The following is a 71182-nucleotide window of genomic DNA, read 5'->3' on the forward strand; positions in this document are numbered from 1 at the left end:
TACAGAGATTGGAGTCGGCCACGTGGACTAGTTCTTATATAGTCAGGGCTCGACGGCTTCTATCCCGGGAAAATAATTACCGGGTTTTCTGCTGTGCTCCTAACTTTGACGGAGCTGATATGGAGGATGCCCGCTTCATGGACTTACTTTTTGAAGGCCCGTCTTCTTTGGAAGAGGGTATATTCAGCTGGCTTCTTATGATCAGGTTGGGATACCTGGTCTATCGCTCGCGGGAGAAGTACATAATCGAGCCTTACATGCCTTCACGGTTCGCCAGACAGTTTGGATATGATCAACTCTATGTTGGTAATCCTAATCCGGCGTTAGCTCAGATTGGGAATTTGTATGAAGGAGCTCGTGCATGGTACTTCTTCTCCGCCGGGGGAACCCATACGCAATTCACCTTACCCAACTCACCACCTGGCTGCTCTACTGTTATGGATTTCCGCCAGTGGTTTGCTGAAGTTTCTCAGATCCCAGAATATGATGTTTATACTTCATGTATAAGCGAGATTCGGGAATTGTATCGTTCACGGAGCGGTTCTGCGAGTACTCGTCTACCAGGGATGGAAGAGTACCTATCTTGTGAACAGGAATCGACCGGAGCCGTTAAAGCTCTTAAGGACTTGTCCACTGTAGAACCTTCTGAAGAAGAGGTTCCTACGGGAATTGAAGAGGGAAAGCCAATTGATGATTCTCCCGACGAAAAGACAACTGAGGCGATTCCTGCAGAAGAGCCCGTTCCTATACCTCGTTCTTTAAGATCGGGTAAGGAAGCTCTTTCTGCTGCTGAGCAAGGTGAGTATGACAGGAGAATTCGCAAGCGGATGACTGTCATGGCCAAAAATTCCAAAAAGGCTAAATTAATGGGGGACTCGATGAAGTCTGCGCTTGTTGAGCGTTTAATTGACAGAGAGGACGAAATGCCCCAATCGATTCCTTCGATTCCTGAGGACGATAGAGCTGGAGAGGGCCCTGCTTCTGAAGTTGCTCCAACATCTGTTCAGGACGAACATACGGGTTTAATCTATCCAACCCTTCCTCCTCCATGCTCACGGGCTCTGAAGAAATCGATTGATGAACTGGAACGTTGGATGCAAACAATTATTAATATTGTCAGTGTTGAGGGGGCTTCTCTTGAAAACTGTGCATCTATCTTGAGCCAATGTTTGGACAACATCAAGGCTAAAGGGGATGCATCCTGGACTGAGCACTGCCAAGGGGGAATCACTCTTTTGATGAAAGAATTAGCAGTTTTCAGGGAGCTACACCGCACCAATCTAGACTCTGAAGTGGAGTCGGCTCTTTCCTTGGCGATAATCTCGAGGGCGCATCACCCAGGGACTCTTCGCAAGGACCTGTCTGATAAAAAGGCCCGCATATCAGCTTTGAGGAAGCGGCACTCTGCAACATATGCTAAAATCAAAGGTGTTGCTTCTGATATCCGTGGTATTGAAGAGACTATCGCTCGGTTAGAGGCCGAGTTGGACCAGAAGAAAGCCTAATTGGCTCACTATGAGGATGTCAGAAAAGAGCTTGAGCATCAAAGTGGCCAAACTTATACGGAATTTTGCCGTACACTCCACGCGGCTGAGCAAACTCGTAAGGACATTGTTGCTACCCTTCCTATTGAAGCAGAACTCAGAAAGGAGATCGAGGGACAAGTCCAAGCGGCTCACCGGGAGAAACTTTCTGCCTTCAAGTCTAGGCTAAAAACCCTCAAGTTAATGAAGCCTGATGTTTAGCTCTTGACTTGTTCTTAGCTAAGGAATTTCGTATCTTTGTCATTATTTTGTGTTTAGATTAACAACATTAAATGAAAATGATATCATTTTGCCCTGTATTGTCTTCTTTTGCTGAAATCTGGCTCAAAACAATAGAGAATAATGCTAATACTATCGAAATTCTCTTTTCCATTTATTAGAATAATTCCAGCAAATTACAGTCGTCAAAGGTGTAGTGTTAACATGACGAAATATAAAACAGAATTACACTATAAATGGGCAACCCCCAGCCTGATTTAGCTAGGGTTTAGGGGGCCGCATGATTTACGGGAAGTATCTCTTAAGAAACTTCCCATTAATTGGCATCATGAGCCTATCTCCTTCTTGGTTGATGAGACGATAAGCTCCATTCGAATAGACTGATTCTATTACGAAGGGCCCCTCCCATTTAGGATTGAACTTCCCTTTGGTTTTGTGTGTCATCACCATGGGTCGTCTGTTAGCCAAAATTAAATCGCCTTTTTTGAAAATCCGTTCCTTAACCTTTTTGTTGTAGGCTTTGGAAATCCGGGCTTGATACAACTCGATCTGTTGCTGAGCTTGAAGTCGTTTGTCGTCTAAGGCTTCAAGTTCTTGCAGACGTCGTTGATGCTTTTCTTCTTTTGTTAGTCCAGTTGTGATAGCGACTCTCAGAGAAGGAATCTGGATTTCCAATGGTAGTACCGCCTCGCAGCCATATACCAAAGAGAATGGCGTAGCTCTTGTGGAGGTCCTTACTGTAGTACGGTAAGCCCAAAGACATTCACCCAGTCTTTCATCCCAATCGCGCCGGCTTTTAGAAACAAACTTTTTGAGAAGCTTCACTATGGTTTTATTGAAGGCTTCTGCAAGACCATTTGCTGGCGGATAATAAGCCGTAGATGCAACACTTTGGATTCTGAATTTATCACAAAATCTCTGAAACCCAAAACTGACGAATTGTGTCCCGTTGTCGTGAACTATTCGCCTCGGGACTCCAAAACGGTAGACGACGTGATGTTTGATAAACTTGATCACGTTTGAAGTCTTGACTTCTTTCAACGGGATTGCTTCCGCCCACTTGGAGAAATAATCGGTCACGGCTAGAATGAACCGGTGTCCTTTGGACGTCGGAGGGGAAATCGGTCCGACGATATCCATGCCCCACATTTCGAATGGCCAAGTCGCCGATGTAGGGTGTAAGTTCCCCGGTGCTTGGTGGATAAAATCTCCATGAATTTGGCATGCGTGGCATCGTTTAGCGTAGTCAACCGCATCTGAAAACATCCTCGGCCAATAATAGCCGATTCGTCGGAGTCGATCTCCTAATTTAGCTCCAGGTTGATGAGCTCCGCACATTCCGCCGTGAGCTTCCTTGAGGGCCTCTTTCGCTTCCTTCCGAGAAAGGCATCGAAGTAAGATTCCATCATGTGATTTACGATACAAGACTTGAGAAACTGCATCGTAATAGAATCGGAGGGCCTTTCGTTTGATAGAGGCCGCTTCTTTAGAGTCATCTGGCAGAATTCCATATATGGCATAGTCGACGTACGGGAATCGCCAATCCCTGGATTCAAACTCCATAGAGGTTGTACAGACTTCTCCTGACGGTGTCTCGTCTGAGTTTTCTTCTGTAGGAATTTTAGAAAAGTATAGTTTCCGTCACGCGACTGGAATCGTTGTTTCAGTCTTCGGTGGCAATGCTAATGAGGTTGCCAAGGAGGCTAGAGCATCTGCATAAGCATTCTGAGCTCGCGGTACATATTCGATGAAGAAACCTTCGAACTTTTGAGCTTGCTCTAGCACTGCGAGGTAGTACGGGATCAAATCCTCATGACAAACTTCGTATTCTCCTCGGACCTGATTAACGATGAGTTGGGAGTCACCGTAAGCCTCAAGGTGTCGAACATTGAGTTCTTCAGCAAATTGTATCCCCATTAGCAGAGCATTATACTCGGCTACGTTGTTAGTGCAAGGTTTGATTAAGGAGAATCCTCTGGGAATTACATGGCCGTTCGGAGAGATTAATACTACTCCTACTCCCGCGGTGATTGCTCCATGAGGATTTGCTCTGGATGCACCGTCGAAGAATAACTTCCACACTTGCGTAGCTTCTTGAGTAGCGCAAGCTTCGGCGACTTCGTCAGGTAATTCTTCATACAACTTAGACGTTCCTGATACTGGATGGTCGGCTAAGAAGTCTGCTAGTGCTTGACCTTTGACCGCCTTTTGCGGCATGAACTGCATGTCATATTGCGACAAGAGGATGGCCCACTTTGCGAGCCGGCAATTTAGAGATGACGGTTTTGTCATCAAAACTCTCAAGGGATTCACCTTAGAGATGACGTGAATTGTCTGTCCAACTAGGTAATGTCGCATCTTTTGGATTGCGAATACTAAAGCGAGACATTCTTTTTCAACCGGATTGTACCGGTGTTCGGCTCCCATCATAGTCTTGCTTAGGTAATAGATGGCTTGCTCTTGACCTTGATCGTTGTTCTGGGCTAGCAAAGCTCCAAGGGAATGGTCCATGGCTCTCACATACAACAGGAATGGCTTTCCTGATATTGGGGCCACGAGAACTGGTGGTTGAGTGAGATATCTCTTGATCTCCTCAAATGCTCTTTGACATTCTGCATCCCACACAAAGGATATTCCTTTCTTCATGAGCTTAGAGAAAGGTTGGCAACGTCCTGAAAGATTTGATATAAATCTTCGAATGTAGGCCAGTCTGCTTTGCAAACCTCTGAGCTCTTTGAGATTCTTCGGAGGTGGCATGTCTTGGATGGCACGCACTTTCTCTGGATCAAGAGAGATTCCCTTGGAAGTAACGATAAATCCCAGGAATTTTCCACTTGAGACTCCGAGGAAAGATTTTGTCGGGTTCATCTTCAGCTGATGTGTTCGCATGATCTCGAACATTGTCTTCAGATCTGTAAGATGATCACCTTTACACTGGCTCTTTACTGCTATATCATCAACGTAGCATTCGATCTTCTTTCGGAGGTGTTCGTGAAAGATCGTGTTCATCGCACGTTGATAAGTTGCACCTACGTTTTTCAGGCCAAAGGGCATCACTGTATAGCAATACACCCCCAGTGGCGTTCTAAAAGCAGTGTGTTTTTCGTCTTCCGGGTGCATCTTGATCTGATTGTACCCGGAGAATCCGTCCATGAAAAACATCCTTTCGTATCCACAGGTGTTGTCGATCATGACGTAGTGATAGGAAGAGGAAACTCGTCTTTTGGACAGGCTGCATTAAGGTCGCGAAAGTCGATGCATATCCGGACCTTACCGTTCTTTTTAGGAACTGGAACAATGTTGGCTACCCAGTCTGGGTGTTGTTCTTCCCTAACAAAACCTGAGTCTATAAGCTTTTTAACTTCTGACTCAATTGATTCCATGATCTCTGGACGAAACCTGCGCTGTTGCTGTTTAATAGGTTTTGCATCCGGATCGATGTTAAGACGGTGCATGGCCACCTTCGGGTCAAGGCCAGGCATATCTTCATAGTTCCAAGCGAAGACATCTATATATTCTCGGATGAGAGATATAAGGTCTTCTTTTTCGGATGGTGATAAGTCTTCAGCTATGAAGATGGGTTTAGGATCATGCTCATCTCCCATGTTGACCTGGGTTACTTTATCTTCAGTGGGCGGTTCGCGTTGTTCGAAACGCATATCCCACAGGATATTGAGACGCTTGATCCAAGGATCATCGGTCGATTCCATTAATCCTTCATCACCCCCTGCGTCTTCATCTGGATGAATGGTTGAAACCATGTTCACAGTCAGATTTTTAAAGAAAGGTCCGACACAGATGTCAGATTCCCAAGAAGATGTTCCGGATGAATGATCCTGACGCAGATAATTATTGATTTCATTTTCTGAGACAAAGGGAGGTGTGACGTAACCCACGCCTCTTCCGGTTTTTTGATAATAGTCCGGAGGTTTTCCTTCAGGAGTGAGAGACATCCGAATCGGTGTTCGCCTTACTTTCCCGAAGTTTAAACCCTGCTTTTCATTAAAGTTATACCCCATTCGTTTCATTAAGTGTATAGAATTGGGTTCATGGTAATGAAATTGAGGAACTCCATCATCTTCTTCTGAACTTCCCCGTCGGAGTGGTGTGGGTTTGACTTTACCAAGACGGATTGGCTTTTGCCCTTTCTTTTTAGACGGGACTTCGAAGAAAGCCTTTTGTGCATCTTCTACTTCTTCATCGGAAGTGAAGGATGACTTAATTGGCAACGTGAGGCATGCTTCTGCACGCAATGTATACTACGAGCTAGTACCTGCATTATGATCATGCTCTATTTGTCCAACTTTAAAAGATTCATCCGACAAGTACGCTGACAAGTACTCCAAAATAAAATCTTCATTAATGCACCACTCGCCCTCACTCGGTACATTATTATTGTTCTCGACTGGACCAATTACATTAAAGTTCAGCTCCCATGGGCAATTCCCTTCCGGGTCTGGTTCGACATCTGCCTCATTACCACTGTCGACGTCTTCTTCCTCTTGCGACTCTGAGTAGAAGACTGAATCGGTGTGGAAGTTTTCCACTCCCTTGAAGGGGTATTTCTCCGCAATCAGGGTCTGAACTTCGTCTTCATCATTGATATACTTCATGACTTGATGCAACGTGGATGGGACAACGCGATTTGCGTGAATCCATGGTCGTCCTAATAACAGATTGTAAGACGTGTCCGCATCTATGATGTAACAAGCCACTTCTGACCTGAGATCTCCGATTTGACATCTGAGCTTGATCTTTCCCATAGGCCGAGTGCTGTTAGCATTAAATCCGAAGATGGTGGTTTGGGTGGCATGCAACCGGTGTAAGGGAATCCCTAAAACTTGCATAACTCTGTATGGCATGATGCTAAGTGCCGAGCCTGGGTCGACCTGAACGCGGCTGATCTCTGATGACCCGATGTATCCTGTGTAGTACAGGGGTCTATCATGTTTATGTTTCACCTGCATATCTTCCTGAGTGAATGATATGCAAGGTAGGCTTCTGGCTGCTTGTAAACACTACAGACATGACTGATCTTCAGACGCTTCAGGAATTGGAGCAACTTGAGTGATGAAGCTCTCCGTGTTCTTCAAAGCTTCAATCAGAGCTTCTCTGGTAGTTTTGGACAACTTCAAGAGCTCATAAAGGGTGATCCTGGCAGGTATGTTGGCTAGCTGCGCCATTACATTAAATTGATAAGGGGCGCTTGTTTCGCCAAAATCTTGGTGAAGATTTTTGTTGAACCGGAGATCTCTTTGCTTCCCTTTATCAACCGGCTTCTTTGGCACAGAACCCCCAGCGTCTTGGGGCTGTTCTTCAGCTTCTTGAGCGTTCTGGTCATAGTTCCTCAAATAAGCTTTCCCTGAACGAGTACCGGGGTTACCCTCTGGGTATGCTGCTAGGACGATCCTCTCTTCTTCTGAGTCGGTGAGAGGTTTGAGATGGTCATTATTCTCATTAACAGAGGGGCTAATCATGTTGGATGACTTAGCCTTGCCTCTTTTTTGCCTGAACGAGGTGTATGTCCATTGCTGATCTTCAATTAGGTCAGGATGGACCCACATGATTTCTCCCTTTGGAATGGTGAGGGGTACCAACCCCCTGCCCTTCTGATTGTGTAAGTCAGTGTTCTTCAAGTGCATTTCCCCTTTATGGACGGGAATGACACCATCTGCAGCAGTTACAGGAGGGAAGTCACCGAACTGGACCGCAATCAGGTTAGTAGATACAGTCTTCTGTTCCGACTTCAGAGTGAGTGCATTAGCATTCACCAAATTCTGCAAGATGTCTTTGAAGACATAGCACTTTTTGGTAGGATGTCCAAGGAATCTGTTATAACGACAATAGTTGGGGTCATCCACTTTCCCTGCTTCATCCGGCTTTCTGATCTCAGGTAATTGCAGCTTGTTGTTCTTTCGAAGCAATTGGAATAAGGTATCCACATGCTCTTCTTTGAACGAATACTGCTTGGGCGTTCTTTGCTGATTCGGCGCCTTGCCTTGCTTATTCGGTGGTGGTACTCGCGTGTAGTCGGCTGCCAAAGTCTCCTTTCCCTTAGACCGCTGGGCATTTTGCTGATTGCGTTGCTGCTGCGGCTTAGGTTGTGGCACTTCTTCAGCTTTGACTCGTGCCACTATTTCTTCAGCTTGTTTTCCTTGTGAAACTAGTTGTCTCCAGGAGCGACATTCTGCCACCCCCATTTGAGCAAGGAGCTGGGTCTGCAGGTTGTGCCTGCAAGTTTCAACCAGAGTTGATTGGGTCATACCTGAGAGGCATCGTAATGCCATGCTGCGGAATCTCTCCACATAGGCCTTGATGGACTCTCCTTTCCTTTGCTTAGTGGCGAGAAGAGTTGGGACTGAGACCTCCGTATCGTCCTCAAAGAACCTGGCCAAGAATAGCCTTTCCAGGTCTACCCATTTCTGGATAGATCCAGCAGGCAGCTTCATGAACCATTCGAAAGTGACACCTTTAAGAGTGCCGATAAACAAGCGCGTCAGGATGGCGTCGTTTGCTACCACATCCCCAGTTTGGGACTTGAATTAGTAGATGTGCTGATTTGGCGATCCTGTGCCATCAAACGGTTGTAAGGTAGAGGCCTTGAATTTCGGTGGGTAGGGAGCTGTATCCCACTCAGCAGGGTAAGGCCGCACTACTCCCTCTTCGCGGAGCTCGCTTCGGTTGGCGATTGCATTGAGGCGAGCTTCCAGTTCATCCACCTTGGTAGATTGAGGGTGCAGTTCTTTCTCCATCTCTCTCTCACCTTCGGAAGAGGATCCTAGGTGGTGAGTCTCACGATCCGAATGTTCGGTCTCTTTTTGTTTTCCCTTTGAAGTAGTCCTCCGGGAAGATTCAGGTTTTTGGCCTTTTTCGGCAAGGAGCTGGGCCAACATATCCTTTAACTGGAGAAGTGTCTCCTGCTGCGCCTGGAGCATGACATGATGTTCGTCCACTCTTTTAGCTATGTCCTCGGGGTTTCCTGTCATGTAAGCAGAAACCTCCTGTGCTCCGACAGAGCTTGAAGATTGAGATTCGGCTATTGCCGAATGTTCATCACTTGTTGCAATGCCCTTGGCTAACTTTTGATAGTTAACCGGACGAATAGCTCCTGTCCGAGTCCGAGTATTCTGATATACTCCTTCGAACTGGTCACAAATTTCTCGGACAGTCGGGGGATGACTCTCTTGCGACTCATCGGAGTCAGTATGCGAAGCTTTCCCTCGGCCGATCATATTAATAGTAACCTGAGGGTATTCCGCTTCAGCTGTCTTCTTTCTGCAGCGGCGTTGTCGTTTGGCAGGCCTAACGACGTTCGTCAACCTGTCGAACACAGACTGTCGTGGTGTGGGTGCACAACAAGGGCATTCTGACAGGACTGCTGAAATCAGCCTCTCACTTTGACATGAGTGAGCTGCTTGTATTGTTGGTTTTCCTCTCGACAATAGCTCACGCAAGTCGGGAACTTGGGAGGAAACTTTCCCCGGACTTGGAGGTGGAGATGGAACCCCCTGCCCTTGGGTGGGTGAAATTGGTTCTTGTCGAACGTGGATTTTGAAACCACGCTGGCCTCTCTGAACCTGGCGGACCTCTTGAAGATCGTGTTCTTGAAGGATAACGCGAGGGTCGCGTTTAGCTTTGAAAACATTAGGCCGAGGCCTACGTTTAAATAATGAAACTGACCCCTGAGGGTCATGTTTAGGTTGATCGCGCCCCTGAGGGTCGCGTTTATGTTGAACGCGCCCCTGAGGGTCGCGTTTAGATTGAACGCTCCCCTGAAGGTCGCGTTTAGGTTGAACGCTCCCCTGAAGGCCGCGTTTAATTGGTGAAACAGACTCCTGAGAGTCATGTTCTATTGGAACACGCCCCTGGGGGTCGCGTTTGGTTTTGGCAGCTCCCCTCTGAGGGCTGCGTTTTGAAGAAACAACGCGCCATTCAGGGTCGCGTTTCAGCTGTATAAGCCGAGGCTCATAGTTGGGCTCGTTGCCGCGAAGTGAGCGTTCTCCTTTGGGAACGCTAGGCTCGGTTGGATTTTCAGAAACACGATCTTCGCGTTGGGCCAACAGTCGGCTTTCACGTAGATGTGCTCGTCGTATGGATCTTCTCCGTCGGCGAGCGGTGTTCTTCTTGGCTTGTTTCAAAGCCTTAGCAGCAGCGTCATTGACGCTTATAGGACTCGTTTCCTCCAGAGGCTGTTTGTGGCCCGAAGAACATCTTGCTGACGCGGATGTGTGATCTTCTGCCAGCAGAGCCAGTTTGAGTTCTTGGCCGAAGGAGAGGGCTTTCTTCGGCACTTCGACAACAGAATTGACCTTCTTGGAGGTCTCGCGGACATCGTGCCTAGCCTTGGGGCTAAGCGATCCTGAGGATAAGGCTTCCTCGTACTTAGCTTGATCAAACTCTATGACGAGAGTTTCTACTGTCGTTCCCATGAGGTGGACGTCGGACTGCGCCACCACTTCTCCGTCGGAAAAGCTAGTCCCCAGCGGAGTCGCCATCTTTTGTATGTAAGAAAAATTACAATGAAAAGAATAAAGAAAATTGATTTGTATTTCTTTGATTCTGATTACAACTTGATTACAAAAGAGAAGAGAAACGAATTTGGTTCTCTCCTTTGTTTAAAACTGAGTTCTTCTCGGTAGCGATGGAATGCCTCCTTCGATTGCTCGCGTCGAATTTGCTCTCCGTTGACGATCTGACCGTCTCTATCTCGTGGGAACAATGAACTTCTGTGGAAAGTTTGATAAATAACTCTGAATGAGTTTAAGAACTCTGAACGAGTTTGAACTCTGTGAATAGAGTTGTTAGAACCGAAAATTCGGTTAATAATCAAGCTGTTATTCTGTTGTAGAAGAATCCTCTCAGATTTGATCTTCTGAGTGTGATTCAAAAATCCTATCTCCAAGGATTACGCTGCTGCTGTTGAATCGCCAAACCTGAGTGGTTGAGATCTTCCCCAATCTGATCTTTGCTAACTCTTCTCTGTTTTAGAACTGAAAAATCTCCAACCTGTACGGTTTAGATCTTTCGAATCCAATCTGTATGGTTCAGATGCCAAAAATCCAACCCTTTGCTCTGTTGGGTTCGTTGAGCTTTTATAGGGGGATAAGAGGTTGTAACCGACCCCTATATCCGCTCCTACGTGGGCGAAAATCCCTCAGAACGTGGGATAAACGGTTCTGAAACCGTTCGACTCATGTTTGAATGAGTCAAACGCCCAATCTGGCATTTAGCACGCAACTTCGCCTCTTAGAATTGAGACGCAAGGTTGGGTGTTAGCTGAACATCATTGAACGCGATGGTCGCTCGCGTTTTGGCTTGTTGCCTGTTTGGAAACGCGGGGGTCGGTGTTGGTTGGACCCCTACGAACGCGAGGGTCACTCACGTTCAGCTTGTATCTTGTAGACGCGGGGATGGCTTGGAAACGCGGGGGTCGCCTGTACTTCCCAAGTCGTAACGCGGGGATGACATCCATGTTTCAGAAGGAGCTTTTTGACTTGTAACTTCTTCTGTGAAGCGTTGCGAGGACCGTTGTTCAGTAATCCTGGCTTTAGCTGTTGTAGGGTATGAAAGTCGTCAGATTGTAACTTTCACCGTAGATTGTGAAGACTGCTGAATAGAGTTTTCATCAGTTGTCGGAAGTGTCGTTGAATTGTAACTCTTCTCGATCTATGTGAAAAGTCCTCTATTTGCCGCTTCCGATTGTCGACCCGAAAGCTATTTGATTGTAGCTTTCATTGTGAGAGCTTGACGGGAATCAACATCCATAGTGTTTTGAAGATGAATATTTGCCCACAGCTCTCTACCAAGCAACTCACCAACTTTCGATTGTCGGCGCGAAAGCTATTTGATTATAGCTTTCGTTGTAGGAACTTGACGGGAATCAACATCAATAGTGTCTTTAGATGGATATTTGCCCACATCTCTCTACCAAGCAACTCACCAACTAAGTCCAACCTTTCATTTCTAAAATCATTACACTGCTCATCAGCATCTCCAATAATTGCTAATATAATATTAGTCGTGCCGTTGTCGCAGCCATCAAGATCAATCATCTCAGAAATGAGGTCGTGTTTGTGGCGATTGTGGAGTTGCGGATGCAGTGATTAGAAAGTCGTCTGATTGTGACTTCCATTGTCGGAGCTTGATAGGGATCAGCTATCCATTGTGATTTTTAGACAACCTACAACCGCAAAAGTCTCTGGAGATTTTTCGAGGCTCGAAAGTGGCTCACGGTCGACCACGAGATTTTCACGGTCGACCGTCGTTCACCCCAACAGCTCTTTTTGTACAGAATCTAAAAAATCTTTTTATGGGTTTTTGGGGATTTGGTTGGGGGTTTTGCTGTTGGGTTTCTCTTCCTATATAAACCCCTCAAACCCCAACTACCAAAATCAACCAAAAAGTTTTTAAAACAAAAGTTTAATAAGGGTTTAAGCTTGGTTAGTTTGTTTTAAGTTTAGGGTTTTACAAAGAGGAGCTTACATCAGTTGTTGAAGAGTTCATCTTCAATATTTCATCATCCTCTCTTTGTGTTTATAGAGCAGTTTCCTTAACTCTATTTCTTAGCATTTTTACTATTGTATTCCATATCAATTTTATTGCTAGTTCTTCTTGAGTTAAGTCTTAATTATTCTCATTGTTTACACACACCCACTTGAGCTTATTGTATTTTCATACTTAGTATAATTTGGGTTGTGGGGAGTTGTAACAATTAAGAGTAAGCTACATTAAGTTCTCATCTATTGTAGAGAACATATTTGTTGTTACATTGTTAGTGTTGTAAAGTTTTCGGTGAGCTAGAATACCGAGTGTGAGGAGTGAACGTTGATCGGTGAGCGTTAAAAACCGACATTGTGAGTGTTTGTGAACGTTGATCGGTGAGCATTGAAAACCGACATTGTGAGGTGTAAACGTTATTCGGGTGAACGTAGAAAACCCGGTTGTGATAGTGGATTTCTCCCCAGGAGTGGGGAGCGGAGACGTAGGACGGAATGTCCGAACTCCGTGATCATATCGTTTGTTTGTGATTGCATTGGCGCACCTTTCTTATGCTCATATCTTATATCGCCTTTATATATTGCTTGTTGTTTATATTGTCCACTATCTCGTTTAGATTGTTTACCTTTGTGTTAATTTATATATCATTGCATATATTTCATCATATACCTCTTTACTAGGATATATCTCTTTATTCATATTGCATATTTTTGCTCATAATATATTGTATATCTATCTTGCAAGAATAATTTATTAATAAGTTTTAATTAGCATAAAATCGGATTAGATTAGCATAAGATCCTAATCACCCCCCTCTAGGGTCTAACAGATGGGTCATCAATCGACTGATGAACTCTTTAGTCGACCGACGAGCTGTTAGCTGCCTGTAACGGTCAGCTCGTCAGTCAACTGATTCAGCTCGTTAGTCAACTGATTTAGCTCATCAGTCGACCGACGCCTGTAACGGCTAGTTTTTTTAGACTTTTGTATTTTTGTCTTTTTGCTGGATTTTCTTGGTTTTTAGGTTTTGATTTTCATCCTATAAATACCCCTCACCATTTTAGTTCTGAAGTTAATTAAAAAGAGGGTTTCTAACAAGAGTTTAAAGAGTTTTAAAGTTTTGTTTAAATTTATTAAGTTTGTTCTTACAAAGAGGAGGCTTGTATTTTCAATTGAGGAATTCATCCTCAATCTTCTCAATCCTCTATTGTGTTTATAGAGAAGTTCTTCTAACTCTTTTATCTAGCAATTTATTCTTGATTTACATATTTGTATCATTGCTAGTTTATTATTTGAGTTAGATTTTATTTGAACTCATTTTATCACACACATCCCTATTTGTGCTAGTTTATTATTTGAGTTAGATTTTATTTGAACTCATTTTATCACACACATCCCTATTTGAGCTTTTAGTATTTCATCTCATTTTATCACACACATCCCTATTTGAGCTTTTAGTATTTCATACATTATATATTGGGTTGTGAGATTATGATATTGTGAAAGTGAGCTTACATTGTGTTCTCATCCATTATAGAGAACAAAACATTTGTAATTGAGCCTTATTGTGAGATTACACATTGTATTACACTTGTACACCGAGAGGAGTGGTTGGTGAGAGACATGGTCGATTCCAAGAGGAGTGACGTCGGTTATAAAGTCTAGAGAGAGGTTGTAAATCTGAGCACTTGAGGAAGAGGACATGGGCTAGGCCAACACTTAGAAGGTGTAGAGTGTATTTACATTGTGTGTGTTGTAAACATTTGTCGGTAAGCGTTAAAAACCAATTGTGAATGTTTTAGGTGAACGCCGAAAACCCGTTGTGTTAGTGGATTCTCCCCGGGAGTGGGGAGCGGAGACGTAGGTCAAAAGGACCGAACTCCGTGATCATATTGTTTGTTTGAGTTTGCATTTTTATCCACTTTTGTTTCATATTTATCCCCTTGTTTATATATCCTTGTTTTATCTCAATTGAATCTATCTTGCTAGGATATTTTTGTTAGTAAGTTTTTATTGGCATTAATATCGAATTAGATTAGCATTATCCCTATTCACCTCCCTAGGGTGTTTTCAGGACAACCTATGATGGTGGATATGAATGAGATCCTAGAGCAAGTGGTGATGAAGGTTCCATTGACAAGTGATGAGGAGGAAACTCTAGTCCAAAGATTCCCAAAAAAAGGTAGCAAATGTCAAGTATGTCTTTTTTAATGAAGAAGTTGATATGAAAAATGTTAAGTTGACAGTAGGATTGAAGTTCACGTTAAGGAAAATTTTAAAAGAAGCTATATTGAATTACTCCATACAAGAACACTATGACTTGGTTTATGGAAAAAATGATAAGAGGCAGCTGAATGTGACTTGTGCACTCTGCCATTGGCAGCTAAATGCAGGACCCTGTCGTGATGATGCTACTGCTTGGAAAATCAATAGCATGCACCCTTATCATACATGTAGCAGGACATTCAAAAATAGGCTAATCACAGGAAGTTGGCTTGCTGGAAAATATATTGACAAAATTTTGAGGGATCCTAAGTTCAAGCCTAAAGACATGAAAGCAGAAATGCTAAAAAAATATGAGATCATAGTGGATTTAAGGAAATGTATGAGGGCAAAGAATAAGATATTGAATGCAGTAGATGGATTGTTTAAGAAGCAATATGGTTTGTTAAAGCCATACATGAGAGAGCTTTTAAGGAGTAATGATGGTACTACATGCATTCTAAAGGTTACAGATCAAGAGGACTCATTAGAATCAGGGTTTTTTTAAAGATTCTACGTGTGCTTTGCAGGTGAAGTTTTAAGTATATGTTAGAAAATAGTGATGTTTTACCAAAGCTTCTATGTGCATGTTTTTCGCTCATATAAAATTCATTAATGTGTTCTCAGCCATGAAAAAGGGGTTTGCCCACAATTGTAGACCTATATTTGTACTTGATGGGTGCTTTCTTAAACATGCATGTGGTGGGCAATTGCTATGTGCTGTAGGGAGAGACGGTAATAATCAAATGTGGCCAATTGTGTGGGCTGTTGTGAAGGGTGAAACTAGGAGCTCTTGGTAATGGTTTATAAGAATCTTATCTAATGATCTCAACATGGGAGAGGGAGAAGGATGGACTGTCATTTCAGACCAACAAAAAGTATTTCCAATTTCATGATATATTTAATTGAATCTCTATTTGTTGTATGTCTAACTACTGTGTATATTTTTGTGTTTAACAAGGGTTTAGTTCCAGCTATACATGAAGTTTGGCCCCAAGTGGAGCATAGGCAATGTGCAAGACACATTTATTCCAATTGGAGGAAAACACATACTAGAAGAACTCTTCAAAACCAATTTTGGTATTGTGTGAAGGCAACCTCCATGGGAGATTTTGCAAGAGAGGCTGCCAAATTGAAGGATTACTCTGAAGGGGCATATGACGGCTTCATGGCAAGGAATCCTCACACCTTTTGTAAGTCACATTTTAAATGTCATAGCTAATGTGACAGCGTTGACAACAATATAGCCGAAATCTTCAACTCATTCATCCTTCATGCAAGATACAAACTAATAATTTCTATGCCGGAAGACATTAGACTTGCTTTGATGGATAGGATGCAAGTAAAGAGGAAGTTGATAACACAATTTGTGGGTGGGATTGCCCCTAGAATAAGCAAGAAAATCAAATAGGCTTATCAAGAACAATTACATTGTCAAACACATTGGTCTGGAACGAATGACTATAGTGGATTTGAGATACATCATAGAGGGATTGGTCATGAGGTCAATTTGGGTGAAAAAACATGTTCTTGTAGGGTTTGGGACTTGACTGGAATTCCATGTTCTCATGCCATTAGTGCAATATTGTTCATGAGAAAGACTCCAGAAGATTTTGTTGCTCATTGGTACAAAATTGAAGCTTACACACATGCTTATGAGAGCTTGTTAAACCCTGTGCAAGGATGTAGATTTTGGGACCTTAAACAAGCGGGATCTGTGGTGCCTCCTCACAATATTAGGAGGAATATGGTAGGCCTAAACAAGCTAGAAGGAGGGACCCTTCAGAAGGTCCAAGAAATCCATTTAAGGCATCAAGGCAAGGAGTGACAATGAGATGTACCCATTATGAATCAAGTGAACATACACGAAGAAGGTGCCCCACTGCACTACCAAGGCAACAAGCTACAGAAGTAAGCTTAATTTTATGCAAGTATATTTAATTCAATAAACAACTTATAATTACCTAAGCCATCTTGTAGGAATCACAAGGAAGAAGAGTTGATGAAGGACCATCTTAAGTGAGAAAAAAGGGGAGACCAAAGGGAAGCATGAACAAAATTAGAGGTGGTGACATGCCTCCAAGCAATGCTCCAACTCCAGCATCCATTATCCTTGGAAGAAGAAGCAAAGCTCCAACAACCAGCACTGAGGTAGGAAGAGGTAGAGGAGGGAGAGGGAGAGGGGGTGAAAGTCAAATACGGATGCCATAAGGGTTTGGTTTGTGGCAATGAGAACAAGGGAAAATGGCATTTAGAGCTCGAAAATGGCATTTAGAGCTCCTGGTGAAATTCAAGTAAATGTGATACGGTTGACAGCTAATGCACCATCCTCATAGAGTGCACCCTCTCAGAATTTGGCCATGTAATTAACGTTTAGTAGAATTTTGATCAGTTTCTTTATATCTAGAAAACTGAGTATTTTGTGTACTGTGTTACTGATCAGTTTATGTAAATTCTACTATTGGGACAAAGTGGTTAATGTTTAGTTCTTTCTGGGCATGTAACATGGTTTTAGGAACTTAATTACATTAGCAGGTTGAAAGTTTATATGTCTACTTAATGCCGCTAGCTTTATTGTTTGAATCAACCAGATCATGTGCATTTTGGGTCAAACGGGTACAAGTGTTTCCAATAAACAAAATATACACATTTGGTTATTCAGGTCAATGAAATATACCAACTTGGCAATAGTATATAGGGAAAATATGTCAACTTGGTAACACATTTACGAACAAATAAACCAATCTGTCAACTTGACAGTTGTATATAACAACACAGAAAGTACATGTATTCATGCACAATTTCCTGTATTCATGCACAATGTTGCCTTTTATTATAAGCAACGTAGTTAACTCAACTCCATAATAAATTGCGTTAAAACTTGTTAAAACTTCAGATTACATCAACTTCATAATCAACTCAACTCACAAATTACAGTGCTTTAATCACATTACAACAAATCATCACATTACAAAATACAAAATTAAACAGAGTGTAAACATTACTAATAACAAAATAAACTTAATTGTCCTTTTTTCTTCTACAAGCTTTGCGTGCAATTTTAATATTTCACTCATCAATTTCTCTACTTCTTCCAAACAAGTAGCAGGCTCATGTTGAGATAATTCAACATCTTCTTTAAGCTTGTAAATCTGCTCATTGCATCCTCTTAGCTCATTTTCACACCTTTAAAGTAACTCCTCTTTCAAAAGCAACGTATTCCTCAAACCATTGATCTCCTCTCATAGAAGCAGAAACAATTGACATCCAACACTACACATTGGCTTGTCAATCCACTCCCAAATGCCACAACCACCAGCCTATCATTACTCAAAAACACTACACATTGGCTTGTCAATCCACTCCCAAATGCCACAACCACCAGCCTATCATTACTCAAAAATCAAAGAAAATCATAACAAAAGAGATGCCAAAAAAATAACTGCTTCTAAGTAAAAGCTGCAAACTGCTTCCAAATAAAAACTGCAATAAATGAGGAAGTTTCCAATACTGAACAGTTACATATATAACTGTTTAGTTTTATAATTTCTTACCAAGGGATGTGAACCGGAATTCCATGTCCTCATACAACTGCCTTCTTCAGGACTATAAATACAACATGAATTGTATCGTTTTGCCTAAATCAACATCCAACATCTTTAAAAAGTAGGAGGTAAGAGAGGAAATTTTCTTTCATTTAACAGCGCAATAATGGACAACGTCTCTGCTCGGGGAAAGAATGTAGAGGACATCATTATCTCTCAATTTGAAGACAACGCTGAGGTAAATATGCCAATAATTACCTATTCTTTTCCTTCATATTTCATTACATGTTTATAATTAAATTCTCAGATGGAACAAGTCCTTGACAATCAAGATAACTATGTCAACTATGAAAAGTTTTTGCTTGAACAATTGCAAAACAACAACAAAAGGGTCATCACAAAAGTAAAATTACTATGTCCCTATTGCAATGGAGAAAAAGGATGGACCTACGAAGAACTGCTAGAGCATGCTAAGGAATATTGTGAATGGAAGTCAACAAAAACAAACAAATGTAGGGCGAAACATGGTGCACTGATGGAGTTCTTGCTTAATGATTTAGCAGTCCTCAATATTATATGAAAAATTTAATGGTCTACGTTTGATTTGGATAATATTAGGTTGTATTACGCTGATTAATATATGAATAATGTATTGATTGCACTTTGTTTTGTAATATCTCTCTCTGTTCGCAAAATTTGTATTTAGCATGGATATTCTCATATATCTCTCTCTGTTTCAATAATTCATCAAATCCAAAATTAACTTACAAATGATTGCGGCATTTGTAGAACCTCCTTCCTGGATTTTCATCAGTCACAGAAGTAAAATTTTCGCACTCTAAACCACAATTACAAACATTCACCCCAGATTGCTTTGCTAGATCATTCCACTGTCGTATAGTTTTTATCTCATTAAACCATTGTTTGTTTCTTCCCATGCTCGTGCTTGACACTGATCTTAAGCAACAACTTGAAGATGAAGAATCCATAGCTAATTTAAATTCCACCGAACCTAACCCTAAATCTAGGAGGAAGAAGAAGATGGAGTAAGACGAAGAAGAAGATGATGGAGTAAGATGAAGAAGAAGACGGAGGAATACGAAGGGAAGAAGACCAGAAAAACCCTAATCTGAGAAAAAAAACCCTTTCAAAGAAATTTATTCATCCCAACTATCGTCACGCTGGAGTCCACGTTGCGGCCACGTTGGAGTCACGTGAGCTGTCACGTGAGAAAAATGGCCAAAAAATTGGATCTAACCAAACTTAAGGCCTATTTGTTGCCAGAGTTCAGAAAATATACCAATGTGGTACCGAAAAACAGCTATATGTCAACCTGTCACTATGGGTAAACAAAATATACTAATTTGGTCATTTTGCCTAAAGAAAAGATTTACTATTTATGCTACAGTACTTTATTGTAGTATTTACTGTATCATATACACTAAATCTTGGATCCTCCTATACGTATAGAGGAGTAGATACTACTGTATTTACTGTAACATAAACAATAACTTTTTGGATTCTCCTTTTAAGTATAGAAAAGTAGATTCAATGGGCAAAATTATGCTGATTTCAGTGAAATTAAACAATTTTGGCGCCATTTTTTAGCTTCAGACAATATCCTCAACAAATATATGTGTAATCCAACAAAAAATTTATAATTTTCCATGTTGCGGGCGGAGGCTCATTTCTGTGGTTTCCAGTTTTCATGCCCAACCAAACAGTCCCTAGTACAACTAGATGGCTAACTTTTAGAATATGCGGTTTATAAAATCCAAGTGCTTTAACATTCCACAACAGAAACAACTTTGACTGTTGTTTTCCAATGAAAATACTCTTTACGAAGTAAAACCCTTTTCAGTGTTTCACTTGGAAATAATGGCCACAATGGTACAAAAATCTTATATATCAAATTGTGAATCAAATAGAATTTGTAACGCAAGTTCATAGCAATAAAACTAATGCAATTTGATCCAGGATCCAGGACACAACTGCAAGTAAGAATCAGCACAACAATTTATCAAGAAACAAACGATGTCACAAACCTTTTAACCGCATGAGTCCTCTGCTCGGATATCTTACGCAGCTATGAGTTCTCTGCTCGGATATCTTACGCAGCTATGAAGATCAACAAAACTAAGAAAATTGTGCCGTGTACAAGTCACAACAGTGCGTAATTAGACAAGCAAATAACCTGATACAAAGGAAACAGAGGGAATGTAATACAGAATCACGAAATCAGTGTCAGGATTACTAGTGTTTGGATATGTGTCGTTATATAAACTTTAACTTGGGCGTTGAGTGTTGTTGCAACAACGAAGTAAGTTAAAAATGAGGCAGTGATAACCACACTCAAATTAAAGGTTGATGCAACAGCAATAGTTGGAACTATACATACAAATATCCCAAAAAACACAAAAAGTATCAACTAACCGCTGCCAAGATTCTTGATAAAGAAACTTAATTACCTGCCTCAAAAATGCATATTTTACTAAAATAATATGGACGCAAGACTTCTTTGAAAAGCTATGAATTCCCATAAAAATAACAATATCCAAAGTAAATGAGTCTAAAGAGAATAGCCAGAAAATGTGCCCTTGCACACGTCGCTCGACAAATTCCTAAACAACCTGAACTAGATTTTGAAGAATGATCAGAAAGATTAATGATAATGGATCTTCTACCGAGTAACGCCAAGCCACTTGGAGAAATTCTCAAATTCCGCATAGTCACTGTCTGTCATCATGGTTTTGTACCAGGCCTTTCCGGCAGACTTGATTGCAGCAGCTTCTTCCTGCAGAGAAAATTGCGATAACAAAGAATCAGAAAACAGCTATATTGGTGCAAAAGGAAGGAAACAAAATGTAGTCAGCATATACAGCTACATAATAACTACTTAACGGGGAATTATGAATTTAATGGTAAAAGATAATTCAGTCAACAAAGTACCAACCAAAGATGCAAGCAAACTTTTGGCTGGTGAATCTTCTTAATGAGTCTACATGACTTGAAGGCCTTAGTACACATTTCTATTCTCCTTAACTATCACCTAGGGAACGTATTTTACAATTCCTAACGTGCAAGTAAGCATAACCAAATCAATAACTGTGTGTTAATTGAAAAGACGAACTAGCTACTGGGTGCATCAACAGTAGGACTATATAACAAGGAAACAACAAATCAGAAGATAAAAGAAAGTAAACAAACAAAATAAAATCTCTCAAGTAAGCTTCTTAGTGATTCTATCAAACCTGCAAGGTGACAAAAGGCGTCAGGCGGCCTAGGAGTTGGACCAGATGCCTAGAGCCTAGACGCTTAGAGCCTAGGCTAGGATAGGACGGTGTTCCTGTTTTTCATTTTTAATTATATTAATTGATAGCAAATGTCAATGTCATAAAAAACTTAGGCGCCGGACCGGCTCATAGGTGGACTTTTTTTTCATTTAAGTGGTGGTAGAGGAGGTTTTGTTGAAGGTTGGGAGAGGTAGAAGAGGTGTTCATCGTTGGAGGCTGAAGGATGTAGAGGCTGCAATGGAGGAAATTATGATCAATGCCTAAAGGATACAGTTCACGTAAGCTGACCGTGCTCCTTTAAACACTCCTAAAACTTAGGTGGGCAGCTTAGATACCACCTAGGTGCTAGGCACTAGGAGGGCGACCTAGGTACCACCTAGACCTATGCCTAGGCGGGCTAAGGAGAGGCTTTTTAAACATTAGAAACCTCTGAAGATCTAGTTGTTAGGAAAAAGTCAATAATATGCAATTCAAGCAAATAAATAACAGGAAATATGATCGATGTCCTATGGGGAGAAGTCGTGTAAACACTATTCTAAAAAACTAACGTCCGCCGTCGTGCAGGCTTTAACAGTGATCTGTCTCCTAGCTGTAACAGTCACATAAATACCAGCACTTGAGGATGTGGCGACTCCTCAAACCTCTTGCTCGGATGATGTTGCCTAGTGAAATAATTGAAAATTACTATAAATTTCAAGAAATATATATCAGATATTAGAATTTTGAGAGGAAGAGTGCTGTAGAAGAGATTTAGATTTTTCTCTTTTTTTCTTCTTCTTCATGAAAGCCTCATTACACAAGCCTCTAGAGAGACGTTGCAAAACTAACCCACCTCTTCCTTCATGCATTATCACGATATTTTCCACACATTTAACAACTTTTATTTTCTTTTTCTTTTCTGTTCAGACCAAAGAAAGATGTGGGAGAGAGGGAGACAAAGAAAGAGATTGTTATAACTAATTTTCTTTCAAATGGATAGAATAACATGTGAAAGGATAAGATAAAGATAAAATTGAGAAACTCAATCTTTTCCCATTCAATTCATAATAAATCCAACAGTCCCCCTCGAAAGGTTGAGCTTCGAGGACAACTATAAGATAAAGAAGTATATCAACAAAAACAAAATAAAATAAAATAAATAGAACCTTCATACCGATTCAAAATCCACAATTGAACTATTAAAACAAGATATTGTCAATAGGAAGCTTAACAGACATCTCAACTCAGCTTCAAGTCCGTTAAGAGTTTAATGAGCAAATTTGCGACACTTAACTTTGTAAAGTCAAAGAAAAACCTTGCAGAGCATTTGACAAAGGGTCTACCTAAGGCTAGAACCATCGATGGGGATGGAGTTAAGCCCATAGATGAGATCACCGATAGCAGGTACCTAACCTTCTAATTGGTGAGTCGTTCCCAGGAAATAGGTTCAGTGTGGTAAAAATAAGATGAACTGGTGATTCTTGTGTGAAGCATTGACCTTTGGAGTTACGCTCCTTTGTGGAGCTAAATGTATTTATGATTTGCACTTTGTTAGCTATAATTTCATTCCTATGATGACGGTGCTCATATGATGCAACTAATCGGGATGAGTTATACTATTAATTAGTCCAACCTACGATCTTTAGAGGGTCCTATATCCAATATAATACCTTTAGAGGACTTACCTATATGGGAGAAACCGTAAAGGCCACGGTTGGGGACAGAGGTTGGTCCCTATAAACTCTCATGAGATGGCATTTGTGAGCATGCCCGTTATCACTCCACCACGCTCGCTCAATGGATGTTTGCATACGATGTGATTTGTTAGTATATGATAAATGGACCCAATTCAAGGCCTAGTCCATTATAACTCTTGGGTTGTGAGAAATATCACTACGAGAAGGTTCTACCTAATCTGAATCCACGTTATCAAGTTGCCCGACATTCTTTTCTTTTATTTTGTTTTTGTTGATATACAGTTATCCTCGAAACTCAACCTTTTGGGTAGACTGTTAGATTTGTTATGATTTAGACGAGAAAAAAATTGAGCTTCTCAACCTTATTTTTATTTTATCCTTTCACATGTTATTTTATCCTTGTAGAACAAAATCAGTTATAACGATCTCACACTCTCCCTCTTTTTCGTGTCTTTCTTGAGATTGAGCTAAAAAGAAAAATGAAAGGAAAGTTGTTAAATGTGTGGCAAAATATCCCGGGAATTCACAGAGGAAGAAGCAGGTTAGTTTTGCAACATCTCTCCAGAGGCCTATATAACGGAGATTTTATGAAGAGAAAAAAACTAAGAAAAAACTAGGATGATTTCTTTTTTGTTTAAGTGGTGGCAGAGGAGGTTTTGCAGAAAGTCAGAGGAGTTAGAAGAGGTATTCATAGTCAGTGGAGAAGGCCGGAGTTCGGAGGAGTTTAGAGGACGTAGAGGTAGCGATAGAGGAAATCACAACCAAGACCTTGGTGCAGTCCGTGTAAGTGGTCTCCACTCCTTTAGGCGCTCTCAAGGCCTAGGCTGGTGGAGTCTAAGCGGCCAAGTTACCATCTAAGCCTATATGAGAGCCTAAGCAAGCTAAGCAGGAGTTTTTTAAAACATTGGTCATGGTTAAGAGCTGGTCTTAACGTTTATTATTAGTGTTTTAAAACATTGGTCATGGTTAAGACCAGTCTTAACATTTATTATTAAGGTCACATAGGGAATCTCTTATTCAGATTTGTACATTAACGAATGTCTTGTCTCTTACCATTGTATGATATATAAATGTGTAACCACCATGGAACCTAATGATGCTCTTTCAAGCAACAGCCATCCACCTTTATCTACCAAGCATATTATTAGATTCTGCCTTCCATACAACACTACCATTTTTTTTATCTCACCTTATATAGACAATGGTGACCTCGAAAAGAATTATGATGTTTGAGGTAAAGTGGTGACCACATCTCCTCTAACAGAATAATATCTCCATGATAAAGGCATTTCCATCATAGTCGATGCAAGCCAATCCACTCAGCCCCATATCGATTCATAATTAATAAGTTAGACCTCGCAGGGAAGTTTGTTTCATTAGCAGTTTTGTTTACTTTAAAAGTTTAACTAAGGTGCAGCCCAAGTTAAAACTTTTTAAGTATTAATTCAATTCATGGAAAACTTTAACCGGTATTGACCCATAATCAGTCTCATTCAGACGTTAAACACTACTACATCAAATAGAACCTCAACCAGCACTTATGTCAGCAATGTGAAACTCTTCCATGCAAGCCTAAGAGTCTTAACACTCAGGATTGCATAACAAGCAGCTCCATGTAAAGATAAACGTATTACTGCAATTGTAGGAATGTTTTTGCTGCTAATATCAGCTAGTATTCAGCATTATCTAAACCTGAAAGGTTAAGTTTCTATCCCAAATTGAATCCTGCCAGCACTTATCCTACAAAGTAACACCATTTTGGATATACCAAATAAAACTGCACCCCAGGATTTAGTCTGCCAAATATAGAAATTGGATATCCAAGTCAACTATCTCACAAGTTGTCATCGAAAGCTATAGTAAAAACCAATTTGGGAGTGGGAAAACACCTATCTTCTACTACAAATGTGAGGAAAGCAGAAAACAAGTCTTGAAGTTAAACTCAAAGTAGAAATTAAGAGAGAAAAAAATGTTATTCAAAACAACATTTTAACAGTACTTTAATTAGATGCCCAAGATCTATAACATCAAAATCATAAGAAAACAATCTAAATATTCAATTTGAAGTAGAGGTATATGAATGCAGAAGAAACAATATAAAGGTGAATAGCTACTTAATGATAACCCCAACAACTTTTGGATGACCTAGTATCCACTATTTGTTCTAATATACTAAAGCAGTTGAGACAAGAACAAACACTTGGCAATCAAAGGAAGACTTTTTTCCCAGCCTAAAATCAGTGTACATTCTATACCTAATTAATTTTCTTTTTAATTAAAAACTCATCTATATTTCTATATACTTTTCAATCATTTTCAAGCCATTAAAGTGTTTTTATTTTTGTTATTATTTATAATCAACTAATCTCAGTTTTTTGTTTAGTACGGTTGAAAAAGGGGATTTTTGTTCATGATTCCGATATGTAAGTGGGAGATTTAGATGAAACTTTTTTAGCAATTTTCTTCTAATTTTAGTTATATAAACCTTGTCTATTTACAATTTTTTTAGTTGTATATACCTTTTCCATTTATAACGTCCGTATTTCTGAATGTTTTCTTCAAGTAGCTTGGGGTTTTTTTATTGATCTGGCTATTTTCTATGTTTTTACCGCCATACATAGTATACACATAAAATGAAACGAAAATTGCTAAACAAGCGAAAAATAATTTAACTGAACACAAATGGATTTTGCGCTAAGTCAAACTGTTTTCAGTTTTTCAGCAGTTTCCGCCAAATTTTAGCTATATGTACATGGCTATTTCTTGGTAGCTCATTTAGTCGTCACTTCCATTGTGTGTGTGTGTATATATATAGAAACATATATATAAAGGAAAATAGATAACACCATATGAACTTTTTGAATTACTAGTATGGAGCACGTGCGTTGCATGTGTATTAATTTCATGTTTAATTGACCTATCATATCTAGAGTATTTGTTATAAGATCAGACTGTATAAAGTTTGGTATTTAAATGTTCTATGTCTACGAATTGTAGTTTAGGTACAAATGTTTTTACAAATTTATATTTGGAAAATAACAAATGAGACCATTTAGAATGATAATTAAATTAGCTATTAATATTAGTCTCCATACTACAAAATACCATCAATTACCAGTATCAAAGGTTATATGTTTTCTAGTGTATATAGTTGTATTAGTAGTAAATTATAGAACCTAAAAGACAGGACATTTATATCATTGTTGTCTAAGCCATGTTTTCATGGGAAAATAAGTTATTTAAGAAATAATATCAACAAAGGCAATAATAATCACGCCAACCCCAGTCACTGCTTTAAGCGTATTTTGGACAAACACCCTTATAGATCTCCTATGCGGCTCCACTTATTTTGGTTACTCCACAACATGAACAACTTGTTTACCATGCAGTAAGAAATAAGCATGTTATATGATCAGTAAGAATACGCATGCTACATACCTGGTAAAATACCTAGCAGAGTCCATTAAAACTTTAAGCATGCTATACTTGTGAAAATTTCCTAGAGTGATTGGAAAGAAAATTGAAATTTAAAAGGAGACTGAAGTATGTGAACAAAGTAGGTGAAATTAAGGAAAAAGAAAAGAAAAGAAAAACCTGATGATATTGACCGAGATTCCTTCGCGAAGTTGAAGGGCTCGAATCCAGGATCTTCGACTTTTGAGATATCTTAAAATGCTAAAATGAGATGAAAAGAAAAAAAAATAAAAGACTAAACTTTTTTAATCACAAGAACTAAAATTGACTCTCCTAATTTAAAAATTTTGAAGCTTAATCAATTATTCATCAACATCTTAGAACATATATACAAAACTAACTGATTTCTCTTGATGACTTGAGTTCATCTGCTCAATATTGTTGTATCACTGTCATTGAAATCATTTGATGCCAATGGTGAAGCCTTGTTTTAATGTAATCTCTAATTAGAGGAGAATAAAGAACAATAAATAGGGATTAGTTACGTGGTGAATAGGATTTTAACAAATAGTGAGATTAGATATACATAGAGATCGAGAACCTCTTATTTCCATGTGTTTTGTAACCGCCTCGATCATGTTATGTGATTATTGTTACCAAGCAACTCTGTAACTGTAAATTTATGAATTAAGAGCCAATTCATGGTTTGGATCAATGGGTAATTAATGTTCAGTTATGGGCAAGGACTAAGGAGTTAGTGGGATGATGGAAATTGTATGGAAAATTCAGAATAGATAATGAAGAGCTTATGTGCATTGATTAATTAGTGAGTAATAATAAGATTAACGGATTGGACTGAACTGGAAATTCATGAGCATTTAACTGAGAGGTTATAAATACAGAGCTATAACATTCTTTCTCTTCTTCGTTTCTGTTAATTTAACAGGCTAGTCAAGCTTGCATGCCCATTAACATCCTTTCCTTTTCTTAATATTATATTAAAATGTTATGTTATTAATACTATAATTAAATATATTATGCTATTCTAAAATTTGAAATTATATTTTGCTACTATGATATATTATAAAAAAATTTAAGATAGTACAATATCACACTATTACTAATATTATAGTTAAATGGTGATAATAATTTTTCATCTCACCATAGTTAATACTAAAAATTTTCTACCATAGATAAATCATAAATAATATAGCCAATAATATTTTATACATCTTAACTACTTGTCATATTATATCATTCGCCATAGTCCATGCTATAATTGTTTATATTATAATTTTTTATATTTTAGATAAAGAATACATATATTGAGTATGTATGTGTATTTATATATGTATGTATGAATGTGTTGGAGAGGATAATTATCACATGCACATTTAGTGTATAAGTGTTTTCATGCAATGTATGCATGGATATGTAGAGGGTATTTTGGAAAGAAATGTTTTAAAATCTCAATCCACTTTTATAATAGTAGATAGATAGATAGAAGATAGAAGATGAGCTACCAAGAGATAGCCATGTGATAGATAGAAGATAGAAGATGAGCTACCAAGAGATAGCCATGTGATAAGGCCCATCTTGCTAGTCACATCAAAAAGGTGTGGACGTCACCATTCTATCTCTTGGCATCTCATTTAGCAAAATGAGCCGCCACCTCATACCCATCATTAGCGTGTGTGTGGTGGCTCTATATATACACACATGTATACAAATATATACGTATGTATATATATATATATATTATATATATATATATAATATATATTATATATATATATAATATATACACACACATGTATACAAATATATACGTATGTTATATATATATATATATATATATATATATATATATATATATATATAGAGGAATATGGTATACTTGGGCCAAGGATCTTGATAGTGATGTGAGCACATCTTATCATACATCACACCTTGGAGTTGGTGAGGCTCCATCTTCTAGGTGTGATGTATGGGACAAGATGTGTCCACATCACTACCAAGGATCCTTGGGTACCAAGTATACCCATTTTTGCCTCATAATATATTATATAGTATAATATATATATATATTATATATATGTATGTAATATATATATATATATGGTATGTATATATAACATATATGTATGTATGTGTGTGTATATACCTATATATACATATATATATGTATATACATACGTATATATATATATACATGTGTGTGTATAGAGAGAAAATTGGGTATGCTTGGTACCAAGCACAAATTTTATGCTTGGTAGTGAGGTGTCATATTCCCATCCACTCATTCCAATTCCCAACTACTCCCCAACCCATGTGAATGTGGGTTCTGATTTCAATGAGTCGAGGGGAAAATCTTAGCATCTCATTTAGCAATATAAATATATATATATACACACACGTGTGTATGTATATATATGTGTATACGTGTGTACGTACATATATGTATATATATACGTATATACATACATACATACGTATTATAGGTATTATACACATATAGGTATATACGTAATATATTATATGTATATACGTATATTATATATAATATATATTATATATATATTGTGTGTAGTATATATATATTATATATATATATATAACGTGTATACGCATATACATACCTATATATATGTATATACGTATATACATACCTATATATATATAGGTTATGTTATAGGTAAGTATAACGTATATACACTATATATAGTATGTATATATTATATATATATATATTATATATATATAATATATTATATATTATATGTGTGTGTGTGTGTGTGTGTGTATGTACACTATACTTTTTATAAAAGTATATATACCTATATATATGTAGACACACGGCACGCGCACCAGCGCGCGCGGACGCACACACAGCACACACATATATATATATATATATATATATATATATATATATATATATATGAGAAAAATGGATATGCTTGGTACCAAGCATAAAAAGTTGTGCTTCGTAGTGAGGTATCACATTCTCCTCCACTCATTCAAATAATTGCATATCCCCATGCTCTCTTCAACCTATGTGAATGTGATCCCCTATTTGATTGAGTGGAGGGGATTATGTCACTTCACTACCAAGCACAAAATTTACGCTTGGTATCAAGCATACCCATATTTCTCTCTATATATATGTATACATATATATGTATATATGTGTGTGTATAAATATAGGTATATACGTATGTATGTATATATATGTGTGTGTGTATGTACACTTATACTACTTATAAAAAAGAATATGAGTGTCAAAACTTTTGATTACCTATTTTACCCCTTCTAATTTTCAAAATTCCCAATTTATTTAGTATACTATTAAATTGTCCTAAATTATCATTCAAACTCTCATCCAATACATACAAATGCCTATGCTTAATCTTTTCAACTTCCTCTCTTATAAATGAGACACAAGTTTACTACATAAATGAATGTATTATCGTGAACATAATTGTCCACTTAATATCAAATGTGTGTTTAACATTCCATATAAATGTGACCCTTGCTTGATTGTGAGTGGGTTACAAAATATGTTCCATATAGTTGTGACTTTTGATTGTGAAAATAATTGTTACATATAAAAAAATTCCCTATATAATGTGACTCGTCATCGTCTAGTTTTTTTTAGTAAGGATGGTAGGGAAGAGACTTAATAACTAAGTCCATTTAGCTTCTTTCTAATTACCAACAATTTTTTCTTCTTCTCCTTCTCCTTCTTACTTATAGTGATGTTTCATCCTCTTTCTCCCTTCTTCCAACTATACTCTTATTCTCATCTCTAGATCACACATCTGTGACAATCACTTAACTCCCTTGCTTCAATGGACTTTTCCCCTTCCATCTTGAAAATGGATTAGTACTCGTCTCATACATGCATGACAGCCATTTGAATATTTATTTTCTTTTCTTTATTTATTGTGTTGTTATGTGCTATTTAAAAATTATAGGTATTAATGAAGTGAACGGCGTGGACATGATTTATTACATTAGACGTTCAGAGAGGAAACTAGAAGAAGACGCTCTAATTATAAATAAGGTAATTTTTGGATGCTTAAGTACAAATAACCCTAATAAAAATTAATTTAAAATCATAAAAATGCAATAAACGAATACAATAACATTGTAATACTTGGAAAAACCTAAGTTATGCTTTATTATAATTAGATTTATATTCAAATTAAAGCTACAATAAGAAGTACAATAATCCTAATTTTGTTTGATATACATGTTGTAAGTTCCTTAAGTTGATCTATGAGAACTATGATCCATGAATTCAAAAATATATTTCCTTGCATGTTTTACAATGTTTATATTTTTATATCCTTGTGTTATTAGCTTGTTATTTCTTCAAACATGGAAAAGTAACAGTGAGAAGTAACTATATAATTTCTATTTAAGAACAAAAGAATATAAAATGACCCCATCAGTGAAACCTCTACCTCAAGAAAAAAATCAGGAAGTGCAAAATTCATAAACAAAAAAATTAGGCAAAATTGCTAAAGAAAATGAAAAAACAATATATTCAAATCTCCCGCTTACATATTAGAAGCATGAACAAAGAATCCATTTTTTGACTATACTTAACCGGAAAAAAATGTTGGATTAATCTATAAATTCTTGAAGACTGGGTAGGGGCATTGAGATACTTCACGACTTTGAGAAAGCATAGAGGAGACGGGCATAAGAACAAAGATAAATAAAACCTTTAGTGACAGGGAACAGCAAGAGCTTATTAATAATTAATTATTATTAGTTTAGAGAAAACAACCATGTTGAGTGTTGTGACTTGGTAGGGAATCAATTTTATTAATTATTAATCATTAACTCATAGGGAAATTAATCAGTCATGAATTAGAATTGCAGAGAGACGAAAAATAGTTTTTACTTAGTGAAAAAATAAATAGACAGAGAATGCACCCTAGTTTTAGGTGGGGAAAAAACATTCCCTTGGTTACCAATTTCAGGCGGAAATATTTCCTTTTCTCAATATCCTGCAAGATCTTGTACTTATTTTGCATATAATTGTTCTACATTGTTTGCTCTACCATATTGTGCTCCGGAAATGCTGTATTTTTCCTTTAACAAATGTTGTAATTTCCCTTCAACGTTATCATCATAAATCACAAAATACCTTACAATTTTACAAGTGTGACATGCACCGTGCATTTGCATGGGTATAAAAAGCTACTAAACACTAATGCCCATGTTCAAGGTAGCTTGCTACGTTCTAACTTTGGCACCTGTGCCTACACATAAATTAAGAACGGCTCGCCTGACTTTGGTGCGACGAGAACGGACGGATTTAATAGATATGCTTTGATATCCTCGAAGGCCCTCTGACAAGCCTCATCCCAGATAAAAGACACCTTTCTTCGTGAGCTTGGAAAATTGTTGGTATTTCCCGGATAGATTTGAGATGAACCGACGGATATAGGCTAATCGCCCTTGTAGTCCTCTGAGTTCTTTGAGGTTTCTCGGGGGTTGTAACTCATGTATCGCCTTCACTTTATCAGGATCAATGTGGATACCATTAGTGGTGACGACAAATCCGAGGAACTTACGCTGGACATTCCAAGAAAAGACTTGGTGGGATTCATCTTTAATTGGTGACTCCGCATGAGATCGAACATCGTCCTCAAATATTTGATATGGTTGTCTTTGTTACGACATTTCACGATCAGGTCATCAACATAACATTCAACGGTCTTCCGGAGATGTTCCTGAAAAATTGTTAACATTGCTCGTTGACAGGTGGCTCCTACGTTCTTCAATCCAAAAGACATGACTGTGTAGCAGAAGACACCGAGGGGTGTCCTGAATGCGGTATGTTTGTCGTCGTCCGGGTACATCTTGATCTGATTATAACCCGAAAACTCGTCCACGAAGGACATTCTCTCGAATTCACACGTGTTGTCGATAATAACATCCATGATCGGAAGAGGAAAATCGTCCTTTAGGCAGGTGGTGTTCAGGTCTCTGAAGTCGATACAGATCCTGGTTTTCCCCCTTTTTTTAAGGACCGGTATGATATTTGCTAGCCAATCGGGATATTGCTCTTTCCTGGTAAAACCCGAGTCGATTAGCTTTTTAACTTCGGACTCGATCGCTTTCATGATTTGCGGACGAAACTGTCTTTACTGTTGCTTATCAGGCTTTGCATCTGGTTTGATGTTAAGGCGATGGACAGCCACATTTGGATCAAGTCCTGATATATCTTCGTAATTCCAGGCGAAAACGTCTGTATGCCTTGATGAGGGCAATCAACTCTCCCTTCTCGTCTGGTGGAAGACTATCGCTAACGAATATGGACTTCGGATTCGCTTTGTCGCCCATGTTTACCTGGATCACTTTGTCTTTGGTGGGGGGTTCTCTTTGTTCGAATCTATCGTCATATTGGATATTTAGGTGATGGATCCAAGGATCTTTCTAAGTTAGCAATTGGACGTCTTCCTCTATTGTGACGGGATCAACCGTGGCCATATTCGATATCAGGCCTTTGACTATTTCTCCAAGAATGGCGTCGGAGTCCCAATTGGAAGAATTGGATGAGTATTCATCCTTATTCGCTAATTGGTCAATGACTTGCCAGCAACATTCGTCATCGGATGAAGAGACATAGCCCAGGTCCCTTTTATGTCCATAATAATTGTCGGGTTTTCCTTTCGGTACATAAGCCGGACGAGGTGGAACCTGTGGGCCTAGACCAAAACAAAGACCTTCTTCGAGTGTAAAATTATATCCCTATTTTTTCATGAAGTCACGTGATTGTTGGCTGTATTTGAATAAATAAGGATCGGGTCTCTCATCGTCACTATTTTTCTTTGAAAAGTGATCTAATGGTGGAGATACCTCCCCTTTACCGAAAACTAACTCCTTTTCACCTCTGGAATGACAAGGGTTGTTCCAAATAAGTCTTGGACATGCTTTTTCCTCATGCAAGACGATCGAAGCGATATGTGTATGTCGGGGTTATCATATAGTCCCTGCATTACATTATGAAGACAATACGAATACTCTAAATCATCATTTATTATTTCTTCGGCAAGTTGTCAATTATAACTACTATCTGATGATTCACCATTGTCAAGATTGACTATAAATGGTACAATATCGTTTAGTACAAAACCTCCGTTGTAATCAAACCCGGCTTATCAGCTTCTTCTCCACTGTCCGTATCTTAGGCTGATGATTCAGTATCGGATTTAGCACCGTAAAGAAGGGAATCAGTAAAGTAGTTTTATAATCCCTTAAACGGTTGCTTATCTGTGACTATCATCTTGACCTCATTATTGATGTCTATATATTTTAGATACTGATGGAAGGTGAAGGGAACTATAAGATTACCATGGATCCAGGATCAACCCAATAGTAAGTTATAGGAGGTTTCCACATCGATCACGTAGCACGTGACCTCGGATCTTAAATCCCTAAGTTTGACACTTCACACGGATTTTACCTAATGGTCTGGACCTACTGGTATTGAATCCGTAGATAATGGTGTCTATCGAAGACAACTTGTTAGTAGAGATTCCGAGATTGTACATCAATCGGAATGGTATGATGCTGACAGCGAAACCCGGATCGACTTGGATCATGTTAACAATACTGGAGCCGATGTATCCGGTGAAGTACAGAGGCCTGTCATGCTTCGAATTTCTCACTTACATGACATCCTTGGTGAAGGTGATACAATGAAACTGCTTAGCCGCCAATTTGCAATGTTGAACTGATGGCTCCAGCTCTTCGGGGACTAGCTTGATTTGAGTGAAGAATACGTCAGAATCAACCAAAGCTTCTTGTAGGACCTCTCTAGTGTTTTTGGAAAGACGCAATAACTGGTATAGAGCTATCCTCGTTGGGATGTTAGCTAGCTGAGTCATAACATCGAAGCGGTATGGTGTGCTTGAACTTTCAGATTTATCTCTTCCAATCGGATGATTAAATCGAGACTACTTCGGGTTCTGAACCTCTTGACGTTGGGGCTCTTTCTCTTTTTACTTGTTAGTTGGTTGTTGCTGGGATTTCTCAGCAGGTGTAGGGGGAGTTGTAATCACCCCCATCTCAACCAACATTTTAGCATTTGGATTAGAGACTTCGGGATACTTATATTGGTATTCGTTCCCGTTCCTGGTAGCAAAGGCTTCATGTTCATCTTCAGAAAACGATAAAGTAAGGATGCCTTCATCATCTTTCTCGGGGATTACTGTGGCGGGACAGCAGGATTTGTCCCTACTCTTGGACTTTTTCTTGGACGAGGGCACTGTCCATTGTTCATCTTTGAGCAAATCTGGATGGACCCAAAGAATTTCGCAGTTAGGGTCCGTGTGCTGCACAATCCCTTTCTGGCATTGTCCATGAGGATCGTCGTTAACGGTCTTCATCTCCACCTCTGATACGGACTCTGGCTGAAACCATGACAGAGGGATAGAACCGAAACTGATAGAAACCGCATTCACGCCCACTTTCTTCTCCTTGGGATGTTTTGCAGTGATGATACCGATATCAATTAAGGCTTGGATCTTGTCCTTAGGGGTGTAGCACATCTTAGTAGGATGATGGACCCGCCTATGAAATGCACAATATTTTGGATCTGTTGTCCTCTTGGCTTCCTCCTCGTTAGTGATTGGAGGCAATTTGATTTTGTTGTTATCCTGGAGGTATTTAAATATAACAGGAACTTCATCTTCCTTAAAGGAGTATCCTTCGGGAATTTTGGTTTAGAAATTTTCTATTGTCTTTGAGGTCGTTATTACCACTGAGAGGGCGACTTCTGTTGCGCTTGCTGTTGTGGCTACAGTTTGAATGTTTGATTCGCGTCTACTGCATTCACCGGCGTCTTCCCTTTACCACGTGGAATAAAATTTTGCTTCGGAGCACTAGTCGTCGGTTAGCCTCTTTCAGTCTTCTTCCTTTTAAGAAAGCGTTCAGCTTGCTCTCCGTGCACCTTTAATTCTTTCCAGGTTTTGGATGGTGCCACGTCCATAGCTTCCAGTATATCCAAAGAAAGGTTATTGTGACACGTTTGGAGAATAAACTCCTTTATGATCAGATCTCGACAATTCATTGTCTTATTTCGAAAGTGCTTGATAAAGTTGTCGACTGACTCTCTGTCTTTTTGCTTCTCATCGAACAGTGTCCCGATTGACACTTCATCGTCGAAGAAGTTTGTGAGGAACATGTTTTTCATGTCGTCCCAACTGTTGATGCTCCCTATCTTAAGATGGTTGTACTACTCGAAGGCGGCTCCGCGGAGGGTACCGACGAATGATCGGACCATCAAAGGTTCGTTGCTAGAGATCACGCCAAGGTGTGATTTAAAATAAATCAGATATTGAATGGGCGATCCTCTCCCGTCAGACGGCGTGAAGTTAATTAAATTGAACTTCGTCAGATATGGAATTGATTCCCACTCTCTCGTATATGGACACGGGATACCGATCTTCTTCACCTCTTAAGCAGACATCAAAACGTTGATTTTGCTCTCGAGGTCCTTCATCTTCTTGTCTTCGCCCGCGTTTTTCTTTAGGGTTGTTGAGGAGGTTGAGGAGATTCCACTAGACCATCCTCAAGGTTATTGTCGTTGGGAGGAGTATCAGCGTTGATATTTTCATCCACTTCCGAGTTGCTGTGTACTTCATTAGTATTGTTGCGATGACTAGATTCAGCATGCTGATTTGACAAGGACTGAAGTTATTGGGCATGTAACTCCCTCATGCACTACATGTTCAACTCTATTTCCATCTTCATATCAGTTATGAGCTCTTCTTTCTGCTTAGCCAGAGCGTTTTCAAGCATTTGGGCTAACTGATCGGGAGTGATGGTGAACGCCTCTCAGACTCATCCTGTGCTGGACACAGTAGTATCCGAAGCGACTGCAGAACAAGCGACTGCAGAACAAGCGTCTGACGCTTCGTCATCTGAGGATAACCCTCTACTCATTCTTTGATAATCCGTTGGTCTGGTAGTTCCGAATCACAGCCGAGTTAAATGTTGGGATATTTCTAGAAAAAGTTCAGGACTGAAATGCCATATTGACTTCCCTTTATCGGTCACGTTGATAGTGACTTCTGAGAGTTTATCATCTTGAACGGCCTATCTTCTCTTGCCGAAATGCCTTAGCTTAGGCTTCGACGTATCGGTAGAAAGTTTTTCAAATACCGAGACCCTCTGCGGAGTGATCTTAGGACAGGTATACTCTGATAATATTACCCTGATAAGCTTGGTACACGAACAATAAGAATTCGTTTTTTGGGTATTTCTCTTCCGAGTTTTGTTCGTACTCTCAGCCTGATAGTACAACTCATCGGCATGATTGCTGGAGCAACCTATCGTGTGCTAACATGACTTCCCAGGTATAACGTCATCGTCTTCCGACGAACACGCTTCCTTTTGGGGATATAAGGCCTCGTTGGCATTCTCAAGAGTCACTCGTTTGGAACCACGCCTTCGTGAGCCCGGGGCCCCAACGGGCTCTTAGACTTCAACTCGCAATCCGATGCGAGCGGTTATAGGTACTTTCTCGGTATGAGAGATCCTTGACTTGTTGGGAGGACGAGCACGACCCCCAGTCTGACGAATTGCTCGGGGTTCATTCACTGGACTCAAAAGCTCTTTAACCGGGGCTTTACCTCGACCTTCTTGCTGAGGACCGAGACGATCCGTGATCTTCATCTTGAATCGGGACAAATCCATACTGTCATGGGGCTCTACCGGAGGTGTGGAATTCATCGGGACAGGAACGGGGATTGTCGGCAACGCGAAAAAACTCCGCGAGAGGTGAATCAAGTGCGAGGTGGGCTGAGCTGACTCGGCTTTGGTGCGGGCCACCATTTGGGCCGAATCACTCTTTGGAGACTCGATTGGCCGGAGCGGCACTCATTTGGTGGCTCGGCTTTGGTCGAGCCAGCAAGAGGTGGTCGGCCTTAGCTAAACCAGTATGGACAGTTTCGGGCGTTGTTCGAATTGTTTTCGACACCATTTTGGAATTTGGCCTCCAGACTTGGTGTAGTTTTGATGGTTTCTTGACCACCTCTTCCCTCTATAGTTTTTGTGCCTCCTAAAGAATTCGTGCGTGCGCGAGTAGTGCACGACGTTTTTGGATGCGTTCCTCAAGAGTCGAACGGGTCCTTTTGACGCGGATCCATTCATCAGTTGATGGTCTGAAGGAAGAGTCATTTGACCGCTGCTGAGGCGCTTGACGCTTCCTGAATTTCAGATCTGCCTCATAATAGATCCCGTCAACTTGCTCTAAGGCTTTGGCTAATTGATAGTGTTGCCTCTGACGAGCCCTTTTTAACAGAACCGACCTGCCTTCAGAAGTTAACCCATTGACTGATGAGGAGTTCAAATCAATAGATCCAGCTTTGTTGGACACCGGAAGGGCGCTGTAAGGAGCAACTGCAGCAGTAACTGGGAGATGATCATCATCTTGGGTCTTCAGATCTGAAGACCAGCGAATCGTACTTGAGGAGAAGATCCTCTTGCACATGTGAGAGGAGGAGGATCTGGAGGAGGAAGACATGTACTCCTCGTACTTTTGCTGGTCGAACTCGTATTCGACCTCCGTATCAACCGGGATCAGGATCCTTGGTTGTGACACTACATCCTCGGCAGAGAGGCTGCTGGCTCCCACTGGAATCGCCGGCGTGTTTGGGGTGAAAGTTGATTTATTCACCGTTGAATCTATTACGATTGTTTATCAATTATAGATTCAACAGAGTGTATCTTTTTATAAGATCTCTCGTTATAACGAAAATAAAACAAAAATTACAACTCTCTTCAAACACATGCCGAGGACGTTTATCACTCGTTGCTTGTGTGGGATCTTTACCTGTGTCAGGGACGCGTTAGTCCGTGGACCACCGCGGATCAGATTCGGTTGATCGGAATTAAAGATCAATGCTCTTGCTTCACAAAGAAAACAACTGCAAAAGTAAACAATCTCAACAAAGTGAGATTACTACTCTTCTCGAGATCAAAACAAAGTCTGATCTCAAGCAATGATGAAACAGGCCTCAGATCCTTCGAATAACTCCCTCTTTATAATGGAGTTCGTCAAGATCTCGCTAGTCTCTCTAAAATTCGTGGATCACTCTTCACAGGGGTAGCACCTCAGCTAAATTTCAGATCCCTCATGTATAGGGCCATAGGCTTGTATTTATAGGCTTCGGATGTAGCGTTTTTGGATAGGAACAAGTGGTTTGACATTACCTTCAGTTAATAACCACTTAACCACATTTAGGGATGATATCAAAGTAGTTAAGAGGTTCTGGAACGAAAGAATCCTGAGAATATCTTCGAAAACGCGTTTTGAGCGTTTCTGAACGCGAGCCACCCTAGGGTGGCTCGGCACTGTGCGAGCCACCCTAGAGTGGCTCGGCCTTGGGAGAGCCACACCATAGGGTGGTCGACTTGGCCGAGCCCACTCAAGGTGGCTACCTTGGCAGTACCTGGCCTTGGCTGAGTCGTTTTTGATGTGACTCGGTTGTCAGGGGCTTCTCTGGACTTTCCGGTTTGGTCTTGTTCCGCCGTTTTGCGTATTTTGTCGTTTCGTTGACTCGTACGTTTTATTGACTTGTTTCGTGCACTCATTAGCTCTTTTACGGTACGGATAATCCCGTTTGACTCAGATAATGGCATTCATCGCATTCTCTTCATTTTGAGCTGTATACGAAAACTTATAGATAATTTTTGACACGTATAACCTATACACGAGCAGAGATTATCAACTATAGCAAGTCCAATAAACAACAGCCAAATCATATCACCCCAACCAATTTACAATAAGGAAAAATTTTATAGTACCTCACTGGAATGCTTTCAATAGACACTATCAACCATATTGCATCATATTTTGCCTGCAATGTGATAAATAAAAAAATATGAGTATTTTTATTAATGATTTACTTTTAGTGATAAAATTAAAAAATGCATATTTGTTAGTTTAAATACTCTATAAAATTTAACATTGCAATTACATTCAAACGTATTTGTTATATATCATAAATAAATATATATCAATGTCAAATTCATAAATCAAACACTCAATGTAAATTAAGTAATTGACAAAACATTATCTTATGAATATCAAGAAGCATACTGGTAATTCCTTTACAATAAAATAAAATAAAAGATATATTGATGTGTACTTTTACAATTGCTCTTGATGATTTCTCATATTTTGATAGTGTTGCATAATTTTTTTAGTTGCAACACTGCCAAACACATCTCTTTCAATATATGTGACGAGACAGTCATTCATACATTCATCTTCCATGCTATTACTCAAACGATTCTTGACAATCTTCATTACAGAAAATGCTGGCTCCACAGTTGCAATTGCAATAGGTAAGATCAAAGCCAACTTCACAAGCAAATACACCAAAGGATATATGTTGCTCTTTTTTGTCTCCATTAACATTTTGAAAAGATCACCAACGCCATTTAGTTTTGAAAATTGATTATTCGAACACACATCAAGGATATAGTTCATTTACCACTAAACAAATATTTCTTGGTATTCGAGTTTACTAACGAATAGCATTTATCCAAATGTATATTCGATTCGTTTGTCTATTAAATATTCATTTAAAATTTGATCACATCTTATTATTTGTACTATTGCACATATGATGTCATATTTTTAACCCACTTACCATTTCTACTTATGTTTTTTATACTGATTTTAAAACTTAAATAATCTTAAATCTGTTTTCTAATTAAAATTTGATTTAAATATATATACATCATATACATATATTATAAAGGAATAATTTTTATTTATGAATTTTAATGCTATTTGAAAATCAAATTCTTTAGCGGAATAATAACTTTTATTTATAATATATATATACATCATATATTATAAAGGAATAATTTTTATTTATGAATTTTAATACTATTTAAAAATCAAATTATTTTGCGGAATAAATATACTTTGATATTCAGTAAGTATTAGTGAATATTCATGAATATCCATCAAATACCAAGTATTCATGTTCGAATTCGAAAAACTAGATATATGAATATTAGAGTCCGCATTTGAATTCGATAACTTTAAACAAATACAAATATGAACACCCTAATATTGTATTTGATTCGATGATTTACCACCTCTAGATAAAACTCGGCGAGACGAATCAATTTTCTCTTATCAAAAGCGGAAAATGACTCCATTGGATTCAGGAAAGCCATACAAGTAAGCAACATGAAAAGTTCAACATGAAAACGGTGTAAGTTTGTCAATCACTTGATAGAAAACTTCAACATGAAAATGGTGTAAGTTTGTCACTTTCTTAACATTATGTTGTGGCCATCCGCAAAGTACAAACATATCATCCATGTTTGAAATATGAATATAATGTTTCTTACAAAATAAGGACATGTCACTCAACAAAGATCTCCACTCGTCATCTCTCATCCTTTGTAGTCGTTGCTTGGCTACTTTAACTAAAGCAATAGCACTGTTGATATCTTGATCTTTGCGTTGTAAGGCTTAAGATAACCGTGCGTGACTCCCAATATATTTTTCACTAAGTGCATGTCAAATGCTAATTCAAAATATTGCATCGAGTATAACAAAGCAATTGCTTCACCTTTTTGCTCCAAGGTTGCGGCATCTTTGACAATATTATCCAGCACTTCAACGACAAATGACAATATTGGGATCAAGCTGACTAACATCCCATAATGTGAACCCCAACGAGTATCTCCAACGTGATGAAGAAATGTTTCTTGATTTAAACCTCTTCCACTAGAAAGTTCACCACTTTCCAAACCTTCGAATATCTTGATAACTTGCTTTTCTCGAAGAATATCTCAACGCTTGCATGAACCTCCAACAACATTAGCCAAATTATTAAGCATCATAAAAAGTAAAGCAATTTTCAGTTTGTTGCTTTGCAACACTTACGAGTGTTAATTGAAGTCGAGCTGTGAAACAATAGATATTGAAAGTAGACACATTCTCCTTCATGATCAATGTTTTGAGACCATTGAATTCCCCTTGCATATTGCTAGCACCATCGTAACCTTGATCACATACTCTTGATAAAGTTAGTCCATACTTTGAAAATAAAGACTCAATTGTCTCCTTAAGGGATAATGTGGTAGTCGAGCAAACATGAACAATCCTAAGAAAATGTTCAATAATGTGTCCTATCTCATCCACATAACGCACCATCACGACCACTTGCTCTTTGATTGATATATCACGAGATTCATCAATCAAAATAGCAAATAAATCATCACTAGTATTATTGATAATAACTTAAGTAGTTTCATTAGCAGTAGCACTCACAATATCCTTTTGTACGCTAGGCGCTAATAGTTTGAGATTTCTATGGACTCTTCTCAAAATGTTGCTCAAAATATTACCAAAAGCAACATTTTGATTTGAAGCAAAATGTATAAACGCAAGAAAATTTCCTTGATTATTAGAATGCTCAAATTCATCATGGCCTTGAAATGCCAAAGTTTAATGTAAAAGAAATCAAATGCAGTCAATTGTTGTTGTCAAGTGAATATGATAATCCTCCTTGGCTTGATCGGATTGTTTGGAAATAGCAACATCAATGTTGCTTTTGCTTCATTAAAGCTTGGCATTTAGCCCAAGCTTCATTATGGGCACTATTTGGACCACTGTAGATGGCTAAGATATATTCTTTCTTGGACCAATGTCCAATCCGAGTCCAAGATATAATGCCTATGAACTAAACACTTCAGATGAGCTTAATTATAAGCTACAGGAAAGTTCACTTGGGTCATATACGAACATGACTGCATGTTAAACTTTGGCCTAGCTCATCCAAGTCAAAGAAGCCTCGAGTCCAAATTAATTCTCAAGTTAGACTCTGGGCCAAGTCAAAAGACGTCTTCAAGCTGGACTCTGGATCGAGTTGAAAAGCATTCTCAAATCGGACTCTAGGCCAAGTCCAAGTGTAGTAGCGAAGTTCGCTCAAAGTCTTATGCGAACTTCGCCCAAAAGACCTATGTGGGCCACATCATCATCCCAAGAATTGTAGACAAACAATTGATCTCTCAAGTCACGAGTGGCTTGGATCGACACTTAACACAAGTCTGATACTTGAGCCCAATACATGCTCAAGATGTGGATGCCCAGATCAAAGTAGCCCAAGCACATGCCTATAGCGGAGCTCGCCCAAGTCATAGCAAAGCTCGCCCAAGTTATAATGAAGCTCGCTTTCAAGACAAGTTAAAGTGAAGCTTCAGGCGAATTTTGCCCAAAACGAGCTTCGCCCACATAGTCCACATAGGACATATAGTGAAGTTCATTGAAGCCATAGTGCAGTTTGTTGAAGTCAAAGCCGAAGTGAAGCTCGCTAAAGTTGTAGCAAAGCTCACCCAAGCAGCAGCAAGCTTCGCCTAATAGCCCACATGGGTCGTGTCACCCATTCTGGCAAAGTTCGTTCATGGTCATTATTGACAAATTTCGCCTGTGATTATTATTGGTGAACCTCATCCATGGCCATTATTGGAAACCTCGCCCATGGTCATTATTCACGAACCTCACCCATGATCGTTCTTAGACACTACGTTTAAGGAAACGGTTAATAACTACTAATTCACTCATTTAACGAGAGTTAATTACCACTAACTCACCCATTTTAAAGTAGAATTAATGACCACTAACTTACTCATTTAAGGGGAGTTAAGGCCCACTTACTCACCCATTTAATGCTCCAAAACCTATAAATAGGCATGATCAACAAGGGGGCATAAGCGGAGGAAAAGGTCTTGGGGCTTATCTTGGTTAGACTCTTTACCATGGAAAAGAAAGGGGGGGATTCAAAGGCTACATTGATAAAAAGTCTATCTCTCCTCCATTCTTATCGATCTTCATAGATCATTATCATCATTTAATTATTTCGCCCGATCAACAATCCTTGCAACAAAAGATTCGTTCTCTTCAGCTAGTCATCTAGATTAATCAACAGTTCTTGTAAGAAAATATATGTTAATATCTCTTCATCTAGAGAAGATTGCGCTATCTTCTAAAAGATTAGATATTATCAATCAATGACAGACTCAACCTCTTAGTCAGACCGTTAACGAAGTATAAAATCGACACTCCATCAGTACACAGAAAAGAAACACCAGGAAATATAAAATTTTTTCTTTGTTTTATTGTAATCTTTCTATTGTAATCTGAGCTAATTAGAATAGAAAAAACGTGAAACAACCACAAACATGATTCACTAAACTCTTTTTCTTTTTCCAATTTGAATATCCATTGGTGATAAAACAATCGCCACCTTACTTTTCAAAATTAGGCTTTATAAGATAGCAACACAAGCAAAATGCGGCACCTTTTGATATATGCTATACTCAAGCCAGTTTCCAAATTCATTAAACAAACTAGGATGGAAACGACATAAATTGTTTCCATTTTTAAGATTGTTTGAAATTGGAGTAGTTGACGGTTGCTCTTGCTCCATTAGGGATTTTCTCTTGAGAAATTTATCCATAACTAAAAAAAATTAACATAATAATAAACATTAAAATACAATTCTATTTACTCAATAACTAGTTAGGAACTAAGAAATACTATTTCATGTTTTCAATTGCGAAATAATAAGACCAACCTCTTTACTCTTCTAGAGTTCATTTATTTGCAGATTCTTTTTTTTCGGATTCATTTGTCTAGTTCGCAAGATTAGAGGGATTGTGTCACTGAGGGATAAGTATTTATACATGAATTCATTGGGTACATCATAATTTATCAAATCTTCATCATTCACCTCACATATAATTAAGCAAACAGAAAAAAAGGTAAAAAGAAAAAAAATTACAATTCATTGATCACTCACCACGGTAGTCAAGGCGACGGCACATCGATGGAAGAATCACGATGGAGATGGAGATGGAGACGGTGGAGAACTGACGACCATTGAGCTAGGGTTTTGCTCCGGCCTCTATGTTCATGAGTTTCTGGGAATTGGGAACAAAGGACAGGGGCTTCACCGGGTAATATCAATTTAGGCTTTTTTTTTTTTTTTTTTGGGCTCCTTGAACTTTTGGACTTGGGTCTTTAGGTTTCAAATGGCTTAAATGAATGGGTTGTTGTCTATTGTGTGACGTACATCCGCCCCTGCACGCTCAGTATTTTAGAAACAAAAAAAAAAAAGAACACGCAAAGGGAGAGATGAAAGAGGAAACCATCATCTACATAAATCATGAAAATTGATTTCTTAAATTATGAATAGCATCATCTAATCAGAGGGTATCACATTATTTTTTTTCATTGGTTTCAACGCAAGAATCATGGTTTCTTAAATTATGAATAGCATCATCATGGCGCATCATTTTTTTCCCCTTGGTTTTAATATGAGAATCGGAAAGGGCAAAAAAGGAAATTTTATGAGAAATAAGTTTCTTATAACACTTCGCTTTGGTTTTTTTTTGGCAATCGAACTCTCTAATATAATCGCAGTTGTTCCTCATTGCACACATGCATCATAAAGTTACTCTATTAAAATTTGGTAACCCGCTTTTTTCCTTTTTTTTATTTTATTTTATGGAGAGTCGAAAATGGCCCTTGTATGATTAATCCCCCGACCTAAGAGCAAAACAAATTTGTCTTTTTTGTTTTCTCCTAAAAAAATTAGTTAGCCCTAAAAACTGAAGGTTGATTTTGACTTGGGATTGGATGAGAAATTCTTTTGGATATTATCTCATGTTATGTTTACTTATCTAGCACTTAAAATTGGAGCAGGTTTAAACCTGGTCCAATTCTTAGAACAATTCTAATTGGAAAAAAAAATGGACTAAACCGGTGCATTTTTTCTTAGGCAAAAAATATGGTTTTAAATTGATTCTACTTTGAACCAACTCCTTCCATGGTTCAAAATAGAACCGGTTTAGCTTAAAATTAGGTCTGGACCAGCCTTAACTTAGTTTTCTACATCTCGTCAAATAGATCCTTAAGGATGTATGTGGCAAATCCTTAAAACTTGGCTAGAACTAAACTTAGCTCATTCTAGCCCCCCCCGCCACCCCCCCCCCTCCCTCTCTTATTTATTGATTCACAAAAACTGTGCCAATGCTAGCCCTTTTTTAGCTAAAAAAGAGGCTGAGCCATGCAACCCCCTTCGTTGGTTCAAAAAAGAACTAGTTTACCTTAAAATTGGTCTATGACTGATTCTGGCCCAGTTTTTGATAGTTTTGCCAAACATTGAGTACTAATGGAGTATATACCCCTTGACTCGATAGGCATTATGTTGACCTACTTATGTCTTGTATTCCATCTACAAAGTGTAGCAAAGACATTTGACAACACACAAACATTGAATCATGGTTTGTCACCATTTGGCAAAAGAAAATTTCTTGACGTGTACTAACTCGAGGAGAAGATTTCTATCACCCACATATATACAAAGTATTTATCTAAGCAAGTAAGAAAACTAGCACTTGAAGACACTTTTTTCAAATATACGGTTGATTTGAGCATCAGAAGAGGTTTTGGTTAGGACCCTCTTCTCAGCTTCGCGTGTTTGTCAATACTCAATGGCCATATGATAAAATCAGTCCCCAACGGTTTAGAGATGAGCCACTTCGACCCTCTTCCTATAGTGTCACTCGCTCTCTAAACTGGTTAATTTCTGAATTATCTCGCTTATCGTCTTAGTTGTCCAGATATTGACACACCGTAGCCACCTCGAGTCACCCGACAAACAAGAATCAAATCACTCTGTGAGAAAAAAGAATTTAAAGATTCTTTCAATTTTTCTTTTTTTGAAAAGGCAGGTAGGGCGACCTAACTAGCCAAGACCTCAACAACACTCTGTCTCAAAAAACAGAGGGACAGAAACAGACCAAAAACAAAGTGGACAAATAGATAACCGACTTAGCTAGGGCACGAACAACACTATTACTAGTGTGCCTTACATAAGAAACTTTAGAGCAGCAAATAGCAGACAAACCAGTGCGAACTTCATCTGCAATAAAAGCCATAGAAGCAAAAGGAGAAGGAGAGTCCACCAAGGAGACAACCCTTAGAGAGTCAATCTCCACGACTGAAATCCTCCAGTTCATACGCCAAACAAAGTGAATACCTTCCAGGGCAGCCAACAGCTCTGCATGACCCACAGACATAAGACCGTTGAGCCCCATAGAGTAGCAACCAATCACATGCCTATGGTTATCCCGAATAACACCTCCTAACCCAATAATATTTCCTTCCAGAGGAACATGCATCTGTGTTGAGCTTAAACATACCAGGAGCAAGGGGATACCAAGCAGAAGGCCATTTGGAAGAGGTAGTAATGTCATGAGAGAGGCCTCGAACCCTATCCCCTTCCTCCACAAAACAGAGAATCTGAGTCACCAAGATCGAAGCTTCCCTAATACCACTACCATGAGAACGCATATTCCTTTCCTCCTATATAAACCACATGGTCATGAAAGCCAAAGCCAGAGAGTCCCCAGGATAAACAAAGGTGAGGTGGAAAAGAAAATCACCATAACATGTACATCGAAAGTCATTAATCACTTCCCAAAGATCTAAGGACTTCTACACTAATCGAGTAAAGGAGCAGACAGTGAAGATATGAATAGCAGTCTCAAAGGTAGTAGAGCATAGCTAGTAACTAGGGGACACAGAGATCCCTCTGCGAGATAAACCAGCTGATGTGGGAAGAGCATCATAGAACAGGCGCCAAAGGAACACTATAATCTTCGGTAGGATCTCCGTCTGCTAGATCAAGGACCACCACTTCGCCACCCTAGAATATGAGGTGGAAGCAGCATCAGACATAGTGTGGTGAAGAAGTTGGTATCCACTCTTGACCTTGTAGCACCCCTTCTCCTCATAATGCCAAATGAGCCTATCAAGGATAGGAGAAGAGGGCAGTGGGATAAGTGAAATATCCTCCCGATCCACCTACCAAAAGGAGTTAGCAATCAAATCATGATTCTAAGTACCCGAATCAGAGATCAGCTCAGCCACCCTCCTAGAAGGGTCGATCGGAGAAGTGATTGGCCTAAAATAAAAGGGCCTTGGGATCCATGGGTCAGTATTGATAGAGACACTCTGGCCATCACCCTATCCTCCATCTCAGACCTTGAACCAGGAGCTCTCGCCCCCAAATAATGTTCCGCCATAAATAAGAACAGTTAGGGCCGGCACCAACTGAAAGAAAGTCCGAGTCCCTGAAATACTTCCCTTCAAAACCCTACTAGCTAGAGAAGAAGGGTCATGAATGATCCTCCATGTCTGCTTAGCTACCAATGCCTGATTAAAAATCTATAGATCTCTAAAACCCAGACCACCTTCTGACTTTACTCGACACACCTTCTGCCACCTAACCTAGTGAATCTTTCTCTCACCAGAAGTTGGTCCCCACCAGAATCTCATAATGATAGGCTCAATCTCCCTGCACAAAGAAATGGGAATGCGGAAGATATTGATCACATAGCATGGAATCACCTGCATAATAGTTTTCACCATAACCTCTCGCCCCCAAGCTGAGAAAAGAGTTCTCCTCCATGCTTGGACTCTTTTCCAAACTGAGTCTTTGATTGAAGCAAAAGTCTGACAACGGATTCTTCGGACCACCGAAGGGAGACCTAAGTATCGATCATGTGATTGGGCCCTATCAAGCCTCACGATAGAGAAAATAGAGGCCCTAGTATCCTCATATACATAAGGGCTAAAGGTAATGGTAGACTTCTAAAAGTTAACTTTCTGACCGATTGCAGCCTCATATAGTAGCAGAGTACTCTAGACAACCTGGGCCCTGTGCAGCGGCCTGAGAAGCTTGAAGAAAAACCAAAGAGTCATCTGCAAAGAACAAGTAAGAAATCCTTAGCCCCGACCGAGAACAAGATAACCCTCTAATGCACATGTTCTCCTCCTATCTGATGATCAGTGCCGAGAAAGCTTCCGTACATAGAAGAAACAAATATGGAGATAGTGGGCATCTCTGACACAGACCACGAGTAGGAGTGACCTGACCCACAATATGCACATTGATGCAGAAAGAGAGTGAGAAAGTGGAGATATAGTCCAAGAGGAGATTCCTCCAATGATCTGGAAAGCCCATGACCTGAAGGACCATGTCAATAAACCCTCATTCCACTATGTCATGTGCTTTACTCATATCCAACTTCAGTGCCATATGGTCAGATTGACCATGACTCATCTTATGCAATGTGTGGAGAAGTTCAAAAGCAACAATGATATTATCCTGAATAGATCTCCCTGGGACAAAAGCATTTTGAAAGCATCCGATCAATTCACTAAGAACCCACTTCAGCCTAATATCAATGGCCTTCGTGACAATCTTGTAGACCACATTACATAGGCCGATGGGTCTAAAATCCGCCACAGTCTCAGGTGAATCCTTATTTGGGATGAGAACCACATTGGTCTTATTCCAAGACCTGATAGATGAGCTCCCATTTAGAATCTCCAAACATACAGCCGAAATATCTGAGCCAATAACAAACCACTCAGACTGAAAAAAGGATGCATGGAAGCTATCTAGGTCGGGTGCCTTTGAAGGACTTATAGATCAAAGAGCACCCCGTACCTCATCACCTATAAAAGGCTCAGAAATTATTCAGAGGTTATCCACTAAAAGCTGTAAAGAGATAGCACCACCCAGCTCAGCCAAAACCTCCTCTGAAGGAATGGAAGAAGAAAACAGCTCCGAGAAATAATCCTCAATAAGCGTTGCAATTCCCACATGATCCTCCACCCAAGTGCCATTCAGATGACGTAGATGGCTAATGAAGTTCTTCCTCCTCCTAGTGGAAGCTCTCATATGGAAGAATTTGGTGTTGCGGTCCCAGTCTCGAAGCTAATCAACTCTAGCTCGCTGTCGCCAGAAGCTCCCTTCCATATACTCAAGAACCTCCCTTTCCTTCTCAAGCCTTCGAATCTCAGCCATACGATCCCCCATATCAGGAGAAGAGTAGAGAGACTGAAGCTTTCACTAAATAAATGAAATGCCTCCATCTACCAAAATGCTCTTTGCTCCAACTATTGAGTTTTGTAGCACAAGACCCTAGCTTCTGACAAACTGACTCACATAGACCTTGTTGTGTGAAGATACCAAGCCAGGCCCTGCTAATAATATCACTCAATCATCCTCTTTGAGCCAAAAAAACCTCAAAGCGGAAGGGACGACCATGCCTAACAGGGAGGGGACGATGAGCAGCAAAATATAACACAATAGGACGATTGTCAGAAACAGAGAAAATCCAAGTGATGTACATCAGCAGTGGAAAATATATCACGCCAGCCAGAGTCAGCTACCATCCTGTCCAAGTGCTCCTGGATATAAGATGTACCAGTCTGACGATTAATCCAAGTGAAGGTGTGACCGCGATACCCTAGATCTAGTAGCTCACAATGCAGCTGAACACTCTAGAAATCCAGCATACTCGAAACTTGCGCCTGTCTACCACCCAACTTCTCCCCTGGGCTCATGATGGCATTAAAGTCACCTCCACATAACCATGGCTCAGAGGAAAGACCCCTCAACCATCTCAATAGATCCCAGGACTAATATCATAAGTGTTTCTTGGGATGGCCATAAATCCCGGTGAGCCGCCAGTTCCTTCCGCAGAGTCAATAACTGATACGTCAATGTGCCTAGGAGAAAAAGAATGGATAGTCACATCCATTTCATCGCCCCATAGTAACATGAGTCCACCACTTCTGCCTCTACTATCGACCACAAAGCAATTTTAAAAACCCAACTTAAATCTAATCATCTACGCCCACCTACCAAAAAAGTCTAGTCTCCGAAAAAAAGACTAGACTTGGGGAATGAGTCCGCATCATCCTGCGGAAAGCAGACAATGTTTCAGGGTTCCCCACTCCCTGAAAGTTCCAGCAAAAGCAACTCATGGCTCCTGGTGTCCCTAGCCACCAGTGTGCGCCTCAACAAGAGTAGAATCTAGACCTAGAACCACCAATCATGCCCTCTTCTCATGTACATTTAGAGGATCCTTCATAGAATTTATCCTGCATTTGCTCACTTTCCCTTTCTGTTTGGAGCCATGCTGCCCAGATCATCTAGCAAGCCTCTTCCAGGTCGATAAAGCCCGCTTTCCCGAGGTGGATGTAGAAACTGTAATGTCATGCAAATTAGAGGCAACACCATTATCCATAGGCAAGGGTACAGGAGGGGTCTCACACCCCACCATGACCGGAATAATCTGTAGTGGAGCACTACCATCTAAGTCATCAACATGAGATCATTTGAGACCACGCGAGAGGATGATTGTTTCTTCCCCTCTCATTATGCATCAGTTGCTCTAGAAGATCGAGTCTCAAGGCCTTGAAAGATGGAAGGAGTTCTCTGAGCCAAGAACCATATATGCTTTTGGATGTGAAAAATTTACCATCGGCTTGTACACTTCTCTTGTCACACTCAGCAACTTTGTGGCCAATAATGCCACATGAAAAGCAAAAATCAGGAAGTCTCTTATAGGTGAGGTAGAGCTTCTCGATCTCCCTGGTCTTTTCAAAGCAAACATGTGTGTCTCTTTTTATAGGCTTAGTAATATCCATGAGAATCCTCAGCCGCATCTTGTTATCCCGCAAATCAATCTCTTTAAGTTCTTCTATGAGCGAGCCATGGTCTCTGGCGCACCTCTCGTTCATGACAGGAAGTGGTACATTCTTGACATGTACCCAAAATAGAGTAGAAGAGAAATTCAGAGATGTTGGGGCACCAACCCTACGAGGGACAATCAAATTGAGTATGTTCCTTTTAAAGCACCACGACCCACCGTCAAGCACTTTCTCCTTGTCTGCATCGGAACCAAATTTGAAAAGGAATGTATTCTTCCCATTGTAGGGTTCTACCTGGAAGGGGGCATCTACATCTCATACCTTCCTAAGGACACGCTCAAGGCCATCCCTATTAGCGATCCTCCTACCAAAAACCTTCCTCAAAAGACAGTTGTTGAAGGAAGATGAATCTGTCCGGTTCTTGGTTGACAGGAAAACAGGGCCATCTTCGTCATCTAAGCTGCATTTGGCACAAAGCTCGACTAGCCCATCATCATCAATTCTCGCCATGTTCCAACACACCAGCCCCCAAAGACAGAACATGACGATTGACCCAGAAAGATGAAATTCGAATGAGCAAAGACGAAGAGAAGACGAAGAGAAATGACGCCAGGAAACTGGTGTGAGTTGTCGAGGATGTGCTGGAAATCACCGATGGAGACCCACCGAGGCCTTGCCGACGGGAATCACCAATGGGAAACCCCGAGGGCTGCTGCGAGGGATGGGGACAAAACTCAGATCTTGCCAAATAAATTCGCCACAAACTACCAGAGCGATACAGGAAGGGTCGTGCCGCACGAAGAAGGAAGAAATTGCCCGAAGAAAAACGGAAGAGACAACCGGAACTGGCCGATAGAGGCCCGTCAAGAGGGATGGGGAGAGAAGTGTTACGCGTTTCCAGAGAGAAAACGGAACAAACTTAGATCTAGGATTTTTAAAACCCTAGAGAGGGCAGCAACAGAGAACCTACCGACTCAGATTCTTTCAATTTTAAATTGTTTGATTGAGGCGAAAAAAAGGAACTAGATTTTTCGTGCTTCCAGTACTTTTCATAAATTTAGAAACCTTGCAAATGCAAATTTAAGTTAAATATAGATAAATTACGTGAGGCTTTGATGCATGTTTTTAAAAAAAATAATATATAGTAATAATAAACAAACTTTTTCCATAATTTAATAACGATTTCCCTTATTTTTCATTCCATCTCAAACTCAAAAGAAGTACGAAACTTGATTTTTACCATGGCCCAAAATAAGACAGACAATATTTTATTTTCTAAGAAAGCTCTAGAAAAGTATAAACTTCATTTTCCTACCTTGAAACTTTTTCATATATTTTAATTGCAGACTTAAGAAGAAAACACAAAATTTTTACTTCTATAATATATACATGGAGACACAACAAGTTATTGAACATGATTTAGGGATCCATATGTTAATATTTGGATTGGGTTTGGATCAGACTATCCAAATAACAATTTCCACCCTAATGCGCACATAAGAGCGATCGATTCTTGTAGAAGAAAAAAAAATGAGAAATTACTCAACGTGGGTGAAAATAGATTATAACATTTATTGCAATTACGACTAGAGGATTCTAAAAAATATCACCCTTCATGATCACTTCAAAAGGAAATAATTGGGGCCTCAATCTTTTGCTCAAAATATGGATACATTATTGAGAGCAAAGCGCAAATATAAAAACATAACAAAAAAAAGTCAAAAAATATTTGAAACTTAAAATTTCACTTACGTGAAAAACATGCTATGTTTCCTCAAAGAAACATGACATTTTTCTCTTTTTTTAATTTTATAAATTGCAACGTAAATGTACACTCTTCTTAACACATATTTTTTGTGATTTCACAACTAAAAAAATAAGTGCGTATAAACCGATCTCATTCAATTCCAAGCTTCTTAAGGAGAAACTCCGAGAGCGTGTTCTTCAACTCCTCCGCTATTCAGAGCATCTCCAACCACTCCTCCACTATTCAGAGCATCTCCAATCACTCGACAAAATCTCCATCCCTCCAAATTTAGAGAGTAAATCCTCTCCAATCACTCTCCAAATTTAGAGATCTCCAAATTTGGAGATGGTTCACTCTCCAAATTTGGAGAGTGAATCTAGAATTTGGAGAGATTCTCCAAATCACTATTCAAACTTTTATTATTTACAATTTTACCACTTTTAACTATTTAATGTCTTAAAAAGTATCACTTTGCCATCATTCTTAGTAATTTAAATTAGATTTTAATTTCAAATAAATATAGTTAAAAAATTATTAATCTAATGGAAAAATGTGTCGAGGCCCCAAAATAAAAAAGCTATTGTGACAAGGCCCCCCATATTATTTTTTGTGTGACAAAGCCCCAAACATATGAAATACTTGTGTTTCAGCCCTTATTTACCTTTCCAACACAGCACAGTGAGAAAGTTTTTTCCAAATTCCAAAACTGCCCCCCCTCCCTCTCTTTCCTCTCTTCTCACGCTCAAGTCTCCAATCGGCCACCATCATCTCCTCCTCCAAGCTGCTGGCAAACAGAGGGACGAGCTCAAGATCCTTCGGGATCCACTGCGAGACCCTACTAGAAACAAGATTGAGAAGCCTCCTCCGATCCCCAAACTCTAGCTTGCTAAAGTGAGCCTTTGACTCCTCGCTAGCAGCTGCCACCGGCGACATCGAAGCAGATCGTCTCAGAGACACGTTCCTACCCTCGTAGGCGGGAGCGGCGGTGAAGCTCTTGGTGTGCTGCAGTTAGGGGAGGAGGAGGAGGAGGAGGGGGAGGGGGAGGGGGCTTCGAGTCGACCTCGAGGAGGAGGACGTTGCATTAAAAAAACAAAACAGAATGAGAAAATCTAGCACCCTCAGCCAGTGGTGGAGCCACACAAGGCTTGCCCTGGGCAGCTGCCCAGGGCAAGAAAGTTTCTGACCATCTGTTGTTTTTTATGGTTTTTGTTTTGGATGGTGTGAGCAAGTGATTTATAGGTGCAAGTTCATGGTGTAACCCACTTTCCTATGGTTATATTTGTGTATTTGATTTTTGTGGCTCTTTTGTGCCCTGCACACCAGTTGTTTGTCATTTTGCTTCACTGAAGTAATAAGATTAGTATTACACATAAACATGTGAAATTTTGTTTGGGAGTCTTGAGACTCTGTGGTATGACCAATGTAAGTATATGTCCCCAGGACTACAGCCCTCTAAGGAATTAACCACCATCTCTTCGTTGTTCATTATATATGAGAAGAAAAAAAAATTATTTGCTTTGTTGTGCCCATTTGTTACTTTGAGAATTTGCTAATGGTTTTCTCTTTTGGGCAAGATTTTGTTTTGAAATACGAGACATCTAAGTCGTACAAGTAAAGAGATCTATTCGTTGATAAATCCAGTGTTGTAACATTTATAACATCTAAAAGCTCCAGCCGATAATTGTGCTATTTATCTAACCATACGGTTTGGTTGTCTCTTATTTGTGGCAAAATAAGTGAAATTTTGATTAATGTTAAATCTCATGAGAACATAGAATGTCTGTTAAATCTCATGATCAGCAAGAACATGATCAGCAAGAACATGACATGTATCCTATGTTAACTTTAACTGGTACATGTTAACTTTCATCATTATATGTTCTCTCTCCTCGTAACAAGTTAACTTTCAACCGAACATGTTAACATTCATCATAATATGTTAACTTTCACTGTTACATATTAACTTTCATAATAATATATTAATTTTTTTCATAACATGCTAACTTTTTCTCAGAATGATTACTTTTTCTCATCTTATGAATGTGTTGTGTTTTGACAGAAACTTGTTTTTGTAATGGATAGGCATACACCAATGAACTGGAGAATAAGATCTCACGACTTGAAGAAGAGAACGATATTACATTCTGCGCCGCAACTAGAACCAAAGCATCAACTGCGACGATCAAGCTCAGCTTCTTTCTAAAGATTGCCCGTATACTAAAATTTGTAGATTTGCTTGGAGATTGGAGTGGTTTTTGTAAGATATTTGTATAAGAAAATATGTCTGAACTTGTGAGAACTTATATATCAATGATAAATCATCTTGAGGGACTTTCAGTCTTTCAAACACATCAAATTTTAGTTCAAAAAAACTTGTTATGAAGAAAGTTAACTGAGGGACTTTCAGTCTTTCAAACACATCAAATTTTAGTTCAAAAAAACTTGTTATGAAGAAAGTTAACGTATTATTATGAAAGTTAACATGTAACAATGAAAATTAACATGTTACGAGGAGAGTTAACATATAATGATGAAAGTTAACATGTAACAATTAAAGTTAACATATTAGGATAAAAGTTAACATCTTCAGATTAAAGTTTAACATGTTATGAAGAAAGTTGACATGTTCACGTGAAAGATAACTTATTCAGCTGAAAGATAACATAGTCAAAAAAATAAAAAAAGATAAGCTGCTTTTAAAACTCCTTACAAGTGATATTGCTTGAGTACACAATATGATTATTCTTACAAATTCACAGATTACAACTTCGATCACATACCCTCCTCGCAAACCCCACCCTCCTACACTGGAATACATCCCTATCATCGTATTCTTAATACAAACATCCTCATCGAGCCTCTCCCTTCTCATCATTTCCCTCAATTCATCGAGCCTCTCCCTTCTCACCATTTCTATTAATTCATCGGCCTCTCATAGCCTCCGAGACACAACTCATCACATTCAAGAAAGTGGGTCTATTGGGTCTAATCCTAACGTCCATCATTCTCTGAAAAAGGACAATGACATCACAAGTTTTTCATTAAGGGCGTTGGCGCTGATGATAGCTATCCAAGAAACAACATTTCTCATCCTTTGAGGTATTTGATCGAACAGGAGTTGGGCAACCTCCAAATGGCCATATTTTGAGTAGAAGGAGATGAGTGAGTTAGTGATGAACATGTCAGAATCGAGGTTGATTTTCACCATCAATACAATCAAACAATCAAACAAAATCGAACAGGAGTTGGGTAGCGTCCAAATGGCCACTTTTGGTATATTAGCTTCAAATATCACTCACCACAAGAAACAATCCAATACAATCAAACGAAATCAACAGGGAAAATCAACAACCTGACAAAATAAAAAAAGGTTGATTTTCACCATCAATACAATTTGATGAAGGAAAGCAGCAAAACCAAATAACAGTAACCAAAGCATTCGACAAATAAGATGACACGGTGAGAGAGAGACGTCACCTAAATTAGATCAAGCTTTGCGCCTGAGACGCTTCCTCAGCTTCTTTAGCTTGTGCTTGTTCATCTTCCTCTTCCTCTTCTTCCTCTTCACATTATCGGCCCACATTGCTGGACCTCCGCCATCACCATGGTCGTCATTGGAGCCCATATTGGTGTCGTATAGGCCGAGCCCTTGAAGAGAAATTAGGTCTAGAGTAAAGCAATGGGGAAAAGATCAGTAAAATGTTTTGGGGGTTTGGATTTGGGTTTGAGTCAGGGTTTTGGTGAAGGAACGGGGAAAATGGGGGATTTGAGAGATGAGTTTTGTTGAGGGATGTGAGGAGTCTAAATGAAGGAGAGGTGAATGATTATTTTCACTTTCTTGCCGCTCTGCCACTGTCGGTCGCCTTGGTCTTTTCCTCAGTTACCTCTGTGGTGGTTGATGCTGATGTCGGAGTTGCGGCCTCCTCCGATGATAGGGTAACTATTTCTGGCGTCTCTGTGGCTGCGACCTCCATCGTTGCGGCCTCCTCCGATGATAGGGTAACTATTTCTGGCGTCTCTGTGGCTGCGACCTCCATCGTCATTGTGGCCTCCACCGTTTCTGTTGCCGAAGCGGCAACCTCCTCCAAGACCTCATAGGAGAAGAAGAAGAAGAAAAGTGGAAGGGGTATTTTCGGGAACTTTTGTGATTAAATCCTGGGATAGTGTGAAAAGGGACCTAATCACATTTTTTTAGTTTTTTGGGTTAAACGACATGAGAAAAACATTGAGGGGCTTGGTCGCAACAACTTATATTTTTTGGGGCCTAGACACATTTTCCCTTAATCTAATTTTCGAAATAATTATATATTTGGAAAGGTCTCATCGAGATCTTCAAAATGAAACTAAGATTAATTTATTTTAGTATTATTATAAGATTATTAATTTTTAAATTAAATAAATAAGTATCAAACATAAAAATTATTATTATATCTATTTAATTTGCCCTATAAGAAAATACAAACATAAAATTTAGATTTTATTTTCTTAATATGTTGTATTGCATCATTAATATTGGGTTCATTTTAAAGCTCTCGTCGACAACTTTCTAATGTTATTGTTTTTTCCCAAATAAATTATTAAAATAAAATTATTAATGTAAACTATATCCAACATTATTAATTTATATGGCTTTTTTTGACAAAAAAATAAAAAGAAAAATATTTAGAGAGTGTGGGTTGGAGCAAATCTCTAAATTCCACTCTCCAAATTGGAATATTCTGGGAATATTCCAATTTGGAGAGTATGGTTGGAGATGCTCTCATGTTTGTGAAGCTAACACAGTTTAAAGATTGAATTGTTGTGTATAAAATTGGACCGGCTAAAATACCAAATTGGTATTTTTATACGAACATATTTGCCAGTTTAGTATATTTAAAAACTCTGACGATAACAAGGCATTTATTCTCGACCTTTTAGTTAATAAGATAATTTTCTCAAAATTTCGGCAAGAAAATTTGTTTTAACCCCCTTACCTCCCAAAATTATTAAATATGTGCTCAAAACTATCAAAAAAAAAAAAACATCCCCTCCCTCTCCCCCTCCTCCTCATCGTCATCATCAACGTCCTCCTCCTCCTCCTCTCCCATTCCCCTCTCATCCCCTCCTAAAACTGAGTATGTCCTAAAACTGAAGTTCTCATTTTTCTGTTTTATTTTATTACTTATTTTCACGAGTATACAGGGGTATGACCTATCTTCATAATGAGCTGAATGTTATAATTCATCGTGATCTAAAGCTCAGGTAACTTGAACTGCTAATTTTCATTTCATTTTGATATGAATAAACTTCAATTACTAGTTTTTATTTGATGTTGATGTGAAAAGTTCATTTGGTACAAATTTCTTTCAGAAACGTCCTTTTGGTGAACTCCAATGCTGATCATTTGAAGGTTGGAGATTTTGGGTTAAGCAAGCTTATTAAAGTCCAAAACTCCCATGATGTATATAAAGTGACTGGAGAGACCGGAAGTTGTGAGTATAAAATATATTTCCTTCAAAAGAAGAATGAGTGTTACACTTTAAACTAATTGTTATTTCTTTACGAGAACGAAAGACCGATACATGACACCAGAAGTATTCAGACACATGAAATATGACAAGAAAGTTGATGTCTTCTCATTTGCCATGATATTGTATGAGGTAGTTTGATTTTTCTAATAGCATTACAATTTATCAGCATGTGTGTTACCATGCTTGTTGACCCATTCGTTATATTTAATTTTAGATGCTTGAAGGAGACCCTCCATTAGCAAACTATGAACCTTATGAAACTGCTAAATATGTTTCAGAGGGCACCAGCCAACATTTCGTGCAAAAGGATTTATTACTGAATTGAGGTAGTGAGAAGAAGTTAGCTGATGGAGGAGGAGGGGAGGGTGGGTAGAGGGATGACGTTGGAGGGGGAAGGGGAGGTGGAGGAGGGGAGGAGAGGGGAATGGGAGAGGAGGAGGACGTCGACGACGACGATGAGGAGGAGAAGGGGGAGAGGTAGGGGATGAATTTTTTTTGATAGTTTTGCGCACAGATTTAATAATTTTGGGAGGTAAGGGGGTTAAAACAAATTTTATTGTCGGAATTTTGAGAAAAATGGTCTTATTGACTAAAAGACCGAGAATAAATGCCTTGCAGTCGCCGAAGTTTTTATATATACCAAACTGGCAAACAAGTTTGTATAAAAATACCAATTTGGTATTTTAGCCAAATTGGACCCAACCCCAAACTTTGATTTTCTGAATTTAAATTTAGATCCTTAACCGAATTAGGATGAAACCATCCCCACTCCCAGATTACAACTAACATGATTAAGGTCTTAAGCAGTGATAAGTAGTCAAATACACTGTGAATCCAGACTTATCAGCCAAAGAATTATGAGCCAAAAGAAGAGTAAAACTGAGGCTTGTTTTTTAGACACCAATTAATTCTGCTACATTACATAATTTCTCTAAAACCTTATCCATAAACCATGAACTCGTACTGAATATTTTTGTTTTGCCAAATGAAATCGAAACTCAAACTAAAGCCAAGACTTGGGGCAAAAGCGAACCCAATTTGAAAACCAGTGAACAGAAGTCAGGGGTAACCTCGTCATTTAAATAGTTTATGCCTGTAACACCCAACCTGATCCAAACAAACTCTACCGACCCCTTCACAGTGAGGGGCGTAATTTAGGTCAAATCAAAGGGTATTCATTTAAATAGACCAAAATTTTAAAATTCCCATCGACTCCCCCCAAAAGTAACCGCCCTACCAAAAATCTCATTTTCTATTAATTCCCCAAACCGCCGCTTTTTTCTCTCTCTCTCTCTCTCTCTCTCTCCTCACCTCGAAAATTTTCAATTTCCCTCCAACCAAAAGAAAGGTCAGCCCCCTCTTTCTCCTCAGATCTCCACTAGGCTTCTAGGGTTTCTCTAATTCCTCCCCGTTCTAGTCGAATTCATAGCTAAGGTTCGAGATCTAGGGTTTTCCTTTTTTCGGGGATTCCTAGGGTTTGGTTTGATTTTCTTGGTCCAATTTCAGGAAGAAGATGGCAGGTAAAGGAGGGAAGGGGCTTCTGGCTGCGAAAACGACGGCGGCCAACAAGGACAAGGACAAGAAGAAGCCCGTCTCCCGCTCTTCTCGTGCTGGCCTCCAGGTAAAATTTCCCCCCTCGCCCCCTTCTCGGTTTACCCCCCAAAAAAATTTACTTGCAACTCGTTTCACCCTTTCCGGGGGGGTTTTCTGCAATTTTTCTAGTTCCCCGTCGGTCGAATCCACCGCCAGCTGAAGTCGAGGATCGCCGCCCACGGCCGCGTTGGGGCAACGGCGGCGGTGTACTCTGCCGCGATTCTCGAGTATTTGACTGCTGAGGTGCTGGAGCTCGCCGGGAACGCCAGCAAGGACCTGAAGGTGAAGAGGATAACCCCTCGTCATCTCCAGCTGGCGATTCGAGGGGATGAGGAGCTCGACACGCTGATCAAGGGGACGATTGCCGGTGGAGGAGTCATCCCTCACATCCACAAGTCCCTCATCAACAAATCCTCCAAAGAGTAGTTAGCGAGATCTTAGAATTGCTATGTGTAGCTTGTAATTCCGTGCTGTGTTTACTTTTGTGTTTGGGGGTCTGACTTAGATTTCAACTGATGCGGGGTTTAATATAAAACTTTTTTTAGAGATTGAAGTTTGCTAATTTTAGGTACGCGTTTGGGTTTGTTGTTGCTAATGTTATCTGTTTGATGAAATGCACTAGTGAGAAGAATTCTGATGGGATTTGCTTGTTTGATGAATGTTTGATGAATGAGTTACTTGTTTAGGCTTTCCGTGGATTCACGCACTTATGATTGTTGTTGCTCTTTGTTGAAAAGAGATTAGCTGATCCATTTCTATGTTAATTTTCTAAACGTTTCCCTGCAAACAAAGTGGTTTTACCTTGCCTACGTGCTTCAAGATTGATTATGGGCTTATATAAAGAGTTTGATTCGATTCCATTTAGATAAGGATATATCGCAGTACGAGAGTTCAAACGAAGCGAGCCTACAATTTGTATTATTTCTGAGTGCTCGAGTGGAATGTAAAAATTTTATCTCAAAGTTTATGGGTCTTTTGTGAAATTAGCCCGTAGTTTAAACTTATCTTTTCCTCTTCGATTTCTCAGCAAGGATAGGAGTCACTCGATCGAGTCGTGTGGGTGCCTTGCTCGCGTACAAATGATAGTCCTAGCAAAAAGTGAGCACCGATTCACGCCACGTTTTCCTCTCCTCATGAGTTCCGAACTTATTTCATTTTAGAGAGTGTGTTTGTTTTAAATCCCAAAAATCCAAGAAAACAAATCTAGTAGCAAAAGACCACTTCCATGCTTTTCTATGAGTTTCTTGGAAAGATTATTTTGTTCGTTTCACCCAAAAAAATTATTGGATATGATTTCCATGTCAATTCTTAGCTTGGATCCAACAAAAAAAAAAAGAAGGAAGACAACCAGGGAATCAACATATATTTACAAACACACCAAGCAACAATAATTTAGTTCATGAAGCAAGAAATGCCCTAAACATTGGCATCAAGCACAAAACCTCCATGAATGTGAAAGTTAAGTTTCGACTGCTTAACTTTTTGATTGCTAGGGTTGCAGGAATTGTGAGGCAAGATTGAAGTTGTCAGGTAGTATGCTCGTAACCAGTTTGGGGCCATCCCTTTCTTTTTGTATAGGGTTAGATAAGTAGTTTTATGAAGCATGAAAAAGTATAAAGAAAACATCACATAAGTCATATATTAAAGAATACACATATTAGAATTAGATTCTGGAAATAAAGTGTACGAAAACAACAAACCTGGGCTCAAATAAATTTATTTCATCAACGTACGCCACACCAAAGTATATCTAGTAGAACTGTAGGCTGTAAAATATTGTCTCGCCAAAACATATGCAACATGAAACTTTGATTGCAAATCTTACAATGCTTTCTCAAAGCAATACCATCATCATAGCCCAATTATTAAAAACAAACTCAAATAGAAAACCATCATAAATTCTGTGTTCATAACTTGAGTAACAATAACAACAAATAAACACTCAAATATTGTCAATTCTCAGTTTGGATCCACAAAGAACTAAAAAAACCCAATATAGAAACCAATACCCCTCAACATAAAACAAACAAAAGGGTCACGTTGGAGCTTCAACGTTCAAAAAAGCAACGATACCAAGATGGACCAGCTAAGGAGAGAAGCAATGACCTGTTTTCGTCAAAAATTGGTTTAGTTAAGGAATTCATTATATCTTCAGTCGATTACAACAAATTCAAAAGAATAGCCTTTTTATAAGACATTTTCTACACAACAAAGCAGAAATTACAACTTTTGAGAAAATAACACAAAAAATCGTCTATCGATTCTTGTTTTTGTGGGACTTTGCCTGTGCCGGGAACGCTTTGGTTCGTGGACCGCCAAATCACAGATCGTGAAGGGGGTTTAATGATTCTTCCTTCGTTTATCGAAGTGAGAATTTGAAACGATATCTTATCAAAGTAAGATAGTCGTTCTTCTTGAAATCAAATCAAAGCTCGAATCTCAAGGAATCACACCAAGAACTCAAATCTGCTCTCTCTTTGCTCTGAATTGCTCGAAAATATACTCGATCCCCGTCAGAACTGACCCTAGGGGGTATTTATAGCCTCAGGGGTCTGTAACTGCAAAACTCAACAAAACGACGAAATTAGGCCGTGAGACAGTGTTTACTATCTCGGCGGGCGAGACAGTGTTTGCTGTCTCGGCCCAAAAAGAATATTCCTGGCAGTTTTCATTTTAACTGCCTTCCCACGTTTCAAACTTCGTTATTTTGGCAGTTATTCACGTGATTTTCGCCCACGATGTTCTCCACGTCCCTTGGCAGTTAATGGACACGTGGGTGAGAGTTATTTAAGGTGGTTTTGACCATTTTAACACTGTCTCGCTGGCGAGACAACAAAGCCTATCTCGCTGGCGAGACAGTTCATACCTGTCTTGATTTTCTAAGAACAGTATGAGATCAATTCTTGTGATTTTTTGAGTGATCTTCTCAGTGTTTGGGATACCTATTAGCATTTTTTGACGCCTACAGATACCCCCTCCAAAGTATTCCAGACTCATTCTTTTATAGAGGAGCATGGGATACTTTGGATAAGATAAATTTTACTTACGATCCCTTCAATGCTTGGTTGAGTAGATCGTGTAGAAGAATCTGTAAAATGGCTTCGGCTCTTGATCTCATTATCCATTAGTCTATTCAGTTCTTTGTAGAATAGCTAATACTTCTCCGACACTGCGTTTATCGCTCGACCGTTGTTGAGATCTTGAATTGAAGCTGGTATTTCCAGATTGATGCTTGTTTGTCTCTCGAGAGTTCGTCAGGTTATCCTTAAGAATATCAAGAGTAATAATCTCCAGAAACTTCCTGTTGAGGGTAGGAAAACAGTTTAGACTCGTGTACCTATTGGAGTAATATGGTCTCTTTTTTGTTGGTAGAGATGAACCCAATGATGGAGAGGAAGAATTTTATATTCTATCTCCTGGTTTCTTTTTTGTTGGTAGAGATAAACCCGAAATCGAAGAGGAAGAATTTTATATTCTATCTCCTGGTCTCTTGTTTGTTGGTAGAGATAAACCCGAAATCGGAGAGGAAGAATTTTATATTCTATCTCCTAAGTGCAAAGGAAACTCAAAGTGGGATCTTCACTTAAAGAATCTGGACGGGTTTGAATAATCCTAACTGTCATAATGTTTGATTATTCAACTAAAAGTGGACCTCTCATTCATGGAATGAATCAAGAAGAGATTTTGGTTGTGGTCCTAACTGTAGTAAGGTTTGACCAAGTGGGAGTTTTGAGACAATCCTAACTGTTTAAAGGTTTGATCGTTCAATTTGAGTGGACCTCTCGTTCATGGAAGGAATCGAGAGGGGATTTTGGCTTTGGTCCTAACTGTTTAAAGGTTTGACCAAATAGGGGTTTGAGACGATCCTAACTGTTTAAAGGTTTGATCGTTCAATTTGATTGGACCTCTCGTTCATGGAAGGAATCGAAAGGAGATTTTGGCTTGGGTTCTAACTGTTTAAAGGTTTGACCAAAATAGGGATTTGAGACGATCTTAACTGTTTAAAGTTTTAATCGTTCAATTTGTGGACCTCTCGTTCATGGAACGAATCAAGAGGGGATTTTGGATTTGGTCCTAACTGTTTAAAGGTTTGACCAAAATATGAGTTTTGTGAGGGAAGATTGATTTAAAGAGGTGATCGAATCCCATCTCAGCAAAAGAGTGTTCGGAAATCATAATAGGAGTTTAGTATTTATCATTTTGTTCATAATAATCGGATTATCCCTAAGAATATTATATTTAACATTCTTCTGGGAACTTCCCGTTACATGAATTATCGACCCCCAGCTTTCTTTGCAAAACTGGGTATAACGAGGAGTACGTCATCCTCAGTCGCATGTTCGGGTTATCCTTAAGAATATAAGATTCTCTAAGAACTTCCCGTTATATAAATCATCCACCCCCAGCTTCCTTTGTGAAGCTGGGTTTACCATTGTATTTAGTTGGATGATCGAGAAGCAGTTTATACTCGTATACTCTTTGGAGTGAGAGGAAACAGTTTATACTCGTGCTCCCAATGGAGTTTGGTGTCATTTTTATTTGGCTTGTTTTGCCGTTATGACACCGGAGTCAATTAAGGCTTGGATCTTGTTTTTGAGTCCAAAGCAAATCTCAGTGGGATGAAGAACCCTTCTGTGGTACGCACAATAATTTGGATCCGTAACCTCTTAGCTCCCTCCTGATCTTTAATAGGTGGTAGCTCGATTTTGTCATTGGCGAGGAGGTATTTTAAGATGGCTGGAGCTTCATCATCTTCGAAAGAATACTCCTTTTGGAACCTCGGATCGAGAGTTGCGTTCACAGGAATTGTGGATGTCGTCGGTTGACCTCTCTCAACTTTCTTTCTTTTAAGAAAGTGTTCAGCTTATTCGCCACGTAGTTTTAACTCTTTCCAAGTGGTGAATGGTACGACCCCCAGGGCTTCCAGGACATCCTTCTGTGAGTGGATCTCTGCAATTCATTGCTTTGTTACGGAAGCGTTTGACAAAATTGTCGACTGACTATCCGTCTTTTTGCTTCTCATCTAGAAGGGTTCCGATTGACACTTCGGTATCATCATCGAAGAAGTTGCTGAGGAATAAACTTTCCATGTCATCCCAGCAATTAATGCTTCCTGGTTTGAGACGTCGATACCAATCGAAGGCGGGCCCACGAAGAGTGCTAACGAATGACCAGACCATTAAAGCCTCATTTCCAGAAATCATACCCACATGAGACTTGAAATAAATCAAGTGCTGAGTAGGCGAGCTTTTCCCGTCAAACGGTGTGAAGTTAATCAGATTGAATTTTGCCGGGTACGGTATTGAATCCCATTCTCTTGGATAGGGACATGGAATACCCGTCTTTTTCACTTCTTGAGCCGTCATCAAAGCGTTGATTTTGTTTTCAAGCTCTTTCATTTTCTCGTCATCGCCTATGTCTTCATTCGAAGGACGTTGAGGAGAATGAGTTAGGCCATCCCCTGTAAGAGGTGCCATTGAACCACCCCCAATATCATTATTAGGAGGGTGCGTTAAACCACCCCCAACGTTATTGCTATTGGGAGGAGTATCAGCCATAATGACTTCATCCACTTCTGGATCACTATCATCTACAAAGTATCAGCCATAATGACTTCATCCACTTCTGGATCACTATCATCTACAACATTCTGAGTGTGGCGACTAGATTCAGCTCGCTGACTGGACTCAGGATGTTAAGACCGTTGAGCTAGCAATTCTCTCATTTGTTGGATAGCTAACTCCATCTCTGTCCTCATTTCAGCTCTAATTTCTTCACGTTGTTTGGCTAGAGCTTCTTGAAGTATTTGAGTGAACTGATCAGAGGTGATTGTGAGTACTTCTCTGGTTTGTCCTGTGCTAGATACCGTATCATCCGAAGCGATCGCAGAACAAGTATCCGAGAGCTCATCCTCTAATGACATTCCTTCATGTATTCTCTTGTAGTCTCTATGTCTGATGGCTCCTAACTGGAGTCGGGACATCCGTTTGGCAATTCTTGAATTGACTTTTCCTCTCGGGGAAAAGTCAGGATCTGAGTTACTTGAATGCCGCTTAGATTTTCTTTTATCAACCATGTTGATGGTGACTTCAGGGAGTTCATCCTCTTAGACAGCACGTTTATTGCAGAAATGTCCCGGCTTGGGCTTTGACATTTCGGTGAAAAGTCTCTGGACCATTGAGACTCTTTGCAGGATGGCTTCTCGTTTGGAGTAATCATCTTCCGACAATACTGCTCTAATGAGTCGCACACAGGAACAATGAGAGTTCATTTTTTGAACAATTCTCTTTCGAAATCTATTCAAACCCACAATTTGATAGTATGATTCATCGGTATGATTGCCGGAAAATCCTATCGTCTGTTGGTATGACCTCCCAGGCATAACGATGTCTTTTGGCGAACACGTCTTCTTCTGGGGGTGTAAAACCCTGTTAGCATTTTTAGGACAAATTATTGTTGCCTTTGAGCGATCCAAGGTTATTTCAGGAGTCACACGTTTGGAACTACCCCCTTGCGGGTGTGGAGTCTCAACGGGCTCCGAATGCTGATTTTGCACAACTCTGGACTTTGGAATCCAAACTTTGCAGAATTTTGGTGGTTCTTTGGCCACCATCTCCTTGTTTCTTGCTCGTCTTTGTTGTAAGAGAGCACGGGCATGAGCATCGTTTACACGACGCTTTTGTATACGTTCTTTGAAGGTCGAGCGCGCCCTTTTAACGAAAGTCCATTCATCCGTCGTTAATTTAGCAGAGGTATGAGTTATTGGTCGTTGAGACAACTGAACCACTCGATGCCTCCTCGACTCTAGGTCCGCGTGATAACGAACCCCGTCGGTTTGTTCCAAGGCCTTAGCATTGTCGAGCACGGCGCTGGCGCTGTCTCTGACGAGCTCTCTTCGTCAGTACCGGTGGGCTTTGATTCGATGACTCTTTAACTAGATAAGAGTCATCATGAGCAGAGATGTTGCGAGTAGAATTCTCAGCAACAATGAGGCGAGAGTCTTCATTTGTAATGTTCGACGGAGTCGAAAACTTGAAAACCTTCTTAGAAGATGAAATTTTCCTGCATTTGTGAGGCGAGGAAGACTTTGAGGATAAGGCTGACAGATATTCCTCAAATTTCGCTTGGTCAAATTCGTACTCGACCGTGGATTCAATCGGTATCTTGATTAGCTGCGACACGACGGTCTCGGCAGCGAAACCGTTGGCTCCCACTGTGGTCGCCAGTTTGTTTTCGTCAAAAATTGGTTTCGTTGAGGAATTCATTATATCTTCAGTCGATTACAACAAATTCAAAAGAATAGCCTTTTTATAAGACCTTTTCTACACAACAAAGCAGAAATTACAACTTTTGAGAAAATAACACAAAAAGTCGTCTATCGATTCTTGTTTTTGTGGGACTTTGCCTGTGCTGGTAACGCTTTGGTTCATGGACCGTCGAATCACAGATCGTGAAGGGGGTTTAACGATTCTTCCTTCGTTTATCGAAGTGAGAATTTGAAACGATATCTTATCAAAGTAAGATAGTCGTTCTTCTTGAAATCAAGTCAAAGCTCGAATCTCAAGGGAATCACACCAAGAACTCAAATCTGCTCTCTCTTTGCTCTGAATTGCTCGAAAATATGCTCGATCCCCGTCAGAACTGACCCTAGGGGGGTATTTATAGCCTCAGGGGTCTGTAACTGCAAAACTCAACAAAACGGCGAAATTAGGTCACGAGACAATGTTTACTATCTCGGCAGGCGAGATAGTGTTTGCTGTCTCGGCCCGCGAGACAGTAAATGCTTTCTCGGAAAAAGAATATTCCTGGCAGTTTTTGTTTTAACTACCTTCCCACGTTTCAAACTCTGTTATTTTGGCAGTTATTCACGTGATTTTCGCCTACGATGTTTTCCACGTCCCTTGGCAGTTAATGGACACGTGTAGGGCAGTTATCAAGGTGGTTTTTTGACCATTTCAACACTGTCTCACTGGCGAGATAGTAAACACTGTCTCGCTAGCGAGACAGTAAAGTCTGTCTCGTTAGCGAGACAGTGAAGTCTGTCTCGCGGGCGAGACAGCAAAGTCTGTCTCGCTGGCGAGACAGCAAAGTCTGTCTCGCTTGTGAGACAGTTCATACATGTCTTGATTTTCCAAAAACAGTATGAGATCAATTATTGTGATTTTTTTTTGAGTGATCTTCTCTATGTTTGGGATACCTATTAGCATTTTTTGACGCCTACAGATACCCCCTCCAAAGTATTCCAGACTCATTCGTTTATAGAGGAGCATGGGATACTTTGGATAAGATAGATTTTACTTACGATAAGTATTCCAGACTCATTCGTTTATAGAGGAGCATGGGATACTTTGGATAAGATAGATTTTACTTACGATTCCTTCAATGCTCGGTTGAGTAGATCGTGTGGAGGGACTTATAAATGGCTTCAATGCTTGATCTCTTCTGCTTTTAGTCTATTCGGTTCTTTGTAGAATAGCTAATGTTCTCTCGGCATCGCGTTTATCACTTCACCGTTGTTGAGATCTTGAATCGAAGCTGGTATTTGTTCTTGTGGGTTCAGCTTTTATCACTGAATTGATGCATCTATTGAGAGCTCACTAGGTTATCCTTAAGAATATTCAGATTAATATTCTCCAGAAACTTCCTGTTGAGGGTAGGAAACAGTTTAGACTCGTGTACCTATTGGAGTAAAGGGAAACAGTTTAGACTCGTGTATCTATTGGAGTATCCATGCGTATCAAAACGACAAGATATCACCTATGCGAGATAGTTCATACTGTCTCGTAGTGTGAGACAGTATATGCTGTCTCGCGGTGCGAGACAGTATATACTGTCTCGCACGGTGAGACAGTAAAGTCTGTCTCGCTCAGCGAATCGGGGTTATAAAACCCCGACTTAGTTTTTTTTCTAGGGTTTTCACGTTGATTTCTGGGCGATTTTCAAGCGATTTTCTGCAAGATTTTCAGCCAGTTCTCTGACTTTTCTCCTTCTCTTCATTTCTGATTTGGGTAGGGCTCTGTTTGGGAGAGATTCCACTCGGATTTCGCAGGTTTGTTTTGCCTCTCTTTCTTTGAAATCTCAATCTTCTTTGACTATGACTCTGCATGCAATATTTCTGACGTATATAGTGATATATTTGGTGTTATCCTTGTTGACTCTGAGCTCGAAACCCTAATTTTCTCATTGGGTTTCAGTGTAGTTTACTCATTATGTCGCCGAGTCGATCCAGAGGTTCCAGAGGCCGTTTGACTGCTCAGTCCCCTGAAGAGGCTGGTCCCGCTGCCGTCGCTTCACATGGGGGTATATCTCTCATCCTTTCATCGATTTATATACTGTCTCTTGTCAATTTCATATGTACATTACTGTATTTGTATGCAGATCCTCGTTTGTATCCTTTGAGATACCTTTGAGAAGAGCCGGTATCCTCCTTTGAGGGGATCGACGCTTAAAAGTGTTTGTTTTGCTTGGACAAAACACACTTCAGAATACACAGGGGCGATTTCATATCATCCCACATGTATTGAAAGGTTTTGGTATGCCGTTATAATGCCCGTGCATAGTAACGCATATTTTCTTTATACATGTGGTAGATGGAAAATCGTCACACCTGTTATGAGATAACGACTATATCTTATGGAGCAAGATATACTGCTTTCTCTAAAATTTTAGGACCATTCTTACACAATTTATGTATATTTTCTTTATCAGTCCAATTTCCTTCTACGATCTTTACTGCTAATGCGGTTACGGGCCAGAGTAGCGCTACACACTCTTATTATGAGGGGCTTCTGTTAATTGAATCATCTCCCCAATTCAAATCTGACTATAGCAAAGGGGCTAGAGAGTTGATCCGGCGAGGTAGTTGTCGTGTTCTACGACAGTTAATCACGGATGCAACCTTGATTTCAGAGCAAGACTCGAATCAATGTATAAGGAAGCCGGATTTCTTGTTTGGTGATTCGGTAAAAGATCCAGAGATTGTTTTCTGTAAGCCTGCGCAATGGTTGCACCAAAGCGGGTCATCATTCTTATATTTGCCCCGGATTCCTCGGGAGTATTTGCTGTTAAAGTTCAGGAATTTATCCGTTAGCCATGAAATGTTCTGGAGATTAACTAAAAATTGTTAGACCCTAGAGGGGGGTGATTAGGGTCTTATGCTAATCTAATCCGATTAAATGCCAATTAAAATTAATTAACAAATATTCTTGCAAGATAGATATACAAAGAGTTATGTGCAAGAATATGCAATATACACAATGTGATATATCCTAGCAAAGAGGTATACTATATGATAGAGATGTATACAAGGATATATAAACAACACAAGGATAAACATTCTAAACAAGATAGTGGATGATATAGAAATGAGCAATGCACAATGGCGATATAAGATATGAACATAAATATGAATGAACGCCAAAGCACACTCAAACAAGCAATATGATCATGGAGTTTATAGATGATAAGAGAGAGGGAGAAGAGTGATTGCTCAAACACCAAATGATGATCTCCACTTGCTCTTGTGAAATTGTCTTCACAAACCAAAACACTCAAATGCTTAAAAGCTTCTTAAACCAAACTTAAACAAACACTAAACAAGTTTAAACCCTTGTTTAAAAACTTCTTTAAAAACTTCTTAGCTAAGTGAAAAGAGATCAGCAATGGGGTATTTATACCCACTTGAAATCTCAGCCAAAACCCCAAAACAGAAAGACCAAAAAGCCCCCGAAAAACCAGCTCAGAAATAGCCGTTAGAACCAACGGCTCTATTGGCGGTCGACCGATAATTCTGTCGGTCGACCGATGGAGAATTTCCGGTCGACCGACGAAAAATCCGGTCGACCGCGAGCAGGTCTGAAAAACAAAGAAACAAGCAGAGACTTCGTCGGTCGATCGGTGCGGTCGACCGATGGAGCTTTCGGTCGACCGGACCGGGCGACCGACAGACTCTCTGTCGCCCAGTGAAGAAAGATCAAATGATCGGTCGACCGGTGCGGTCGACCGATGGAGCTTTCGGTCGACCGGACCGGTCGACCGACAGACTCTCTGTCGCCCAGTGATGAAAGATCAAATGATCGGTCGACCGGTGCGGTCGACCGAAAACTGACATATAAAAAAGCTGATTTGTAGATTTTAAAACCCTGTTTAAAAATATCAAATAAATTCCAAAAAATATAAAACTTTGGGGAATGATTGTAGACATGATAATAAACATGCTACAACGACTGGTTTCGAAAAAGGACTTCCCAAATAAAAAATATCATCATTTTACAAAATAGCCCAAAACATAAAAATATGAGGTACTTGA

At 39.6% G+C, this 71182-nt stretch overlaps 1 protein-coding gene, 1 long non-coding RNA gene and 1 pseudogene across 3 annotated transcripts; 2 read left to right on the forward strand and 1 right to left on the reverse strand.

Moving 5' to 3' along the window:
* LOC109850891 lies at positions 20570-44574 on the reverse strand. Its single transcript, XR_002249605.1, has 3 exons — positions 44309-44574; positions 39285-39337; positions 20570-20861 (listed from the first exon to the last, which is right to left on the reverse strand). It is a non-coding gene; the product is annotated as an uncharacterized LOC109850891 (long non-coding RNA).
* On the forward strand, positions 57515-58611 carry LOC109847813 (annotated as a pseudogene).
* Positions 59521-60516, forward strand: LOC109849737 (probable histone H2A variant 1). 2 transcript variants are annotated; one of them, XM_020419605.1, is made up of 3 exons: positions 59521-59629; positions 59788-59902; positions 60004-60516. In XM_020419605.1, the coding sequence occupies exons 2-3, from the start codon at positions 59795-59797 to the stop codon at positions 60298-60300; spliced, it is 405 nt and encodes a 134-aa protein (XP_020275194.1). In that variant the 5' UTR covers positions 59521-59629; positions 59788-59794; the 3' UTR covers positions 60301-60516. The 2 variants fall into 2 exon arrangements, with proteins under 2 accessions (XP_020275194.1, XP_020275193.1); XM_020419604.1 differs by having other exon boundaries at positions 59554-59715.

This window comes from Asparagus officinalis, chromosome 7 (assembly GCF_001876935.1).
Source record: "Asparagus officinalis chromosome 7, Aspof.V1, whole genome shotgun sequence".
NCBI lineage: Eukaryota > Viridiplantae > Streptophyta > Magnoliopsida > Asparagales > Asparagaceae > Asparagus > Asparagus officinalis.

Coding starts and splice junctions, on each gene's coding strand:
- LOC109849737 (XM_020419605.1), top strand. CDS start 59,795: ATGGCAGGTAAAGGAGGGAAGGGGCTTCTGGCTGCGAAAACGACGGCG. Junction 59,903..60,003: donor CTTCTCGTGCTGGCCTCCAG/GTAAAATTTCCC, acceptor CAATTTTTCTAG/TTCCCCGTCGGTCGAATCCA.